This window comes from Ovis canadensis, chromosome 21, assembly GCF_042477335.2.
Source record: "Ovis canadensis isolate MfBH-ARS-UI-01 breed Bighorn chromosome 21, ARS-UI_OviCan_v2, whole genome shotgun sequence".
NCBI classification, from domain to species: domain Eukaryota; kingdom Metazoa; phylum Chordata; class Mammalia; order Artiodactyla; family Bovidae; genus Ovis; species Ovis canadensis.
In genome coordinates, this window is record NC_091265.1 from 30,403,841 (window position 1) to 30,475,929 (window position 72,089).

Here is a 72,089-nt window from a genome sequence, read left to right on the forward strand (position 1 = left end):
TGTGTCTTTGGTCAAGTGATGATTTCTTTCTCTGACCCTTGTTTTCTCATCCATGAATTATATACAGGACACCTGCCTTCACGATGGCCATGAGACAGAGAGACTGTGTTCAGTGTTGATCACAGAGGCGTCCATGCTGTAGGTGTTCAGAAAAGGCAGCTCTTTCTACTGGTTTCCATCCTCTTAGCAATGATCTCCAATAGCTTTGATTGCATCAAGCGCCTTTCCAGAAGCATTCAGGACACAGAGAGGAGTCTGAGTTTATTCTCAATGAATATCAGTTCAGTCATAAATAACTTTAGCAGATAGTTTTCTGTTCATAGTTAGAAGCGGATTTACATCAGAAAAGTATCTGCTCATTGTGAAGAGAAGGGGGGGATGATGAAGACTGTGGGTGTTTAGAAATCACTCTACAAGTTTGAATATGAACCTCCCTTTATAAGGGTTTTTACCCAGGATAATTAATAGATGCATATAGAAAGGAAGAAGGAAGATAGAAAACAATACAGTATATAGTGCCTAATTCATCACTGGATGGATCTCTAATGTTGACCCATCACCTCCTGAGAACATAGCATTATGTTCTCCCTTTCATTCTGTCTTCACAGCCAGCCAATAAAGGATGAGTCTAAATTTTGCAGATAATGCATACTAGAGAAGAACTTTATCCTAGATATGCTGACTCCAAAGCACCTACTTTTTCTATAACATCATATCACACTTCAGTTTTATCATTATAAGGGCTTGCCAGGTGGCTCAGTGGTAAAGAATCTGCCTTCAATACGGGAGACCCAGGTTTGACCCGTGCATTGGGAACATCCCCTGGAGAAGGGAAAGGCGACCCACTCCAGTATTCTTGTCTGGAGAATTCCATGGACAGAGAAGCTTGATGGGCTACAATCCATGGGGTTGCAGAGTTGGACATGACTAAGCGACCAACACTCACTCACTCACTCACGTGCATTTCTAAATTAATTTGATGGAACCGTTGAACTCAGGATTTAGACTCAGGTCCTTGCCATGATCCTGCCACTATAAAACAGAGATCATTCATGCTATTTTACTGCAAAGGTGAATGCAATATTCTTAATCAGCATAGATTTTTACCTTATAGCCTCGGTTTTGCTTCACATCTTAAAAGCATCAGAAAAAAAATATCGGTCTTCACCCTTCCTGACAGCTGGAGAACAAGCAAGTTAAGATGGATACCTTGAGAGTTTGCATTAATAAAGGTACAATTATACTAGGCATGAAGAAGAGACATGCAGAGCAGCTTTCTGTATTTAAATGAATTGTTTTGTGATGCAAATTAGTACACTCTGCACTAATGAAGTGAATTCTTTAACTGCTTGAGTCATTTCTGGTTATCATTAAACCATAGAAACCCCATGAAAAGAATTTACAACTGAAGATGGTGAATAAAACAAGGTGTTGAATAAAACAAACCCATTATAAGTTCGTTGAATTGATGCAATTCAGCTATTGAAAAGTAAAGTTGTTAGGTTTTCAGAGTCCATATTGTAAAAGAGAAATAAAAGAAATGGTCTCAGCCGAGGAAGAAACAGCTAACAACTAATGCTCTGAATTATACTGAAGCCAGTTACTAGCCAAACCTCTTTACATTTCTATCATTATTCACTTAGTAATAATTCATTGAGTGTCTATGTGCCACACATTAAGGCATGCACTTCAAATTCAACCCTGGATCCCTGGAGACTGCCTTCAAAACAGACAAAGTCTAGTATGGAAGTAGATATGGAGGTTAACAAATGTGGGGGTTTTCACAATTGTTTCAGTGAAGGTGGAGTGCTCTCAAAAAGCAGTGGTTCTATGAGAGAAGATATAGTAATATCTATTTATGCCTGGGAGTGAAGCAGACTTCACATGGGTGTTAGTTTTACTCTCAACCTTGAAGTATATGAGGTTGATAAGTGTGTGAGGTTTAAGCATTTCAAAGACATAGAGTGAGGGAACTTCCTTGACAGTCCAGTGGTTAAAACTCCATACATACAATGCAGGGGGCGTGGGTTCCATACCTGGTTGAGGAACTAATATCTTGTGTAGTGTGGCAAAAAAAAAAAAAAAGCAGAATAATGATAAAGCAGGGCATGGAACTAGAAATTCCACCAAGGCTTGATCAGAGGAAGAGAGGGAGAGAGAGAGGACTAGGTGGGACCTAGAGATTCAGTAAGAGAGAGGTCAGCCATAGTTACTCTGGGTTGTGGATGTCATATTTTAGTTTAGCCTTTTTGCTAAAGGAGCTGAGGAAGCACTGAAAGATACTAAGTAGGAGAGAAATAAACCAAATATTCTTTTCAGAAGTCTGTTTTTTGAGGACAGCCTCCACGGGACTGTGATGCAGGCAATGAATTATGGAAGTCTTCCTCCATTGGTCTAGTGAAAATTATGTATCCACACCAAGGAAGAAGGAATGGGAAAGATGGGGAGGGGATCTTGAACTGGGATGCTAATTTTTTTTTTTTTTAATTGCTCAAACCCGCTGAGGAGTTGCCTTTCAAAACCGTTCTCAGTATCTGAAAAGTGAATGCTTTAGAAGTTACCTAAGACAAATATGCTCATGGCGACCACAGAAAATAATGGACTTTTAAGTCCATTTTAAGTCCATTAAGTCCAGAAAATAATGGACTTTTAAATAATGGACTATTATCAGAAAATAATGGACTTTTAAGTTTATGGGCTTCCCTGGTGATGCAGATGGAAAAGATCTCCCTGTAGCACAGGAGACCCAGGTTGATCCCTGGGTTGGGATGATCCCCTGGAGAAGGGAATGGCTTCTCCAGTATTCCTGCCTGGAGAATTCCATGGACAGAGGAGCCTGGTAGGCTACAGTCCATGGGGTAGCAAATAGTTGGACATGACTGAACAACCAACATAGTTACATAGTTTAGGTCTATAGGTGACTGAGGCTTGCAGTGTAACCTAAGTGGTTCTATTCCTGGTTTATGTTATCAGCTTTTATTAGCTGGAGAAAGCCAAATAAACAGAGCAAATAGGATAGGTTGATAGAAAGAAGATAGATAGGTAGGTAGGTACACAGATAGACAGATTCTTAAAGAAATAGACCATATGATTGGGGGATGACAAGTCCAAAATCTGTGAGGCAAGCTAGCAAGTTGCAGATCCAGATAAGAGTTGATTTTGCATTTTTGATTCTAAAGGTTAGAAACATGGGCAGAATCTGTATGTTTCAGTTTGGAGTATAAATTCCTTCTCTGAAAACGTTTGCTCTTAAAACCTTCAACTGATTGGGTGAGGCCCACCAAAAATATGCACAGCAACTTCTTAAAGTCAATCGATTAAAAAAGTTAATTGTATGTGAAAAATATTTTTAGAGCAACATCTAGACTAATTTTTGACCAAATAACTGGTCACCATTGTCTAGCCATGTTAACACATAAAATTAACCATGGTAAGCATTCAGCCTTGATTTAAAGTTGACACAGTTTTTATGTCCTTAATTCCAAGTTTATTGTGCTAAAATATTTGGATTTTACTTCACCTTAACTTTTTAACATTGCAGTTGCTGTAACCCTGATAGTTTTAACTAGCTTCATTCTCTTATTTCAGATCATCCCAGTGGTTTATACATCTGACCAAGCTCTCTTTTTGAATGGTATCATCCTTCTAAGACTTTTTAGCTTCCTACTAATTCCCTTGACAAACATCTATGGACAAGAGTTTGTTTGTTCCCCTTTAGGTTTGTTAGCCTTGACTAAATTGGTCAGATGTTTTTAAATTGACCTTGATACATATTTCAAGATGATCAGTCAAATTTATTGAGTTGTGTCAAATTACCAAGCATTAGGCTAGGTGATGGAGAGAGTGAGAAAATGAGAAAATGAAGATACTTCCTTTGCTATCAAGGAATTGTTTTTCCATCTACTGCTATTAAACTATACGTAGAGTCCAACAGTTCAATGAAAAACAAAGCATTCAGGGTGTGGAAAGGATTTCTGATGGAACAGTCACTCATTTCTATACAGAATGCGGTGACCTGCCTATTCTCAGGGTTTCTCTGGTGGCTCAGTTGATAAAGAATCCACCTGCAATGTGGGAGACCTGGGTTCAATCCCTGGATTTGGAAGATCCCCTGGAGGAGGGCATGGCAACCCAGCCTATTCTATCTGCTGCTAAGTTGCTTCAGTCGTGTCTGACTCTGTGTGACCCCATAGACAGCAGCCCACCAGGCTCCTCTGTCCCTGGGAGTCTCCAGGCAAGAATACTGGAGTAGGTTGCCATTTCCTTCTCCAGTGCATGCATGCATGCTAAGTCACTTCAGTCATGCCCGACTCTGGGCAACCCCTTAGACGGCAGCCCACCAAGCTCCTCTGTCCACAGGATTCTCTAGGCAAGAATACCAGAGTGGGTTGCTATTTCCTTCTCTGAGTCTCTTCTGTGGGAGGGGGAAAATGTATACACACACAAACACACACACACGTTTCCCTGCCATACTAATCAATCAATAGGCCAGTGATTCTTTTCAAAAAAACCTATTGCAGAAAGTAAAAGATCTTTCTTCTTCCTTCTCAACAAAAAGTTACATTTATTTCAGAGGTTGTTATGCCTACAGACTGAAGGATAGAGAAGGATACAAACACCAAGTATTGAAGTTCAACAGTACCAGCAAGTTTAGATATCTTTCACATAGGATAAGAATGTTTTTCGGTTGTATGATTACTTTTAACCCATGGGAGTTTGAACTGAGGAGCTATAGTGTTTTGGTGCTTGTAGAAGTTGCTATTAAATAACAATTTCTATTCATGAATCATTTATAATTGAGGGTAGTGCTAGTGCTAAGTCGCTTCAGTCATGTCCGACTCTGTGCGACCCCATAGATGGCAGCCCACCAGGCTCCCCCGTCCCTGGGATTCTCCAGGCAAGAACACTGGAGTGGGTTGCCATTTCCTTCTCCAGTGCATGAAAGTGAAAAGTGAAAGTGAAGTAGCTCAGTTGTGTCCGACTCTTAGCGACCCCATGGACTGCAGCCTATAACGCTCCTCCGTCCATGGGATTTTCCAGAGATGATGACAACTGACATGTTGACTTCTCTTCAAACTTTCTTTAGGAATGATGGTGCCTGGAAGATACAAAAGTATCTTTTTTGCTCCCAGTCTACCTGTCTCATAATAAAGATACAAGTTGTTCCTGAATTGGAGACACTCATTTTCTAAGGTTTAATAATAAATTGGCAATGAGATGAGGGAATGTGTGTGATGATATGGAGAAGGCAATGGCACCCCACTCCAGTACTCTTGCCTGGAAAATCCCATGGTTAGAGGAGCCTGGTAGGCTGCAGTCCATGGGGTCGTTAAGAGTCGGACACGACTGAACGAATTCCCTTTCACTTTTCACTTTCATGCATTGGAGAAGGAAATGGCAACCCACTCCAGTGTTCTTGCCTGGAGAATCCCAGGGACGGGGGAGCCTGGTGGGCTGCCATCTATGGGGTCACACACAGTTGGACACGACTGAAGTGACTTAGCAGCAGCAGCAGTGTGATGATAACAACAACAAAAAAAGCTTAAAATGTAGTTATCTCACTCCATGTTTTCCAGTGGTAAAACTCGCACCTGTGTACCATTGTTCACACAGAAGACATATCAATTTTAACCTAGTTTCATTAGAACCTGAAAGCTCCCAAGTAGCTAAATGGTTTCCTCCCATTATAACAACTAATTTAACATTTATCCTTGCAAGAAGCAAGTAAAGACTAATGATATTCCTTAGGACAGAAAATCTCTTATGAAATATTGATATGTTTGCAAATATTTTTTTATGAGTAGAATGACTTGTTCTTTTCGATTTGTGGAATTTTAGAACAGGAAGAGAACTCAGTTTAATCTCACATTCTTCAGTGGTGCTCAGTGCTGCAAACCACGGGTGAATTAAAAGTAAAGTTTGAGTGTCTTGTCATTTTGTTTTCGGCTATCATGGCACTTAGCATATTATGTAACTTGTCTATTTATAGCTCTGACTCACTATTATGGTCATGATTTAATTCAGGAAACAGAAAAAAAAAAGAGTTGCTAGATATTTTTAGCAGGAAGAGACTTAATATAGAAGAAGAAAATGTACTCACAAACTCATGGGCAGAACTGGGGTCGCATAAGTCAGGGGACTGCCCTTGGACCATTGAATTGAAAGACACTCCGCTGTAGCTGGCTCCCAGAGCATAAGAAGCTGTGGCAGCCTTCTTTAGCTGTTTTCACAGTTACCTTTCACACATGCAAGGTAGAAGCTCAGTGTTGGCCATTAGGCATGCGCCTCCTCCATGAGACTTTAAGCTCTGCACAAACAGAGGATTGAAACTATTCTGTTCAGAAGTAACCCCTAGTATCTATTATATTGTGTAGTACATAATATGCATCCAAAGAAATATGTGTTGAAATAATGAATAAAGTAATTGATGAATACATGAATAAGTGAGAAAATATAACATTAGATGGTATAAATTATCCTAGACCCAATATGACTGTGACTCTAAATTATAGTGTTTGTACCAAAGCCTGAGACCCTTCCAGATTAACCTGTGCCTCTTCCATGTACGTGCATGCTAAGTCACTTTAGTCATGTCCGATTCTGTGCGACCCCATGGACTGTAGCCTGCCAGCCTCCTCTGGCCATGGGGTTCTCCAGGCAAGATACTGGGGTGGGTTGCCATGCCCTTCTCCAGGGGATCTTCCCAACCTAGGGATCAAACACAAGTCTCTTACATCTCCTGCACTGGCAGGCATGTTCTTTACCCCTAGTGCCACCTAGGAAGCCCGCCTCTTCCACACTCATTTCTTATGACTTTATTTAGACACACATCATACACTGTAAGACAGAGATTTAAACAATGGTTCCTTTCTACATGGTACCCTTCTTTATTCACTTAGAAAAATCTTGAGTATCCTTTAAAGGAAAGTTCGATTGTTATCTTCTAGAAAGTCTGCCTAAAGTCATAGTGCTGGAATATGTTGCCCAAACTGTTTATTATACTAGTCTTCTGAGAGTTTCAGTAGCATTGGGTTTTGAAAGAGGGTGGGATGCTAAAAGAATCAGATAAACCTGAAGTTGAATCCTAGTTGTTCCATCTTCAATTTTAAGACCTTGACCAAATTTTCTCTTCTATACTTTACTTTCTTCCTGTTAAAAATTGATGATGAAAATCACAAAATAGGTCACTATATGTCTCTAAAAACTTAACCATGGTGTTGGCTTACTAAATAATCCTCTAGTGGATAATCCTCTTTTCTACTCTTTCTTTAAATAGTCTTATTAGGAAAAATACTATCTTCCTCAACCTCGTCTTTTTCCAGCTCTTTTTATTATTATTCCCTGACCTTTCGTTTTGTGCCCTCTTCTATTTTGCCAGTACCATCCATCTCCAGGCTGCCTAAAATAGCTTCACTATGACAACTCGCCTATGTGCTGGCTTCCCCCTGATTTGTGTACTAGAATGTCCTGGTGGCTGAAAACTACTTGTTATATTTCCATTGCATTTGATAAGTCACAGAGAATATGCCCCCTCCCCACCTTTGATTTTAAGATCAAGGGGGTATTGTCATGAAGTGAAGAATCGATGTCACAATATGAAAACCACTGGGCCAGATTTTGGAACATAAGAATGTTCTTGTTGCTGTAATTATCTATCAATACATGACAGATAACCTATGTTCTCAATATGTCCATGAAATCCCCAAAGAATCAATGAAAATTTTAAGACTTCAGACACATTGTCCAAGTGTGGCACAGATGATGACATAGATATCTGTGTTTAAAAGACCTGATTAAGTCATGTTTGTGCTTCTGGTTGTTCAGTCGTGTTCAGTCATGTTCGACTCTTTGGGACCACGTGGACTGCAGCACTCCAGGCTTCCCTGTTCTTCACTGTCTCACAAAGTATGCTCAAAGTCTTATCCATGGAGTCAGTGATGCCATCCAACCATCTCATCCTCTGTCATCCCCTTCTGCCTTTAATCTTTCCCCAAATCATGGTCTTTTTCAACGAGTTACTTCTTCAGATCAGGCGGCCAAAGTATTAGAGTTTCAACTACACTATCAATCCTTCCAGTGAATATTCAGGACTGATTTCCTTTAGGATTGACTGGTTTGATCTCCTTGCTGTCCAAGGGATTCTCAAGAGTCTTCTCCAGCACCAAAGTTTGAAAGCATCCACTATTTCTTTGCATCAACAATGTAAATGAATAGAGGAAAATAATCGAATGGGAAAGACTAGAGATATCTTCAGGAAAATTAGAGATATCAAGGGGAGATATTTATGGATATATATATATATCCCTCTCCCTCTTATATGTATATAAGACAGGTGTATCTTTACTACATCAGTTCAGTTCAGTTCAGTTGCTCAGTCATGTCCGACTCTTTGCGACCCCATAAATTGCAGCACACCAGGCTTCCCTGTCCATCACCAACTCCTGGAGTTCACTCAAACCCATGTCCATTGTGTTGGTGATGCCATCCAACCATTTCATCCTCTGTCATCCCCTTCTCCTCCTGCCCTCAGTCTTTCCCAACATCAGGGTCTTTTCAAATGAGTCTGCTCTCTGCATCTGGTGGCCAAAGTATTGGAATTTCAGCTTCAACATCAGTCTTTCCAATGAACACCCAGGACTGATCTCCTTTAGGATGGACTGGTTGGATTTCCTTGCAGTCCAAGGGACTCTCAAGAGTCTTCTCCAACACCACAGTTCAAAATCATCAATTCTTCAGCACTCAGCTTTCTTCATAGTCCAAATCTCATATCCATACATGACTACTGGAAAAACCATAGCCTTGGCTAGATGGACCTTTGTTGGCAAAGTAATATTTCTTCTTTTTAATATGCTATCTAGGTTGGTCGTAACTTTCCTTTCAAGGAGCAAGTGTCTTTTAATTTCATGGTTGCAGTCACCATCCGCAGTGATTTTGGAGCCCCCCCAAAATAAAGTCTGACACTGTTTCCATTGTTTCCCCATCTATTTGCCATGAGGTGATGGGACCGGATGCCATGATCTTTGTGTTCTGAATGTTGAGCTTTAAGCCAACATTTTCACTCTCTTCTTTCACTTTTATCAAGAGGCTTTTTAGTTCTTCTTTGCTTTCTGCCATAAGGGTGGTGTCATCTGCAGATCTGAAGTTATTGATATTTCTCCTGCAATCTTGATTCCAGCTTGTGCTTCTTCCAGCCCAGCATTTCTCATGATATACTCTGCATATAAGTTAAATAAGCAGGGTGACAATATACAGCCTTGATGTATTTATTTCCCTGTTTGGAACCAGTCTGTTGTTCCATGTCCAGTTCTAACTGTTGCTTCCTGACCTACATATAGGTTTCTCAAGAGGCAGGTCAGGTGCTTTAGTATTCCCATCTCTTTCAGAATTTTCCACAGTTTATTGTAATCCACACAAAGGCTTTGGCATAGTCAATAAAGCAGAAATAGATGTTTTTCTGGAACTCTCTCGCTTTTTCAATATTCAGCAAATGTTGGCAATTTGATCTCTGGTTCCTCTGACTTTTCTAAAAGCAGCTTGAATATTTGGAAGTTCACTGTTCACATATTGCTGAAGCCTGGCTTTACTACATGCTGCATTGTTTAATTGTTTCAAAGTGGTGAATTTCATGATGGTTAGTCAGGGGGAAAAAGAAAAATGGGTTTAGCTGGTACTTGAAAGCAAAGGCAAAGATTATCAAGTACCTGTCTCAGGACATTCTTTCAAGTCTCACTTTGATCTAAATGAGCCAATTGGGCTGGCTTTAAAACATGGCCGTACTTTCTTTGCCGTTCTCTCCATGGAGAGATGGGGTCTATGTGCCCCTATCCCTTGGATCTGAGCAGGCTTACAAATGCTTTGACTAACAGAATATAGCAGAAATGATATCAAAGGACTTCTGAAGCTAGGTGATATAAGACTTGGAAGCTTCTAACTTATTCACAGAAAACTTGCTTAGAATCCTGGCCCACCTTGTAAAAGGTCCATTACCCTGAATCCACTATGCTAAGTCTTCTCCAGTGTGGCTCAGATGGTATAGAATCTGCCTGCAATGCAGGATAACTGGGAAGATCCCCTGGAGAGGGGAATGGCTACCCAATCCAGTATTATTGCCTGGAGAATTCCATGGACAGATCACACAGAGTTGGACACCACTGAGCGACTATAACTTTCACTTTCACTTTCATCATGCTAAAGATGCCACATTGTAGGCATTCCTGATGACAGCCACAGCTGAGTCTAGCCCTTCTGCCAGTCCTGCCAAGCACCAGAAGTATAAATAAATCTGTCTTAGACCTCTAATATCAACTCAACTACCAGCTTCATACTACCTAATGACACTATCAATGTCAGGAAGCCAAGACCAAATTCTTAACTCACACAATTATGAGCAATACAGAATAGTTATTATTATCATAAGTCACTAAGTTTCAGGCTAGTTTTTGCACAGAAATGAATAATGGGAATGCTAATCAATAAGTCATTGAAGAATTACTCCTAAGTCTACTACGTTTTGGATGTCTTGGTAACTATGAGTAAATGTAGAAGTTCCAAAAGCCTTTTATCAGGCTAAAAATAGTGATGGAAATGATGGATACATTTATAAGAAGGACCGTGAGGTGGGCATGCATGTATACCTGCTTGTGTGTGACTGCATGTATGTGTGATCACATTTCTATAATTTGAAAATGGCAGCCATAATATGTCATCTGTTATCATTATTATAGGAAGGATATCTCTGATTTCTTTTTCATATTTGCTTTGGAGAAATTAAGTAATTAACATCTGTCGATGTCCTCACATGATAAATCTGCTATGAGATACAGAAATATTAACACTAGTATTTTTATCAAGCATCACTCATCCTTTGATTCAGTATTAGTATTGCTGCTTTCATTACATAGTATTTTCTTGTTGCTGGCTGTTCGTTACTTATCTTTAAATATTATGGAGTACATGTGTTAGTATGTTCATTCAAGTCTCACTTTTAACAAACTGAGCCCATTGGGTTAGTTTTAAAACATGGTCACATTCAACTTAAATTTTTTTGCCCTAGAATGATCACATCCCAAGATAGAGTATGTCAGCAATCTTTCTTCCTGTTGCTATTCATCTGTGAAAAGCAAATTTATACATTTTTAAATATTATTTCAAATTCCTAAAGAGGGTTTGCACTTCAGCATTTCAGTATAGTTCCCTATCCGCTCTACCCTTAAAGGAGATTTTCTGAGCTGTGCATTCTATTCTTACAAAGTATTTTCTAAGTGAGTATCTACCGTTGCATACATGATTACATGTTATTCTTTTTTTTTTTAACCGTAAATGAACAGTATAGTGCAAGTTGTCTCTGTAAGACTGTAACTACTCAGAAGGCTAGCTTACATGAGTGTGTACAGCACCATTTGTGATTTGATTTACAATATTGAAAATTAGTGTGTTATCTGAGTACAAAGAATTTTTAGGACAGAGAAAATACTCTGTATGATGCTATAATGATGAATGATGTCATTATACATTCGTTCAAACACACAGACTGAACAACTCCAAGAATGAACTCACATGTTGACTATGGACTTTGGGTGATTATGATGTATCACCAGTTATAACAAACATACCACCCTACCAGGTGATGTTAATAATGGGGAGCAGCATGAATGTGTGAGTCTTGGGTATACGGGAAAAATCTCTCTACCTTCTACTTAATTAACATGGGAAATATATATGGAATTTATATGGAAAGTTCTTACTAGAGGTTCATTCCTGAGCTGACATGCTGAAATCTGCTACCTGTTTCATTTCATTTCACCTTTGCCTCATATACAACTATTAGCTGTATATAAACATTCAAAGGTGACAATGTGGCAGAATAAAGGCTGAACCAGGATAAAGAAGACATAATTCTAATCTAAACAGTATCATTTACTAGATGTGGGATCTTGATGCTATCACTGGAAAGTTTAAGAGCTTGCTTTCTTTAAGTACATGTGAAATGAAGATGATGCCATCCTTATGTATTTTAATGAGGTCGTCATTCTTATTTAGTCACTAAGTCATGTCTGACTCTTGCCACCCCATGGACTGTAACTGCCAGGCTCCTCTGTGCATGGGATTTCCCAGGCAAGAATATTAGATCTCCAGGGGATCTTCCTGACCCAGGGATCAAATTTGCATCTCCTGCATTGGCAGGTGGATTCTTTACCACTGAGCCTTTTATGTCCTTTTATGAGATCACAGGTATCTTAAAGGAAGTGAATTTTTAAGCATAAAATGCTACATAAATTATATGCACTCAGAGCAGTGATATTGTTAGGATTTTTATAAATAGATATCTTCATTTTGACCAAATTAGCTAAATACTGTCAGTGAACAAGAAACAAAGCCAAAAACAAACAAAGGCACCATGCAATCTCTATTTAATTTAGTTTCCCACTTAAAAAATAAAATCAAACAAATATTTGGAAAAGGGATTGCATTGTATATTATTCACTAAGTAGAACATATATTTGTTTGAGATTAAGTAATAGCACAACTTACACTTTTAATTAACATAATCACTATAATGATTTATCATTTTATAAAAGCTACACCAAACTTCCATTAGAGTTTGTGCTTAAAAAGAAGAGAAGCAAAGTGCCCTTAGAATACAGCATGCTTGGGGCTGGTGAATGGGGATGACCCAGAGAGATGTTATGGGGAGGGAGGTGGGAGGGGGGTTCATGTTTGGGAACACATGTAAGACTTAAAGATTTTAAAATTATAAATAAATAAATAAATAAAAAGAAAGTCCTGTGTTTTATGAAGTCCTCAACTCTGGAGATTGGGAATGTGGGGTTTGGAGATTGAATCCAGGACATAGCATGTCTGTAACTTTCAGCAGGAAATAGGATAATTATGTTTCAGATGGTTTGGTATATTTTCTTTACTTTTTTCTAACACCTGAATTTATTCTCTTTTATCTACTTCAATTATGACTTCTCTGGAATTTCAGACTGAGCACTGTGTTATTAGGATAGCACCATACAGAAGTAGTTTGTATGATGCATTTCTTACATGTGAACATAAGTTATTTTAGAAGGATAAAAAGTCATTACAGAAAAAGAAGACAATGTTGAGTTACCTATATTCTGCCCTCCATCAGTCATTCTTGCATTGCACCTTAGGAATGTTTGCCCACCTAACTTTTGCTTTTTTTTTTTATCATCTAAGAATCTCCTTCTTATTATCTTCTGCTTTTGTTAGGTCCAGACCATTTCTGTCCTTTATCGAGCCCATCTTTGTGTGAAATGTTCCCTTGGTATCTCTAATTTTCTTGAAGAGATCTCTAGTTTTTCCCATTCTGTTGTTTTCTTCTATTTCTTTGCATTGATTGCTGAAGAAGGCTTTCTTATCTCTTCTTGCTATTCTTTGGAACTCTGCATTCAGATGCTTATATCTTTCCTTTTCTCCATTGCTTTTTGCCTCTCTTCTTTTCACAGCTATTTGTAAGGCCTCCCCAGACAGCCATTTTGCTTTTTTGCATTTCTTTTCCATGGGGATGGTCTTGATCCCTGTCTCCTGTACAATGTCGCGAACCTCATTCCATAGTTCATCAGACACTCTATCTATCAGATCTAGACCCTTAAATCTATTTCTCACTTCCACTGCATAATCATAAGGGATTTGATTTAGGTCATACCTGAATGGTCTAGTGGTTTTCCCTATTTTCTTCAATTTAAGTCTGAATTTGGCAATAAGGAGTTCATGTCAGTTCAGTTCAGTTCAGTTCATTTGCTCAGTCATGTCCGACTCTTTGCGACCCCATGAATTGCAGCACGCCAGGCCTCCCTGTCCATCACCAACTCCCGGAGTTCACTCAGACTCACGTCCATTGAGTCAGTGATGCCATCCAGCGATCTCATCCTTGGTCGTCCCCTTCTCCTCCTGCCCCCAATCCCTCCCAGCATCAGAGTCTTTTCCAATGAGTCAGCTCTTCACATGAGGTGGCCAAAGTACTGGAGTTTCAGTTTTAGCATCATTCCTTCCAAAGAACACCCAGGGCTGATTCCTTCAGAATGGACTGGTTGGATCTCCTTGCAGCCCAAGGGACACACAGTTCAAAAGCATCAATTCTTCGGCACTCAGCTTTCTTCACAGTCCTACTCTCGCATCCATACATGACCCCTGGAAAAACCATAGCCTTGACTAGACGGACCTTGGGCCTCCCTTGTAGCTCAACTGGTGAAGAATCTTCCTGCAATGTGGGAGACCTGGGTTTGATCCTTGCATTGGGAAGATCCCATGGAGAAGGGAAAGGCTACCCACTCCAGTATTTTGGCCTGGAGAATTCCATGGACTGTATAGTCAGTGGGGTCTCAAAGAGTCAGAGACACAACCGAGCAACTTTCACTTTACTTTGAGTCTCCTTGGGCTTCCCTGGTGACTCAGATGGTAAAGAATCTGCCTGCAATGAGGGAGACCTGGGTTCAATCCGTGGTTTGGGAAGATCCCCTGGATAAGGGATAGTCTACCCACTCCAGTAGTCTTGGCTTCCCTGGTGGCTCAGCTGGTAAAGAAGCCTCCTGCAATGCAGGAGTCCTGGGTTCGATCCCTCGGTTGGGAAGATCCCCTGGAGGAGGGAAAGGCTACCCACTCCAGTATTCTGGCCTGAAGAATTCCAGGGGCTATATAGTCCATGGGTTCCCAAAGAGTCAGACATGACTGAGCCACTTTCACTTTCACTTTACTTTCTTACCTAAGTGAGAAAGGATTGCAGGTTTTCCAGTTTTCGTTGCCCCTATGATCACGGCCCATCAAGCGGCAATGGTGTGGAGCAGGCCGTTCTGGCCTCCGCTCTAATCAGTTCCTCAGGTCCACCTGAGCTCATTCATTCCAAATATATTCAAGGATGTGCTCCTAAGACTCTGGGGCATTTTATCTCCAGTTTATCCTCCCTTTAAATATATACCATCTTTCTCTGCCATCCAGCCTTTCTCCGCCATCCAGCCTTTCTCCTCTTCCCAACCGCTATGTAACCATTTTTAATTCATTATAATCAAACCTGTTCCCCACTGCTCACTGTGAATTACTTTGTGCTATTGGGCTCCAGGGTCATAGTCAGAAGTATATTTTACAAATAAATCTACCTTTAGATTAGATTATACATTTATGTAGGGTTTAGGAAATTTAGGAAGGTATTATAACTTACTAGTATGGTGATGATTGATTATATAATCATGTACAAGCAATTATTAATGTTTCAGATGAATGTGGTAACACAATATAAAATACATTTGTACCTTTAGAACATATAGATAATATATAACTTTGTCAAACAGAAGCAGTGAGATTGGAGACGTTTTTGAACAGAACTTACAAATGAAAAATGATATTTTAGCAATCCATCAAATTGATAAATATAATAAATGGTTCTTAGTCTTCATAAGGCTTCCCTGGTGGCTTAGAGTGTAAAGTGTCTGCCTGCAATGCAGGAGACCTGGGTTCGATCCATGGGTCAGGAAAATCCCCTGGAGAAGGAAATGGAAACACACTCCAGTACTCTTGCCCGGAAATCCCATGGACAGAGAAGCCTGGTAGACTTCTCTGGATCGTAAAGAGTCAGACATGACTGAACGATAAGAATTTGTTGAACTTCTAGTTCAGTTTCAGGCCAACAGGATCATAATAGCTCTTATTTGTATAATGAAGAGTTTATCTATACTTTCTACTCTGTTACTTATTTCAAGCCAGATAATCTTTTTTAAACTATTTATTTATTTTGTAAATAGAGACATTGTGACTAACAAAGATAAGAAAAACTGCCCAAGTCAAGCATGGATTCAAATTTTAGTTAAATTTTCTCTTGGCCCTTGAGTAGATGGATATATTTTTCTACTGTGACATAGTTGGCAACTGTAGATTTTTAAAATTTGATGTATAAGAACATTTTTGAACCCCATGACAATGTTTAAAAATTCACCTGATCTGTACCTCTTTCTTCTAAAATGCCATTTTCACTAGGGAATTATAACATCAGTTAAAAGCAACCTGCCTATATAAGGGCTGTCTGCAGTTACCTTTATCTTTTGAAGATGAAGGTGATCATTCCTATGGAGTAGGAAAAAGGGTGAGTTAATGGAAAGAAGGAGGTGAATTCTGTCCTTGGAATTATGTTCTGATATTGAATCATCTTTTATCATATGTATATGGAATTGGAGAAGTTATATAAGCTTCTTTTCCAGTCTAATTTTCTAATCTGTGAGAGTTTATTAAACATTTTTGCCTCAAAGACTATAAAAGACTATGATAATTAGATGATCTGAAGCATATGGAAGGGCCACACCCAGTACCTAGAATAGAGTAGATTTTTGATAATTGTTAGGTCTCAATTTCCTATCTCTTTGTTCATGATGATTCCACATGCTAAGCCTTTTTGTGTCAGAGAATAATTGGTGGCACCCTTTAAGTAATTGAAACTCTCAAAATAATAGTGTATTAGCAATAATTACAACACAACAATCACTACTGTGTCTAGTATGTGAGATTATAACGTCATTCATTGTGTAGAACTGTTAACTTCATAAGCATAGCTCTTACTCAAAATGTAAGTTCATGTATGCTCTTTTTTTGTTGCCAGAATGATGCTGTGTTCATGTGTTATACTTCTAAATAGAAGGTGCTTACTTGTAAAATGTCTGGAATGTACTAAGTACAATACTTTAATAACATCATCCCATTTATCATCATCACCATTATTATCAACATTCTTCGTCTCTTTATCATCACTTCTAACATGCAGAGTGTTTGCCACCTGTCAGTTCCTTTACTAAATACCTTAGATGAATTGCCTTATTAATTTCTCATCACCACCCTTATGGGGATTCTATTATTAACCTCATAGTATAAATAAGAAAAACACGTTTTAGTGTGGTTTGACAGTGTGTTCAAGGTTACAAGTAAAGTAGTGGAGTTAGGATTTGGATTTGAGTATAGGCAGTCCTATTTAGGAGACTATGATGCCTTTATATCTTCTTTAAGCATGATGCTAAGAGTTGTATTCAGTGGGAGCAAAATCGTAGTTTACATATTGATGAAAATTTAGGAAAAGGAGTTTGAATGTGCTGAGCTAAATTGTTTAATCCCACCAGATACAGTAGTATCTCTGAGAGGTACATCTGGGGGACAGGCAGGTGAAGAAAATTCAGGTTCATAATGCCAGATGAATTAGTCACACAGGGTTGAGGGTTCAAAAATTCTTCGAAATAAAACTTTAGCATGCCTTAAAGTAGTTTACTTGGTGAATATTTCAAATCTACGGTAATCCCTAGGTCATGAAATGGAGTTTCCTTTTTAAATCGTCATAATCTCTGTTTCATGTATCTTTGCATTTATGTATTCTATGCTACACAATGAGATCATAAGTCCTTCTAGGACAGGAACCAAGATTTCTGTTCTTATTGAGACTTTTGCCCCTACTCTGTGTGAGGCATCTGCCTTAATGCAAAGAAAAGAAATTTTGAATGTTAACATTTTTTCCTGTGCATGGTCCCTCCCAGGACAGACTGCATAACTGGCTATACCCAAATGAAAATGTAGAGCCCCTTGTTTAAAAAGTATGAGGAATTTCAAGATGGAGGCAACAGAGCTTAACCCAAGAGTGGAGACCTTAGGAGCTTGGTGCCCAATAATTGCATAGATCAGCTACTCCAGAAGCCAGCTCTGGCCTTCCTCTACAGGTCTTGAAACCAGGTTTTTAGATACCCAGGAATGCATCGTCTTCTTTTATTGATAAATGAGATGAAAGTTTTCTCATGTAGGAGCTGTATGCCATTTTCTCTACAGTGTAGTTGACTTGGCTCATATTTATGAATCAGAAACTCCTTAGTAAAAAGATACGATCAAGCTTCCATTCTATCATCATCATCATTAATTCTAGCTCCATCATTATAATTATTTCCATTATTAATAATCACCATTATCTGATTATATTCTATGTCCTATAACTATACTATAAATTAAGAAATCACCATGTAGTTTAATCCTAAGCAAAATATCTATGAAGTTCAATGGCTGAGACATTTGGAAATATCAAACATTTGCAAATAATAGAGCATGGGTTTCAATCCAGATATCTTAAATTCCAAGGCCTAGTATTATTCCAGCAAAATTCTATCTGATAGAAGAAAATGGTAGCGGAGAATATTAGGAGACTTCATGTTTATAATCAGGCTATTCAAATATTTATTTAAAACAATAAGAGCTTCATCCTCAGAAATGTATTATCTCTTTTGTTTTTCTTATAGTTTTTTTTTTCCCCTCCCTTAAGGAATAGAACAGTTTATCCAAAAGATTTAGGACCAGATATAAAGGTGTAGTGGGGCTTATAAATAAAATCCTATAAGATAATTTCTGCTTTCTTATTCCAATTGAGTAGAGAAAGGAATTAAATACACTTTGGGGGAGAAGGTTGAATTATTTGTTGTTTTTACTTTGTTTTAGAATACTATTCTAGAACTCACCTCATCATACATGCATGTAGCAATTCAGATGATTTTGTTTAAAATACACACATGTAGGTCATTAGAATTTCTACTTTAAAAGTTATTTTCATATGAATTGTCATTTAACAATTATCAAAAAGTTTCCTTACTTGTATTTCTATAAAATATATTTGATTAGAATATAAGGATTAAACTTAAAGTTTATTATCTTTTATTCTGTAAGAAGATGGTTTAATTTATTTGATTTTATGAACTATTCTTTCTTTCTACATGAGTCAAAAAAGCACTGTGGAAATTTAAAAGTGTGATTTTAAAATTATATTAGTAAAACATTATATAGAAATATAATTTAATATCTTTCCAATTAAATGTCTACAGAAGAAATATTCTTACTCCCTCATGCCTTCTCTAATTTGCAAAATATGTGTGACAAAATTAAATTTACTTCTGACTTAATGAGTTCAATTCAGTACTCTCTCTCTCTCTCTCTCACATACACACACACGCACACACATACAAAGACACAATAAGCAAATAGCTAGACTGTCCACATGGGAGAAGAAAAGGAATTAAAAATTGTTGAAAACTGAGGGGTGCTGGTTATAAGAATTTAATTTGTTTCAACAAACTCTCCTGGATGAGCTACTGTGTCAAAGATGTGCAACCAAGCCTCTCTTTTCTAGTCACTTCTGTGACATGGGTTCTTCTTTCTAAGAAATAGCAACCTTATAATTATCTTATCAGTAAACTTATCATTGTCTATCTTCTCTATAAAATGAAAGATTTATATGTATCAGGGGAGAATGATAGAATTTTTCATGCTTAAATATATATGTAATATTAAATATATTTGAATATATATTTAAGCAAACACCATATTTTTCACTGTAACTCTTCCGATGATATCTGTAAATATCTTTAAGTGTTAGTCACTCAGTCATGTCTGACTCCTTGCTACCCTATGGACTGTAAGTTAACTACTAGTGAGGTTGAGTATTTCTTAATATTCTTATTGTGAGTACAGGCTTTCCCTTTGATAAATTACCTATTTTTAGTTATTTGATTATTCTTATATTTCAACTTTTTCTAATTTGCAGATATTTCTTAGATGTTCTAGATATTAATATTTTGGTTACTGAAGATACAGATATCAATTCACAATAAGTAATCCAGCTCTTTACTCTGTATATCCCAGTGCTTTTAATTCTATAAGATTTACATTTCACACGTCATTAACCTTCTGGAGTTAATGTATATGAATGACGAGAGCTAGCACTCCGTGATGACCTGGAGTGATGGGATAGGAAGGGGGAGGGAGGCTCAAGAGGGAGAGAATATAATGTATAATTATGACTGATTAGCATTGTTGCACAGCAGAAACCTTCGTGAAACAACCATCCTGCAATCACAAAAGGGATAGGGATCTAATTAACTTTTCCACCTGTAAAGACAAAAAAGTACAATGGATAAGAGAAAAGAATCTGTAGCTAAACCATTGAGTTTATATCCTGACTCTGTTCCCAAGTAGAATAGATTTCTGACAAGAAAAGCATCAATTCTGTCTATGGGGATTAGGACCGTGCCACTGAGGAGGTAACCTTTGAGGAGGCCTTGAGAGTATGAATAAAATTTCACTTCAAAAGTTTTGAAAAGAATTAGTTTTGACAGCAGCACTCTTAACAACTTAAATTTATATGGCAGTTCCTCAATGACCGAGTAGCCTCACTAACTTTGTTGTACTTAACTAGAAAAATAACTTTGCAAAGTTAAGTAAGGGGATATTGTTATTATTGAAGTATACTTGTTTCACAGTGTAGTGTAAGTTTGGGGTATACATCAAGTGCTTCAGATTATTTTCCATAAAAAAATCATAACTTTCTATGCCTTAATTTCCTCATCTGTAAAATACAAGTTATAATAATGTCCATCTTAATGGACTCTTTTATCAAAAAGCTTGGTGCATTTAAAGTGTTTGGATCATTGTGTGATACATTTTGAACATCACATATCATCATTATCTTCATCATTATTATTAAACAATATGCCACTATTTTCAACACTTTTTACAAAATGACTCATTTTTTTCCACACTAATGCACTGCTTCTAGATGTCAATCCATTGTGAAATAAATTTCCAAATACACATAGGTCACTTGCTGGACGTACATTCTATCCCACTGGTTTATTTCTTGTTTGCTTCAGTGTATCCCATTAATTGAATTTGCTGTGATTCTATGTATCTTAATAACTGGTAAATGAGAGCCCTCAATTGATATTATTTTTCAAATTGTCTTAGCTTTTGGAATATTGGAACACTGTGATTCTCCATAAATTTTAATTATGTTATTAATAAAACTCTTCTTGGTATTTTATTAAATAAAATAATATTTGAATTATCACTTAATTTAAAGAGAATTGAAGTCTTTACAATATGGTTACTATACTTGTTGTGAAATAATTCTCAGTACATTTGTATTTTGCATAATGTCCCTTATCAGTTAAGTTCAGTCGCTCAGTCGTGTCTGACTCTTTGCAACCCCATGAACTGCAGCATGCCAGGCCTCCCTGTCCATCACCATCTCCTGGAGTTCACTCAAACTCATGTCCATCGAGTCGGTGATGCCATCCAGCCATCTCATCCTCTGGCATCCCCTTCTCCTCCTGCCCCCAATCCCTCCCAGCATCAGAGTCTTTTCCAGTGAGTCAACTCTTTGCATGAGGTGGCCAAAGTACTGGAGTTTCAGCTTTAGCATCATTCCTTCCAAAGAAATCCCAGGGCTGATCTCCTTCAGAATGGACTGGTTGGATCTCCTTGCAGTCCAAGGGACTCTCAAGAGTCTTCTCCAACACCGCAGTTCAAAAGCATCAGTTCTTTGCCACTCAGCTTTCTTCACAGTCCAACTCTCATATCGATACATGACTATTAGAAAAACCATAGCCTTGACTAGATGGATCTTTGTTAGCAAAGTAATGTCTCTGCTTTATTGATACATAAATTCTCCACAAAGGTCATCTTGGATTAATTTCTAGAAACATTATAGTTTTGTTGCTAGAGTAATTGGTCCTATTTTTGTTTTCAATTTTAACTTGGATTTACTGATTAAAAGGAACCGGTAAGTGATTTTTGAACATTAGTTTTATATCTGGCACATTTCTGAAATTATGTGATTTCTAATAATTATTCTGTTGTAGATGGTTATATATCCTCAAATAATTAATTTTTATCACTTTGAATCTACATTGTTTTTTCTTCTCTGTAAGCATTAGCCAGTATTCTTTCTACAATACTGAACAATAACAATAATAGTAAACATTTTTATCTTGTTCCTGAGCTATAAAGAGCAAATGCTTTGTCCTCTAGATATTCGACACATTGCTTGCATTCACTTTACAATAAAACATATTAAATGTTAATACGAAAATAAATGTTAAAAATTTAACAAACCCATGATAGAAGAGGAATAAATATTTTATACTGAAAACTTAAGTATGTGTATAGTTCTCAATGATTTAATTTAGGAAAAAATAATTAAAATGTTATGCATAAAACAAAAAGCAGTTTTACAAGACTGTCTCAAAACAAAGTCTTACTTTGCATAGCATCAAGAATAACCCTGAGCCCTTTGCCTTTTCATCTTGGAATAGTTTCATTTTATATTAAGCTCTATATTATCTTCATTAAAATGTTTCAAATGATGTATTTTTTGGATAAAATATTTGAATCTGGACTAGAAAATCATTTGGTAAACGTTACCTTGGGCAAGCCATTTAGCTTCTAATCTATGTACCTCAGGATTCTTAAAAATTAAATGAAATAATGAAGTAAAGAACATGGAACATATTTTTCCTCCCTCTCTTTGCTCTCATTAGCAAAAGCATCTCTTGATTTTCTTTACTTACACATATGACTATTAAGATTAATTCATGTAAAATCATTAGATCAACAAAAGACATGATGTAGGCAAAACTTTATTTTCTTGTGCTTGTTTGTTGATTTTAAGAAATTTTAATAGTTTCAGCCTTTAACTATGTACAATAAATTCTGAAAATCATAACATCTCTACATCTTTTTATCCTGTTTCCCTGATGAAATTAGAGGAAATCTCTAGTGACATTAGTTGTCTTAAATAGTTCATTGCATCTTCTTACTTAACATTTTGCTTTTTTTGACCATGAAATAAAATAAAACCTCATTTCAAAGTTTCCCAATGCCAGGGTAGAGAGACATATAGAATATCCTTTATATGTCTAATGAAATAGTGGCAGGTAGAAATCTGGATACCTACTCCTAATAATCTGTGAACGTGTTCTGTTTGTGTGTTTGTTTCTTATTACTAAATTTGTGTAAGTAGTAACCACTTGAAGTAGATGCACTTTCTAATGATCTCATTCATCAAATGTCTCAATTTTCCAGAAACTGCATTTCATATAATTTAGAGAAAAAGATGTCTGACTAGATTGTGCAGATTGATTAGAACCTTTTCATTCTGTCATCTATTGTGCTTTGACATGTAATGCAAACATTATTCTCTTGCCTACAATTTGCATCCATGTAAGTCATAATAAGAAGAAAGCTCTGATGTGTGCCCCGATGCTTTGTAAAACTGCTGAGGCATCGCTACAGATCAAGCAGATAACAACAGAATTGAATCTGCCATGTTGCTCTGATCGTTAAAAGTGTTAATGCTAAGCAAAATGCTGTCACATCCATAATCTCTGTTAATGCTCACAGCAGACCCAGCAAGACAGAAATTATGAACTTCATCTGACATTGAGAAAAGTGAGGTTCACAAAAGTCATGTGTTCTATTTGAGGTTAACAAACTACATCTACAACCAAGTCTCTATTCTACTTCAAAGTCTTTTCCGAAAACCAAGAGAGAAAGATGTATTCATTGTTTTACTCCTTTCTTTAGTGTGGCACCATGGAAGCTTGGGAAACTGTGTTTTAAAAAGAAACAAGTGGTAACACTTTTTCTTTTTTTCCCTGAAGGAGAACATATTTATTTACATCATTCTTTTCTTTTTTACAACACATACACTTTATTTTTTTTATTTTTTAATTTTTTTTTACTTTACAATACTGTATTGGTTTTGCCATACATTGACATAAATCCACCACAGGTGTACATGAGTTCCCAACCCTGAAGCCCCCTCCCACCACCCTCCCCGTATCTCTCTGGGTCATCCCAGTGCACCAGCCCCAAGCATCCTGTATCCTGTATCAAACCTAGACTAGGGATTCATTTCTTACATAATAGTACACATGTTTCAATGCCATTCTCCCAAATCATCCCACCCTCTCCCTCTCGCACAGAGTCCAAAAGGCTGTTCTTTACATCTGTGTCTCTTTTGCTATCTCTCATACAGGGTTATCATTACCATCTTTCTAAATGCCATATATATGTGTTAGTATACTGTATTGGTGCTTTTCTTTCTGGCTTACTTCACTCTGTATAATCGGCTCCAGTTTCATCCATCTCATTAGAACTGATTCAAATGTATTCTTTTTCATGGCTGAGTAATACTCCATCGTGTATATGTACCACTGCTTTCTTATCCATTCTTCTGCTGATGGACATCTAGGTTGCTTTCATGTCCTGGCTATTATAAATAGTGCTGTGATGAACATTGGGGTACATGTGTCTCTTTCAATTCTGGTTTCCTCGATGTGTATACCCAGCAGTGGGATTGCTGGGTCATAAGGCAGTTCTATTTGCAGTTTTTTAAGGAATCTCCATAGTGTTCTCCATAGTGGCTGTACTAGTTTGCATTCCCACCAACAGTGTAAGAGGGTTCCCTTTTCTCCACACCCTCTCCAGCATTTATTGCTTGCAGACGTTTTTGTGTACATAATAAAAGCTATATATGACAAACCCACAGCAAACATTATTCTCAATGGTGAAAAATTGAAAACATTTTCCCTAAATTAGGAACAAGACAAAAGTGCCCACTTTCACTGCTACTATTCAACATAGTTCTAGAAGTTTTGGCCACAGCAATCAGAGCAGAAAAAGAAATAAAAGGAATCCAAATTGGAAAAGAAGAAGTAAAACTCTCACTGTTTGCAGATGACATAATCCTCTACATAGAAAACCCTAAAGACTCCACCAGAAAATTACTAGAGCTAATCAATGAATATAGGAATGTTGCAGGATATAAAATCAAGACACAGGAATCCCTTGCATTCCTCTATACTAATAATGAGAAAGTAGAAAAAGAAATTAAGAAAACAATTCCATTCACCATTGCAACTAAAAGAATAAAATACTTAGAAATATATCTACCTAAAGAAACTAAAGATCTATATATAGAAAACTATAAAACACTGATGAAAGAAATCAAAGAGGACACTAATATTTGGAGAAATATACCATGTTCATGGATTGGAAGAATCAATATAGTGAACATGAGGATACTACACAAAGCAATCTACAGATTCAATGCAATCCCTGTTGAGTTACCAGCAGTATTTTTCACAGACCTAGAACAAATAATTTCACAATTTGTATGGAAATACAAAAAACCTCGAATAGCCAAAGCAATCTTGAGAAATAAGAATGGAACTGGAGGAATCAACCTGCCTGACTTCAGGCTCTACCACAAAGCCACAGTCCTCAAGACAGTATGGTACTGGCACAAAGACAGAAATACAGATCAATGGAACAAAATAGAAAGCCCAGAGATAAATCCACACACCTATGGACACCTTATCTTCAACAATGGAGGCAAGAATATACAATGGATTAAAGACAATCTCTTTAACAAGTGGTGCTGGGAAAACTGGTCAACCACTTGTAAAAGAATGAAGCTAGATCACTTTCTAATGCCATTCACAAAAATAAACTCAAAATGGATTAAAGATCTAAACGTAAGACCAGAAACTATAAAACTCCTAGAGAAGACCATGGGCAAAACACTCTCTGACATACATCACAGCAGGATCCTCTATGATCCACCTCCCAGAATACTGGAAATAAAAGCAAAATAAACAAATGGGATCTAATTAAAATTAAAAGGTTCTGCACAACAAAGGAAACTATAAGCAAGGTGAAAAGACAGCCTTCAGAATGGGAGAAAATAATAGCAAATGAAGCAACTGACAAACAACTAATCTCAAAAATATACAAGCAACTTATGCAGCTCAATTCCAGAAAAATAAACAACCCAAGCAAAAAATGGGCCAAATAACTAAATAGACATTTCTCCAAAGAAGACATACGGATGGCTAACAAACACATGAAAAGATGCTCAACATCACTCATTATCAGAGAAATGCAAATCAAGACCACAATGAGGTACCATTTCACACCAGTCAGAATGGCTGCGATCCAAAAGTCTGCAAGTGTTAAAAAGAATTCATTTGAATCAGTTCTGATGAGATGGATGAAACTGGAGCCGATTATACAGAGTGAAGTAAGCCAGAAAGAAAAACACCAATACAGTATACTAACACATATATATGGAATTTAGGAAGATGGCAATGACGACCCTGTATGCAAGACAGGGAAAGAGACACAGATGTGTATAACGGACTTTTGGACTCAGAGGGAGAGGGAGAGGGTGGGATGATTTGGGAGAATGACATTCTAACATGTATACTATCATGTGAATTGAATCGCCAGTCTATGTCTGACGCAGGATGCAGCATGCTTGGGGCTGGTGCATGGGGATGACCCAGAAAGATGTTCTGGGGAGGGAGGTGGGAGGGGGGTTCATGTTTGGGAATGCATGTAAGAATTAAAGATTTTAAAATGTAAAAAATAAAAAACTAAAAATAAAAAAAAAAAAAAACAAAAGTCTGCAAGCAATAAATGCTGGAGAGGGTGTGGAGAAAAGGGAACCCTCTTACACTGTTGGTGGGAATGCAAACTAGTACAGCCACTATGGAGAACAGTATGGAGATTCCTTAAAATACTGCAAATAGAACTGCCTTATGACCCAGCAATCCCACTGCTGGGTATACACACCGAGGAAACCAGAATTGAAAGAGACATGTGTACCCCAATGTTTATCACAGCACTGTTTATAATAGCCAGGACATGGAAGCAACCTAGATGTCCATCAGCAGAAGAATGGATAAGAAAGCAGTGGTACATATACACGATGGAGTATTACTCAGCCATGAAAAAGAATACATTTGAATCAGTTCTAATGAGGTGGATGAAACTGGAGCCGATTATACAGAGTGAGGTAAGCCAGAAAGAAAAACACCAAAACAGTATGCTAAGTCTGCTAAGTCACTTCAGTCGTGTCCCACTCTGTGCGATCCCATGGAAGTCAGCCCACCAGGGTCCCCAGTCCCTGGGATTCTCCAGGCAAGAACACTGGAGTGGGTTGCCATTTCCGTCTCCAATGCAAGAAAGTGAAAAATGAAAGTGAAGTTGCTCAGTCATGTCCTACCCTCAGCGACCCCATGGACTGCAGCATTCCAGGCTTCTCCATCCATGGGATTTTCCCGGCAAGAGCACTGGAGTGGGGTGCCACTGGGAATTTAGAAAGATGGTAATGATAACCCTGTATGTGAGACAGCAAAAGAGACACAGATGTATAGAACAGACTTTTGGACTCTGTGGGAGAGGGAGAGGGTGGGATGATTTGGGAGAATGGCATTGAAACATGTATACTATTATGTAAGAAATGAATTGCTAGTTTAGGTTTGATATAGGATACAGGATGCTTGGGGCTGGTGCACTGGGATGACCCAAAGAGATGATATGGGAGGGTGGTCGGAGGGGGGTTCTGGACTGAGAACTCATGTACACCCGTGGCGGATTTATGTCAGTGTATTGCAAAACCAATACAGTATTGTAAAGTAAATAAATAAATAAAGAGAGAAAAAAAAAGAGAGAGATAACTAATCTGAACAACCTTGGAGAAGAACAGTCCCCCTCAAGACACTAGATTTTCACATATATGCCTATATATATACTTACTCTTTTCTTGGGTTAGTGTAGCAGCTCACTAATCTGACTACTGCCCCTTCTTGCCTCATTAAATGTGATCTGTTCTTGTAAAGTTCCGGTCTTGTTCTTTCTTGAACCTCACTTTCTCTAATTCCCTTCCCTACACCCACCAAGATCATCTAGGATAGTATCTCTTATCTAAAGTCAACTAATTATGGAATTTTATTATACCTACAAAATATCTTTATAACTAACACCTAGCTTAGTGTTTACTAAATGCCTGTAAACTGAAGCCTGGCCAGGTTTACTCCTCAAAAAGATTATCACAGTCTTGAAGTACAGACTTGCATAGACATGCCTAGACTTTGGAAGCAGGCTTGCCTTGGGGATCAAGGAAAAATTTAGATGATCAGTTCTGACAGTTATTGACTAATAACATTTTTTCAAACCTTTCTGGGCCGTCTTTCCTCATCTGTCAAATAGATATGGTATTAAGCTATTTGACAATGTTACAAGATTAAATTAGACAATTATTCACCTGCAAGGCTTCTCCAAATTCTAATCTAAATTAGATGTATATGTTATTCTTCCCTGGCACCAGGTTATTTTCTCCAGATCAATTCATTCAGTGTGTACCTGCATATGTAATTGTGCATGTGCATTTATATTTGACTCTCTTCTTCAATTATAAGCTTCTGGGTCATGAGTAGCACATTTCTTTTTGCTCACCACTGCATCTCTGTGAATTTCCTTAGTCTAGTAGCAGATATCAAAATATTGGCTGTAAAGATTTATAAACAGCCTGTGAGCTTTGTCAAGTGCTAAGGAATTTAAAAAATCAAGCTATCCATTCAAAAAACAAATTCCTCTGAACTAAAGTTAATTTGCTTGGGTGGAATCTGTTAAACATTGCAAAATAAAGTAAAATTTCTGTTTTGAGCTTCAGTAGTGTATAATATGACAGTTTATCTAATTGGTACAAATGATAAATAAACTTAGAATAATTGAGCTTTGTATCCGTCTTCTCTGAACCATGAAATGCAATTTAGGATTTGCTCTTTCAAATTAAAATCAGGAAAAAAGACAAAAAAGTGGAAGAAAATAAGGAAAAGAGAAGCTGTTCTCCAACCCTGCAGCTTAAAATCTGGACCTAGCAGAATCCACTGACAGCTGTCGTTGCAAATCAAATGCCCCAGTGAGCAGAATCCTCTTCATTTCAACCATGCTAACATGGTTCAGAGAAGATCCTGTTTGATAATAGAAATTCAAATAATGGAAACTTTGTTACCTACTCTTTATCACATCAACTGAGTGCCAAAATGACTGATCCCATCCTCAGGGTGGGATTCAGTGTATGAACATCAATCAAAAAGAATGCCTCCTGACCCATGAGTATTTACATCAAACACCGTAACCTTCATCAGCTCTGGAAGAATAAGAAAGCCACCTACAGAAGGTACAAAGCATGACTGAGTTTACTCAAGGTCACGTCACTAGTTGACATGAACCATGGGCATAGCAACTCTTTCCCCAGACCCCTGCACTAGTAATGACTATCTTCATTCTGAGTTGGAGGAGAAGATCAAAACCAGGAGTGGCCACTATGACATTCTCTCTATTGTTCAAATCAGCAAAGTTATTTTCTGGAAGAAGGCAGAATTTTAAAGTATGCTCATTACAGAAGAATAAGCACTGTATGATTTCTGAGATGGGGAAATCCAAGGAAAGAAACAAAAACAGGAAAACATCAAGGTACAAATGAAAATGCATCAGAAGGAAGTAAGAAAATGTTTTCCTGAATGGTAGAATACAAAAATAGTGTGAAAATAACAAGACAAAGTTGTTCCCACTTTTTAAAATGTCCAAGTGGGATACTGCTCTTTAGCACAGGTAGCTCAGCTGGAAGATGGGATGGAGAGGGTAAGAGGAAGGGTCAAGAGGGAGAGGTACTATATATTACCCCAGTGGCTCAGCAGTAAAGAATCTCCCTGCAATGCCAGAGACCCAGGTTTGATTCCTGGGTTGGGAAGATTCCTAGGGAGGAGGGCATGGCAACCCACTCCAATATTCTTGCCTGTTGAATCCCATGGATGGAGGAGCCTGGAGGGCTACAGTCCATAGGGTCTCACAGAGTCAGACAGAACTGAAGTGACTTAGCATCCATGCATGCACACACACACATAAAACATAATTATATATATATGTATACATATACATTTAGCTAATTCACTTTGTTGTACAGCAGAAATTAACATAGCATTCAGTTCAATTCAGTTCAGTTCAGTACAGTCGTGTCCGACTCTTTGCGACCCCATGAATCACAGCACGCCAGGCCTCCCTGTCCATCACCAACTCCCAGAGTTCACTCAGACTCACGTCCATTGAGTCAGTGATGCCATCCAGCCATCTCATCCTCTGTTGTCTCCTTCTCCTCCTGCCCTCAATCCCTCCCAGCATCAGAGTCTTTTCCAATAAGTCAACTCTTCTCATGAGGTGGCCAAAGTGTTGGAGTTTCATTAGCGTCACCCCTTCCAAAGAAATCCCAGGGCTGATCTCCTTCAGAATGGATTGGTTGGATCTCCTTGCAGACCAAGGGACTCTCAAGAGTTTTCTCCAACACCACAGTTCAAAAGCATCAATTCTTCGACGCTCTGCCTTCTTCACAGTCCAACTCTCACATCCATAAAAGCATTATAAAGCAATTACACTACTATTACTACTACTACTAAGTCGCTTCAGTCGTGTCCGACTCTGTGTGACCCCATAGACGGCAGCCCAACAGGCTCCCCCATCCCTGGGATTCCCCAGGCAAGAACACTGGAGTGGATTGCCATTTCCTTCTCCAATGCATGAAAGTGAAAAGTGAAAGTGAAGTCACTCAGTCGTTTCCGACTCCTAGCAATCCCATGGACTGCAGCCCCCCAGGCCCCTCCATGCATGGGATTTTCCAAGAAAGAGTACTGGAGTGGGTTGCCATTGTACTCCAATAAAAAATAATAAATTAAAAAAATTATGCCCACTATACTCAATTATAGATTTCTTCTGGAGGACAATCTGATTTGGTGATTTTTTTCTTAAAATGCTGACTATTTTAAATGCCAATAGAAGTGTTTTGATTCATTTTCAGAAAATAAAAATAAACTGTGCAAGTTACAAGGTGCCTGCATTATAAACTTGAATAAAAAATTAATTATATGATTATGTTATAGAAGGTTTTATTTTAGGATTTTTAAATTATAAGACTTCTTAATGCATTGATAATGCAATGCAATTTACAAAAAAAAATAATAAAACACTCTGATTTATGTACAACTGCTGATTAACATATCTCTTGTCTAAAGTAAGATGCACCAGAATATGCCTGGACATGTTTCAGAAAAATGATCAAAATCCAGAGACAGCACCTGTCACTCCTGGCTATTTTTCTGATGTTTAGTTCACTTTAGCACTTAGAGAGAAGGCAATGCCACCCCACTCCAGTACTCTTGCCTGGAAAATCCCATGGATGGAGGAGTCTGGTAAGCTGCAGTCCATCGGGTTGTGAAGAGTCAGACACGACTGAGCGACTTCACTTTCACGCATTGGAGAAGGAAATGGCAACCCACTCCAGTGTCTTGCCTGGAGAATCCCAAGGACAGGGGAGCCTGGTGGGCTGCCGTCTATGGGGTCGCACAGAGTCAGACACGACTGAAGTGACTTAGCAGCAGGAGCAGCAGCAGCACTTCGAGATGGTTGATTCTGTCATGGTATAAGAGGACGCACAGTCTCCTAGGAACTGGATGGTCACATACAATTCTATCTCCAGAGGTATGATTTTAGCAAGGCTGACCCCATTTCACAAGCTGTTAAATGGATATCACAATACAGGTTAAACATATCTTATTTTGCAGTTTTCATGCAGTGAATATAGATATACTTTAAGAACTACATCTACTAGAGGTTACCTGTGTATTACAATAAACCTTGCTATAAGCTTTGATTTTCCCCTTTGATTCAGTTCAGTTCAGTTCAGTTGCTCAGTCATGTCCAATTCTTTGCAACCCCAAGAATCACAGCATGCCAGGCCTCCCTGTCTATCACCAACTCTCAGAGTTCACTCAGACTCATGTCCATCAATTCAGTGATGCCATCAGCCATCTCATCCTCTGTCGTCCCCTTCTCCTTCTGCCCTCAATCCCTCCCAGCATCAGAGTCTTTTCCAATGAGTCAACTCTTCACACGAGGTGGCCAAAGTACTGGAGTTTCAGCTTGAGCATCATTCCTTCCAAAGAAATCCCAGGGCTGATCTCCTTCAGAATGGATTGGTTGGATCCAAGGGACTCTCAAGAGTCTTCTCCAACACCACAGTTCAAAAGCATCAATTCTTCAGCGCTCAGCCTTCTTCACAGTCCAACTCTCACATCCATGCATGACCACAGGAAAAACCATAGCCTTGACTAGACAGACCTTAGTTGGCAAAGTAATGTCTCTGCTTCTGAACATACTATCTAGGTTGGTCATAACTTTCTTTCCAAGGAGTAAGTGTCTTTTAATTTCATGGCTGCAATCACCATCTGCAGTGATTTTGGAGCCCCCCAAAATAAAGTCTGACACTGTTTCTACTGTTTCCCCATCTATTTGCCATGAAGTGATGGGACCAGATGCCATGATCTTCGTGTTCTGAATGTTGAGCTTTAAGCCAACTTTTTCACTCTCCTCTTTCACTTTCATCAAGAGGCTTTTTAGTTCCTCTTCCCTTTCTGCCATAAGGGTGGTGTCATCTGCATATCTAAGGTTATTGATATTTCTCCCGGCAATCTTGATTCCAGCTTGTGTTTCTTCCAGTCCAGCATTTCTCATGATATCCTCTAAGCATCCAGTATTTTATGCTCTTGTTTACACGCTGAACTGTTCTTGTTTATGTCAAGTGGCCAATTCATGTGTGAATCTTGATGATTCCTTGCTAAGCCAACTTGTTCATTTGCTTAACACATTCTCTCTTTTCTGTGGCCTCATGTTTATGCAGTTTGGCAGTGCTCTAAATTGAAGGTCATTTTCCCAACACATTTTCATAGATTTGCGTGGAGAGAACCAATATTATTTCCCTCAACTCTGTATAAATTGCCTTTGTCTTTCTGATTCCATATCATGCTGTAAAGTTACACCCAATTTGTGTGTTTTGAATGCCAAGTATATCTGAGCTGGGAGATTAGAGTTCTGGATTCTGTAACTAATTCTCTTGCGATTTTGTGACTTGAGGACTATAGCTTATTATTCATTTAGACAAATGTATAATAAGTACCTCTGAAGAGACCACAATAGTGAATAAAATGTAGCTCCTATTCTCCTTAAGTTCACAGTCTAATGGTAAAAACAAATGCAAAGAAATCAGCAAAGTACACAATGGTAAATGAATTATCTTCAAAACATGCAAGAGCACTGGGTATACCATGAGGAGTTCTGCCTACAGCTTTGTTGAACTGTACTTATTTTTTGAACTGCATCTTAGAGGCTGTATTACATTGTCAGCAACAGGAAAGGAAAGTATACTTCAAGGAAGGGTGAATGAAGATTTTTGGGAACAAGGAGGAGAAAGAATGGAAGACTGGGAGGTGAACCCCTCTCTGTTCTGTAGCATCAAATTTGGGACAGCTATTTTTCATATTATCACCACAACAAATTTATAATTATTTATTTGTATGGAGGTATTTTTTTTTTGCCAGAGTATGTCTCTCTTTAAATATATCATGAAGTTAGAGACCATGTATTTTCGTTATTGTATAAGCAGCCTCTTTCACCTATATGATAGATATATTTTGAAAGAATGAATAGACTGATACTTATAGAACAGGAACACATTCATATTCCATGCAAGAGATGTGCATGACTCTATTTCTATTATTTCTCCTTTGGAAAGATCACAGTAAGAGCAGAGTGAGAGGCAAAGTGAAGGCAGGCAATACAAGGCATGACAAGCAAAAACCAAAATATATTTTTAATTCATGTGTAAAATTAATAAACAATTTTCTTTCCATAAAATGACTAATAGATATGCATACTGAAAACAAGGCCAATGATCAGGTGACTAGGAGTTTGGTTCTGTTTCCCCACTTGGGTACTAGGTCATCCGAAGCAGTTTAATTTTTCTGGATGTCAAATTCTTCACCTATTAAGTTAAACAATTAAAATGCAATTATCTCTAAATCCTTGTGTAGTTTTAACATTCCATGTGATAAAATAGATAACCAAGCAACGAGGGATATAGGAATGGAAATATTAATAGAAAGATTTCAGAAGAAATACATAGTTATATGATGGCATGCATTTTTCAAATGCATAGTTCATGTTGATCAATCAGTGTTGGAGTATCTTCTTTTCTTTCTTAAAGCATGCTCTGTTGCTGTCTGGGCACAGTTTTTCCACTGGAATATTAGATGTCAGTGTGCAAAGGTCTTATGCTTTCTCATAGGAATGTCTGACATGTCTGGTTGTTCAGGTTGTGTACTATACAAAGAAGGCACACCTTAGGGGAATGCTATTTACATCCTAAATGTAGAGATTTGGGGCTTTCAGGCCAACTTATGGGGCAGCAAGGGCATCATGCTCAGCTGTGATCTTGTCTCAACTGCATTTCAGATGTACCTTGCAGTTGCTTTCTAGTACCGACCTTTACTCTGAGGCCTGATTCTTTCTCTTCTTTCCATTCTGAACTTGACACAATCATCTTACCTGAGTAGGAGAATGGAAGGGGACAGCATGTGCTATGTAGTGAAGGCAAGTGTGTGTCCTTGTGGTATCTGGGTGTGTGTGGCAAAGGCTACATTGGGGCATATGTGCACATTCTGCCAGTATGCTACTACTGGATTATGAAAAGCTGTTCTGAGCATAGCTGTGGAGGAGCTGAAATGTACACTTAAAAAAAATATGCCTGATGAAAAGACAGTTTGTTCTAATTTGCACAGAAATGTTTCATTGGGTAAGAAGAAATCTTTGTCTTTGTCTTTAATGTTTCTTTTAGTGTAGCCGCAGGTATTCAGCCCTTTCTCTCATCTGAGCAACTCTGTTTACCCATCACTGGTTTGGACCAACTTTGTGTGGCCATCGCCATCCATTCTCCCTTTACTACAAGGAAATCCAGGTGGTTCAACTCTTCCCTGACTCATTCTATTGTTATGGGAGAGTTATGCACTATTTAGTGCTGTGTCAAGAACAATATTGGGCATAAGGAAGCAGAACTTTTAAAGCCATAGTGTATTAAATTAGTACTATAGGTTTTTTTAGGGATGTTGATTCCTCCAAAATATTTAGAAACACCTTTCAGACGGACTTTGGTATTTAGCTAAAGTGCTCTGTCAACGATCACACAATCAACAGATGGTTTGTATAGAGAGGTGGGTGACGTCACTCATTCAGCATTAAGTAAGGTACCTATTGAGAGCTTCTATGTGTCATTCCACACTTCCAAATAGAGTTTTTTTAGTATTTGCACTATGAATGATTGTATAAAATGTGTGGTGTATATTATCCAGCATAAGAAAATGCAATCCTATCATTTGGGACAACATGTATGGAACTTGAGGGCTTTAAGTGAAATAAGTCAGAAAGAGAAAGACAAATACCATATAATATCACTCATATGTGGAACCCTCCCTTTACCTGCTAAAAGAAAGAAAAAAACAAGTTCATATTTACAGATACAAAAAACCGATTGGTGGTTATCAGTGGTGGATGATGGGATGGGTGCAATGAGTTAAGGGGGTCACAAGGCACAAACTTCAAGTTATAAGTTAACTAATTGATGCGGCTATAATGTAGAGCATGATGAATATTGTTGTTAATACTGTACCGTCAGCTCTCCATATCTGCAAATGTGGAACCCGTGGATACGGAGGTCTGATACACTGCACCAAGTGAGGGACTTGAGGATCCATGGATTTTGTTATTTCTTGAGGTGGGGGTCTGGAACTAATTACTGGCAGATACTCGGGATGACTGTTTTGCATGTTTGATAGTTACTAAGAGAGCAGATCCTGAAAATCCTCATCACAAGAAAAAAAATATGTTACTATATATGGGGGCAAATGTGAGCTAGACTTATTGTGGTGATCATTTTGTAATATATAAACATAAAATAATTATATTGTATACATGAAAGTAATGTAATTTTATATGACAATGTACCTCAATTAAAAATAATTAGAATATCTTCACTGACTCTAATTGTCTCTAAAATCCTCTTGCTGCTATTTAGAACCTATATTTCATTTAAAGAACACAAATGCAATTATTCAGTTCCCCATACAATCCCAGAAGGATATTTAGAGTGTGGATTATGAGTGAATTTTGAACACACTTCCCTTAACTGAAGTTTCTCTTTTCATAGTTTCAGGTACCCATGGTCAACCTTGTTACAAAATTTTAAATGGAAAATTTCAGAAATAAGCAACTTATAAGTTCCAAATCGTATACCCTTCTGAGTAGCTGATGAAATCTCACGATATCCTGCTCAGGACATGAAGCATCTTTTTATCCAGCTTATCACACCCATCAGTCACTTAGCAGCCATTTAGGTTATCAGATTGATTTTTACAGTATCACACTGCTTGTATTCAATCAACCCTTACTTTATTTAATAATGACCCCAAAGTACAAGAGTAGTAATGTTGAAAATTCAGGTATGCCAAGAAGAAACTGTAAGGTGCTTCCTTTAAGTGAAATGTTGAAAGTTCTCGACTTGATAGGAAACAAAACCTGTACACTGCAGTTGTAAAAATCTGTGGTAAGAACAAATCTCCTATCCATGAAATTGTGAAAAAAAATTTATTTTAGTTTTTCTATTGTACCTTAAACTACACAAGTTATATTTCTTAGTTAAGATGGAAAGGTATTAAAGTTGTACTATGAGATATTTTGAGAGAGAGACCATGTTCACGTAACTTTATTATATTGCTATAATTATTCTATTTTATAATTAGTCATAGTGATTAATATTTTACTGTGCCTAATTCATGAATTCAACTTTGTCATAGGTATGTAAGTATAGGAAAAACATATAGTATATATAGGATTCAGCACTATCCACAGTTTCAGGCCTCCACTGGATATCCTGGAAAGTGTGTCCTACAGATAAGAGGAAATTGCTTTATTCAAATATGATTACAATGTGGTTTCCTTGCATATAAAGCTCATCATCAAAAGGACAAACATTAATGTAAATATCTCTTTTAAAATTTCTTAGGTCCGTTTGCTGACACTAAATGTTATTAACTGTTTCCTCCAAGTTCCCAAGGTTTGGGTCTCATTTGTTTGCTACACCAATAGAAACAGACAGATATAGTGATATCATGGAAATCACTTAGCGGACTTAGGAAAAGTATGCTGAATCATTCATTTTTTGTATTTAGTTATTTTTACTTGATTTATGATTGCTTTACAATATTGGTTTGAGTTCTGGCATATATCAGCATGAATTAACCATAGGTATATGTGAATCACTCATTTTTGACACAGAAAGAGATAACATTCATAATCTGTTCAGCATCAACACTATCCCAGGCATGAACTAAGTGAATCTATTCTTTCAAGACTACTGTGAAGTCAGAACTAATGATATCCTTGTTTCAAAAATTAGGAAATTGAGCATCACAAGAGTTAAGTCACTTCCCTAAGGCAAATTAAATCACTGGGGATGGCCATCTCCAACGTTCTTGAGCATGTGCTGCAGCTGACGATGAACTAAATTTGGAGGAAACAACTATTGTATGTGGGAAAATATAGTCTCTCAAGAGATTCTCAATCATGAGCAAGATTATACTCTGTGGAAGCTTGGGAGAGGGCCATCGGAACTAAAATACATCTGGACATCCCGTTAGTTAGGCTGTGATCTGGGCAAACAGACATTTCCTGCTCATCGGGTTAGACAAACTCCAGTACCATAGCGGTGTGGCATTATTGGATGGGGAGGGGTAGGTATTAGTTGTCCTACCATAAGGAGTTAGAGGTTATCCTTTTAAAAGAATCCTAAAACCAGAGGGATACTTCTGGTATCAGGGACCCCCAAATCTTATAAAAGAGCCTACAATCCACCCAGCATCTATTTTCATGCTGCCCTGGAAACCTTTAGACCACTTTCCCCAGACCTCAGTGTAGAGCGCATTTAAAGAATTTTGCCTGCCCTGACTAACCAGTGCAGATACAGTAATGACCTAAAGTGATCAAACAGATCCTTTGGGATGAACAACAATCACCATGAATTGATTAGAACACATATATTAAAAGGGATAAACTGCGTGGGACCCACAGGGAGCTCCAGAATTTCTACTTTAGGCACAACCAGCAATCTAGGCCCATTATCAGGTGCTTATCTGTCTATTACACCCACTAACAGGGTCAAACACACTGATAACCCCATTATGCCAGGAACCCAGCCCTGGGCACCTAGGAAAGGAGGTGAGCTTGACTGACATCACATGACCATCTTCCATCTTTTCTAATTAATTCATTTTAAGGGTTACTTTTCTCAAGATAATGGTTAGCGGAGATTTCATGTAAACACATTAACCAATATCAAGAAAGTATGTGGCATGTGACAGAAAAAAAAAAAAAAAAACCAACACTCTGGTTAGCTGGTGAATGTTTGAGCTCATGTTTAGAAAGTATTTACTTGCATAGCCATATGATTAGAAGTGGGAAAGGGGTTTGGAATAGCATTGTATGTGAAGTCGTTCAGTTGTGTCCAACTCTTTGTGACCCCATGGACTGTAGCCTACCAGGCTCCTTAGTCTGTGGAATTTTCCAGGCAAGAGTACCGGAGTGGGTTGCCATTTCCTTCTCCAGGGGGGATCTTCCCAACCCAGGGATCAAACCCGGGTCTCCCGCACTGCAGGCAGACGCTGTACCGTCTGAGCCACCAGGAGGCCCAGTGCAGCACTTTACAGAGAACAGAGACAATGTTCATAAATCATGTATTTTAACAAAGCATAGAGGTAGTGTTGTGCCTGGCAATGTAAAAAGAGGGTGACCAAGTACCTCTCAACATTTCTTACCGATGCCCTTCATGCATTTAATTCATACACGTTAGCATTTTAACTTTAAATACATTTAAGCTAGTTATAGGGCTTTCCTGAGTGTTCAGATGGTAAAGAATCTGCCTGCAATGCAGGAGACCCCAGTTAGATCCCTGGGTTGGGAAGATCCACTGGAGAAGGGATAGGCTACCCACTCCAGTATTCTTGGGCTTCCCTGGTGGCTCAGCTGGTAAAGTATCTGCCTGCAATGAGGGAGACCTGGTTTTGATCCCTGGGTTGGGAAGGTCCCCTTGGAGAAGAGAAAGGTTACCCACTCCAGTATTTTGGCCTGGAGAATTCCATGGACTCTAGAGTCCATGGTGTCACAAAGAGACACGACTGAGTGATTTCCACTTTCAAGCTAGTTATATGCAACTTTTATGATTCTGCATCCATCGCAGGATCAGGTTTTATTAATAGCAAAAAAAAAAAAAAGTTTAGTTTTCATGAGCTTATACTTTCATAAATCTCACATTTGTTATTATATACACAGTGAGACCAATAACTTTTTATAAAGAGATATAGAACTAGATTCATTAGAGTTATAGAACTAGAGCTGACTTATTGGAAAAGACTCTGATGCTGGGAAAGGTTGAAGGCAGGAAGAGAAAGGGGATGACAGAGGATGAGATGGTTGGATGGCAACATCAGCTCAATGGACATGAGTTTGAGTAAGCTCCGCGAGTTGGTGATGGACAGGGAGGCCTGGCGTGCTGCAGTTAATGGGGTTGCCAAGAGTCAGACATGACTGAGTGAACTGACTGGCTGATAGAACTATATTGAAATCCCATATCTAATCTAGCAATAAATCCTAGTATCTCCACCTACAAAGCACTCCCCAAATTAGAGAGCTTCTCACCACTCTGTTTGTAGTCCCCAGTCCAAGGCACAGTTCCAAGTTACTCAAGAAGATCAATAACTTCATGACTGAGTTCTTTCCTCCTCTCCTCATTGAAAGAGCAACCAGAAGGATCTATTAAAAATCAGAAGTTAAATCATAGGCCTTACTTGTTAGAATGTTCTGGTGGATTCTCATAATATGTAGGTAACAGTTCAGGCAATTAAGTTGGCACCCTATGATTAATATCTTTGAGGTTCCTTTTCTATTCTTCTATCTCTAGCTCTCGCATTAAGTCACACAGACTTTTATGCTTCTTTGCCCACTGCCTGGTATAGTCTTTTCCTGGATTTAGGCTTGACTTTTTCATTTTTTTCATGTTTTTTTCTATCAGAAGAACAACCTTTAAGTGGCCTTTCTTAAATACCTCCTCTTCATCTCTTTACCCTGTTGTCTTTTTCTTTGTAACATTTATCATTACCTGAAATTGCTTGGTGTTTTGATTTGTTAATTATCTACTCTCTGTGTGCTTTATGAGGAGGGAAAAGCTTCTAGTTTTAATCAAAGCTATTAATTTATTACTGGATGCATTGGTTAATTATGAAATGAAATATTTTAATAATTAGTTAAGATCTGCTAGATTGTTCCATGTGGTAACGAGTACACATATTAAAGGTCAGTGTTATGTGACAAGTTCATCAAGTAAAGAGAGTCAAACCACTTGGAGAAAGTTTGGGGAACTTAACAGAAACCATGGTAAAGAAGACAGAGCTGACATTGATAACGATAGTTGTAGTTAACAGTCTCTGTGCCAGGCACTGACTAGGTGTCTTATTTGCCTAAGCTTATTGACCTTGACAGTTGTATGTAATAGGTAATAATTACACTTGTTTTACAAAGAAGGAAACTAAAGTCCAAGAGGTTAAATAACTTTCCAGTTAGGACTTGGTATTATCTAGCTTGAACATTCAATCTGGGTCTGTCTGAGTCCACAGCCTGTGTTTTTAACCTTCCAGCTGTATTTTATAAGTTATAGCTTGTCCTGGGATAATCCTGCCATAAATATAAACAGAACAGTGTCCTGAGAATAGCATGTTTTAGATTGCTAAGTTGAGCTCTACTACTTTCTGCTAACTAGGCAGCAGATACATAATTTATTTTCTCTGAGTCCCAATTTTTTCATGTATAAAGTCGAGTAACTTGTCAATGTCATGTGAATATTAAATTAAATAATCTATGTAAATCACTTAGTACAATGCCTATAACATAGTGATCACTCCCTGCAGGCTCTTTCACTCCCCTCAGCTCAGCCCTAGAACTGTGAATCCAATTATGATACCCGTTTCTCATTGAACATGTACTGAACTTTTGTCAATGAAGGTCATTTTCTTTACAAATTCCACAATCCTGTAGACAAGTACAGTCCCCCAGGAGTTGAAATATAGATTAATAACACATTTAAAAAAATCTTTTTCTAAATTCAAGAGCAAATCAAATAAGAATATATTTTTAATTTGGCTTAGTTCTTCAGATTTTAAAATAAAATTTGGTTCTGAAGACTACCTTAACAGTTACAGGTCCTTCATTATTTTAAAAGGTTAGCAATCCTTGACTGTCTGACTAATAATGCACATGGAAGAAAGGAGGTCTATTAATGACAAAGAAATATTTATTAGTTTTATATCATACTTGATTTATTTTTGTGTGTGTGACCAGTTGTTTCCCAGTACATTAGTCCCCTTGATATGTTAATGTGAACTCATCTGACTCTCAGGAGAGGAAACCTTCAAACCTTTTGCCAAAATCAGTTTTCTCTTTCTTTTATGCTGCTTTGAGATTTTCCCCAGAAGAGCATGTAGCTCTTATTTCTCTTAGTATGACGGTTGTTGATCTATATTTAATGTAGTCAAATTTTTTCATCCCTCTGTATTTCATGAAGACATAAGATTCAAAACATCAAGATCTTGCATGGTATATTTTCTGTAACTTTTAAACTAATACTAGTCTTGTTATTTTTGGAGAAGGAAATGGCAGCCCACTCCAGTGTTCTTGCCTGGAGAATCCCAGGGATGGCAGAGCCTGGTGGGCGGCCATCTATAGGATCGCACAGAGTGGGACACGACTGAAGTGACTTAGCAGCAGCAGTCTTGTTATTTATACTGGTGCTGTAAAATACTGACACTTATTAGACAACTGCTTTAGAAACATACACAAATATTTCTACTCTTCACTTATTTTATTATTTTCATTATATGGCTTCTTCTGTTTTTATTCTTGATCTTGGAACTACCAGAATTTCTATTATGGTAAATTATATCACTCCTACCCCCTCTCTCATTCCAGTTTCTAAAGCACAATGCCACACTAGCTTATTTATACTCAAATGATTTAATTAAAATGCACCCCATTGTTTTTAGCCATAGGAATTCTAGATTTGTTAAAGAGTATATCATTACCTTTAATTGTCTAACTGAGAAGTTAGAATGCTTTCCTTGTAAAGCACAAAATAGCAAATATTTTAGGCCTGTGGTTCAAATCACATTTCTTGTAACTAGTCAACTTTGCTCTTATAATATGAGAATAGTCCAAGGGCAATACATAAATGAATGCATGTAAGTTCAGTAAAAATGTATAAATATGCAAAAATTGAACTTTATATCATATTCATAGGTTGAAAATATTGGTTTTGACTTTTTTCAATTTTTTTAAACTATAAAAAATCACCCCTACCTCACAGGCTCAAAATGACTCGATGGGCTGTATTTGGCTCATAAAACTTTGTCTGCTGACCTTGATATTGGCTTTCCTCTTTTTCAGAGGTTTAGCAATAGTGTAGTGCTACATTATGTAGAGACTCTTGATGTACATGTGAATTGTTACTATATTTGGAGAAACCACAAATAAAGAAATAGAAAAATATGGGGAACAATGTAGAGAATACAGCCAATGAACTAGCAAAGAAATCACAAAATTATCCCAGGCCTTTAAGGAAGAGAAAAATAAACACGAATGTATAAGAAAACAAATAGAATGAAACCTACAGTTGTATAATGTTCTTTTAAAATATGTTAATGTTATTTATCTAAAATTGTGCTCACAAATGCAATAGACTGTGCTGTGTTGTGCTTAATTAGTCAGCCGTGTCTGCCTCTTTGTGGCTCCAGGGACCTTAGTCCATCAGGCTGCTCTGTCCCTGCAGATTCTCTGGGCAAGTATACAGGAGTGGGTTGCCATGCCCTCCTCCAGGTGATCTTCCCATCCCAGGAATCAAACCCAGGTTTCTTGTGGGCAGATTCTTTACCATCTGAGTTACCAGGGAAGCCCATACAGGAGACTAAGTTGATATTAAAAACAAACAAACAAACAAACAAACAAACAAAAAAACCAACCTGCTTTTACTCCAAGTAAATATATAACAGTGCTGAATAACAAATAGCTTTACAAATTAAAACATAACTATGAGTTCTGACCAAATCAGGACAATACCCAAGAGCAGTGAACATGAGGTGAATCTGAAGTAGATTCATTAATTTGCAGATCAGAACTTGACATAAACCTTTTAAGAACAGGAAGCTGGAGTTAGAAAGCCCATGTGGAGTGACCAATCCAGGCCATAGAAATTAAACTACTTAAATAAGTTTCAAATATTACTTGTTTATGAGCTAGAACTTGTCCAGTCCCTAAAATGAGAATATAAAACCTCTTCTCAGTAGCTACAGGTACAGCAATAGGAACTTTCCATTGCCCCAAGGTTTCCAATGGGAAAAAAAAATACACTATGCATATTCTATTCATGGCTTTAATATTCACACTCTCAGTATTCTCATGATCATGAATAAAATGACAATACATCCTATTTGGTCCTGGACAATCCTGGTTTACTCTTTGTATAAAATTCCCATTCACTTTTATAAGTATCCTGTTAGGATAATAAATTATAGTATCTTCCTATTCATAGCCACAAACTGAGAAATTAATACAGAAATTGATCAAGAACTGATGGAAACTTAGGGCCTGCACTGAAGCAAATCAGACACTCTCCTTCAGTGACTCAGGATAGAGAAGATTCATATAACACATACAGCACACATACAAATAAAATAAAAATTCCTATACATGAGTCCACACTCAAATTATAAACATAACATGATATAATCCACAATGTGGAGAAGAAGTTAATACTAAACAGTGGAGAATTTATGATATTAGGATGACATATTGTTACAATTGAAATAAATATTTTAAAGTGTTTGAGTAGATAAAAATAAAACCTTAAGCAATGACAAAATATAAAGGTAAAATTACAAAATATGGAAAATAATCAAATAGCACTTCTAGGCCAAATGTATAGCTATTGAAAAAATAGTAATAACCTAAATAGATGACTTAATAGGTAGATCAAATATAAAAATCCTATAGGTTTTTTTTTAATCAAATGATAAAACTCAAGAAATAGCTCAAGATATAGTTCAGAGAAATAAAAAATAGAAAATACAAGTGAACTTATGAGACCCTAAAGATCCAGTGTAAAATCCCTATGTATTTGAATATATAATGACTAACAATTTCCTTATATTGAAGAAAGATTTGACTCTTGGAAGCCTTGAGCAGGAAAAATAGAGATTGACACCAGGCACCTCATAATGAAAATGTATAAGATCAAACAAAAACAGAAAATTATGATTAAGTATTATGAGACAACCCTGGAAGATCATGCTGGAAAGTGCTGCACTCAATATGCCAGCAAATTTGGAAAACTCAGCAGTGGCCACAGGACAGGAAAAGGTCAGTTTTCATTCCAATTCCAAAGAAAGGCAATGCCAAAGAATGTTCAAACTACCACACAATTGCGCTCATGTCACACGCTAGTAAAGTAGTGCTCAAAATTCTCCAAGCCAGGCTTCAGCACTAAGTGAACCGTGAACTTCCAGATGCTCAAGCTGGTTTTAGAAAAGGCAGAGGAACCAGAGATCAAATTGCTAACATCTACTGGATCATCAAAAAAGCAACAGAGTTCCAGAAAAAACATCTATTTCTGCTTTGTTGACTATGCCAAAGCCTTTGACTGTGTGGATCACAATAAACTGTGGAAAATTCTGAACGAGATGGGAAAAGCAGACCGCCTGACCTGCCTCTTGAGAAACCTGTATGCAGTTCAGGAAGCAATAGTTAGAACTGGACATGGAACAACAGACTGGTTCCAAATAGGAAAAGGAGTATGTCAAGGCTGTATATTGTCACCCTGCATATTTAACATAAATGCAGAGTACATCATGAGAAACGTTGGACTGGAAGAAGCACAAGCTGGAATCAAGATTGCTGGGAGAAATATCAATAACCTCAGATATGCAGATGATACCACCCTTATGGCAGAAAGTGAAGAACTAAAGGGCCTCCTGATGAAAGTGAAAGAGGAGAGTGAAAAAGTTGGCTTAAAGGCTCAACATTCAGAACACAAAGATCATGGCATCTGGTCCCATCACTTCATGGGAAATAGATGGGGAAACAGTAGAAACAGTGTCAGACTTCATTTTGGGGGGCTCCAAAATCACTGCAGATGGTGATTGCAGCCATGAAATTAAAAGACACTTACTCCTTGGAAGGAAAATTATGACCAACCTAGATAGCATATTGAAAAGCAGAGACATTACTTTGCCAACAAAGGTCTGTCTAGTCAAGACTATGGTTTTTTCAGTGGTCATGTATGGATTGACAGTTGGACTGTGAAGAAAGCTGAGTGCCGAAGAACTGACGCTTTTGAACTATGGTGTTCTAAAAGACTCTTGAAAGTCCCTTGGACTGCAAGGAGATCCAACCAGTCCATTCTGAAGATCAGCCCTGGGTATTCTTTGGAAGGACTGATGCTATAGCTGAAACTCCAGTACTTTGGCCACCTCATGTGAAGAGTTGACTCATTGGAAAATATTCTGATGCTGGGAGGGATTGGGGGCAGGAGGAGAAGGGATGACAGAGGATGAGATGGCTGGATGGCATCACTGACTCGATGGACATGAGTTTGGGTGAACTCTGGGAGCTGGTGATGGACAGGGAGGCCTGGCGTGCTGCAATTCATGGGGTCGCACTGACACGACTGAGTGACTGAATTGAACTGTTGAACTGAATTGAACTGAATAACCAAGATATTAATATAGTCAATTGAAATTAGACTTTTCTTTAGCAGTTATGCTTAGCATAAGACCATTGATTGATATCTTAAAAGTATTAGAAAAGATAATTATTAACCTAGAATTTTACACTAAGCTAAATTATTAGTTAATAATCTAATATCTAAAGCCATTTTGGACTAGCCAGGATTAAGAAAATAATTAATTCTAAGTTGACCTTAAAACAACCAAGGAATAATATCTAAGAAAAAAGATTGTTGGACCAGAAGGAAGGAGTTAAATTAAGAAATTAAAATAATTATTAGCAAAGATATTAGTAGGCACATTGGTAAATGATATTTTTTTCTTAACTTCAATTTCCTCTCTTTTGGATTTGAAACACACTGAATTCATGTTTCAGATGTCCATCATTAAGCCATTGAGAGTCATTAGTTATATAAATTAAAGAAAGGTCAGAAAAGGGAACCCTCCTACACTGTTGGTGGGAATGCAAACTAGTACAGCCACTATGGAGAACAGTGTGGAGATTCCTTAAAAAATTGCAAATAGAACTACCTTATGACCCAGCAATCCCACTTCTGGGCATACACACCGAGGAAACCAGAATTGAAAGAGACACATGTACCCCAATGTTCATCGCAGCACTGTTTATAATAGCTAGGACCTGGAAACAACCTAGATGTCCATCAGCAGATGAATGGATAAGAAAGCTGTGGTACATATACACAATGGAGTATTACTCAGCCGTTAAAAAGAATTCATTTGAATCAGTTCTGATGAGATGGATGAAACTGGAGCCGATTATACAGAGTGAAGTAAGCCAGAAAGAAAAACACCAATACAGTATACTAACACATATATATGGAATTTAGGAAGATGGCAATGACGACCCTGTATGCAAGACAGGGAAAGAGACACAGATGTGTATAACGGACTTTTGGACTCAGAGGGAGAGGGAGAGGGTGGGATGATTTGGGAGAATGACATTCTAACATGTATACTATCATGTGAATTGAATCGCCAGTCTATGTCTGACGCAGGATACAGCATGCTTGGGGCTGGTGCATGGGGATGACCCAGAAAGATGTTATGGGGAGGGAGGTGGGAGGGGGGTTCATGTTTGGGAATGCATGTAAGAATTAAAGATTTTAAAATGTAAAAAATAAAAAACTAAAAAAAAAAAAATACGCAAATACAGGAATGAAAATACCAATGTTAAACTATAGTGATCTCTGAGATGCATTGAATCTCTTCCTTTAATTTAATTTATATTTTCAAAAAAAAAAAAAAGAAAGGTCATTATTGTTATTCAAGTATGACTGGCTTTTATGTTCTGTTTTCTAAGCTCAATAGCCCCTCCCACTTCCTCAAACAGATTTACACACACACACACAACACATACAGTGTATGACATTGCACTATCAAAGGTTGTGTGGTATTAAGGAAAGTAGCCAATTTAAATTTGGATCTTATGAATAAATCACTTTTTAAAAGCTCTTAATTTATGCTGTCTTAACTGAGTGTACCCTGATGCTGGGAAAGATTGAAGACAGGAAGAGAAAGGGGATGACAGGGGACGCTATGGTTGAATGACATCACCGATTCAATGGGCATGAGCTTGAGCAAACTCAGGGAGATCGTGAAGGACAGTGAAGTCTGGCAAGCTGCAGTCCATGGGGTCACAAAGAGTTGAAAACAACTGAGCGACTGAACAACAACCAAAAACTGACTATAGAGCAGCAAATGCTTATCAAAGACCTAGTCCATTTCCTCCTCTGTAAAACTGTGTCCTGTGACTAATGTAGCCTGGTCAACTGTGATCCCCATGGGAGGAAGTGTAACATGTAGATAGACAGAGCTTGTGTAATCTACCCCATGAAAATACAGACACAGTGACCAATAATCTTCTTTTGTATGTTTGTCTAGAGACGAAGAACACTCAGTGATAATGGAAATTTCTCGGTATTGCTCTTTACAGCAGCCACTAACCATTGGGGACCGCTGAACACGTCAGCTCTTACAATGTAGTTGATACCAATGTGATACTAAAGTTTCGCTTTTATTTAAGGTCAACTCTTATGCTTGTGTTTCAATGACCACATGTGGCTTGTGGCTATTGTATTACATGTTACTAGACAGGAAATATGCCTTGTAAGTATTAGGAACTTGGAGGTTTCTAGTCAGGTGCATGCATACGCGCTCCTATGTGCTAAGTTACTTCAGTTGCATCTGACTCTTTGCGACCCTGTGTACATAGCCTGCCAGCCTCCTCTGTCCATGGGATTCTCCAGGTGAGAATACTGAAGTGTGTTGTCATTTCCTTCTCCATTCTGGTCAGGTAATTAGGGGTAAACATTATAATTAGATTGTTAAAATTCCTTATTTAATGCCAAACTCCTTCAATAGCTGAGTAAGGTTTTTCCATTTCCCTATGGCATTAGTCTATTTGTTTCTTACACAACTATTTCTGTACAAAAATATTTGCAATAACTTTCTCCTACATAAAGAAAAAATATTTTATAAGTTGATAGATCTTATTTTGAGTCCAAAATCACATTAACTGCTAACTCTAGATGATTCATTTAATTTCCCTAAGCTTCAGTTTTCTCATTTTTATAATAATAATAATACAAATCACTTGTCCTCCTCAAAGACTAAGAACAAGAAATTGTTGACAGGATTGGAGAAATAATACTCAGAAATGACACATCATGGTAACTCAATGTAAAGGTCAAATACATTGTCAAAGGGTTATACTTAAATTGTAAGTGGCTATCTGTTTGGAAGTATTGCTCAATATCATAAAACAGCAAAGGAAAAAAAAAAACCCTGAAATATAATAAACAAACACAACAATTAGCATACAGGTTCAATTTGCTATCATACAAAGAAATTCTGGTGTCCATACTGATATATTTCTAAGGCGTGGATATGGTAAATATATTTGTAAGAGTAAAGAGCATAAAAGAATGCAAAGCCTTAAAAATATTAAAATATGAAACTTGGTATAATTATGGTATACAATTATTAATTAGGTTAAGTTATTTCTAGTTATAGCTATTTTACCCATGTCAACGTAACTAAAATTATCTGTTTACAAGCAATAATTGAATAATTTAATCAAGTTTATACTCTGATAGGTTAATTAAAGTATTTCTATATCCCTTATTGGAGTACTCTTGCAAACTAGATTGAAACAATTAGTATTATTTGTTGGCAATTAAAACTAGACCTGATATTGTTATATACCATTTTCACCCGTGTGTTTAATATCTGTTCCCAATGTTTTCTACACTTATTTTTCCTATAATTGATTTAGTTGTAATCAACAGAACAAGTCATGAATCTCTAAGACCTGGATGAAAGTAAGCAGATTTTTAAAAATCTTAAACTAAGAAATGTTTTAGAAAAAAAATACACTGGAAAATTACACAGTTTCTGCCTTCTAAAAAGGAGTTTCCCACTGGTGTAAAGTGGAAGAAATGTGCAGTGGGACTTATTCTATTTACATATTTTCATCTCAAATACACATTTTATAACAGAGTTGCATAAGTAAAAAGTAGTTTATTTACTAGAAAAGGGCAGCTTAAACCTGTATTATTCTATTTAATCAAAAGACCGTACATTTCTTGACAAGTATTTTCAGTAATTATGCTTGGCTGAAAGCAAAATCAATGACAATATTTTAATAATTATTTATATAAGATGATAAAGGCTCATCTACTAGGCCTTACATAATGTTATATAACTCCCTACATCTTTAAGAGAGGGACTTGGAAAGTATGGATATGTTTTGAAAATAGATTTTATACTTTACTTTTTCCAGGGGGGGAAAATCATTATAACAATAACAGTTCATTTATAGGACTGAAGGAACTGAATCCACCTTTTAAAAGGCATTCTTATTGTTTCTTGGCCTTTTGGCTAAAATCAAGTGTAAAAGGCATTCTCTATGTTGATCTGTGTTTTCTATGTTATACTCTTCATATACAGTATAATTTTTCTCTGTTTCTTTTTTCCACTAGATTTTTATGTATGTTCCTAGAGCCATGGACAGATTTATCATATAGGAAAGAAAATCCTTGAGGCTGGATGGGGCTGGTTAAAACTGGGTACTGAGTCCTTTGTAAATTTGGCTTCTGCATTCATTAGGAAGCATGTATATGAAATAAAGGAGAGGAGAACTTTTGGCTCCTAGGTGACTTGACTTATCACTGATGTTAAAATTTCCTGTATCAAATTAGAGGTATATATCTATCTACATATACACACATACATATATATTTATATATACATCACTGTAAAAAAGTGAAAAATAAAACATATCATCACTATAAAAGTTGTACCATTTCAGCAGTTGTTAGGCCTATGATAAAATTATATTGCTGATCACACCAGTATATTTTTATCACAGGCCTAACAACTGCTGAAATGACAGCACTTCTATAACAAGAGCTCATGGAAATGACCATTCCTTCTACATCCCCGCTCACCCTCCCCTTTACTTCTGTTGTTCCCAGTCCTAGGTCTGTGAAAGTCATTGACAGTCTTCCACACTATTTCGTCTCAGACTGCATTTTATACAATCAAATGTTCCAGCCCCTTCTAAGTAATTAGGATTGACATGCATAGTACAAAATCATTTGCTGTCTCTTCTGACTTTCTTTGATGTGGAATGATTACCTACACATAAGGACCTGAGAATAACCAGTAGTTTTCTGCATCAAAAATTCCGACATAGAATGTTAGAGCTGAAAAAATATTGTTAAACTTCTTTGTATTATCATAAAACTTGTGGTCTAGAGAAGCAAAGTAATTTATCTAAACAGATGTAACTTATTGTGATTAGCCCCCTGAATCTTGGTCTTCCTTTATGCTTCTTTCTCTTAGAGGCTGTTTCTCTATTGCACTTTAGTATAATTTATGAGTAAAATACTTTCTGGATATATCTGGTACATTTATCTATACAGTTCAAGTCACATGCCAGTTTTTCTAAGAAATATTTTCTGTCTTCTCCAAGTATGTTGAGTGCTTGCCTTCTCCTGCTGAAAATTTCTTTGTCCTTTACTAAAGTTTGTCGAGTTTATCATATTATATTGTAATTACTATAATTATGTGTTGATTTTCTCTCTTCTCCAAAATGCTATGAATAGCTCCAGGACTGAGATTTCAAAAATTGTTAGGACAGTTCATAATACTCTGGCCTTGCCTTCCTAGCACATGGTAGGATTATAGTTTTTTACCCCTTTATAGAATAGCCTTGTGATCTGGGCCACTTTTCTACCAAACCTTCAATACTCAGAGAGCAATGTGCCATATTCTCTTCCCCTGACACATGGATTATGGTAAAATGAGTAAAAAGTGGCAGTGGGATTTTCTAGATTACTATAGGAACACAAAACACTTCTGCTTATCCAAAATGGGTCATGCAGTTTGAGAGAAACACAATTTTAAGCTACAAAGACTGGGATTATTTTTTTATCAACCACAGTAAAACCTAGTATATTCTGACCAATACATTGGTTCTGTCTTGTTAGTTCTTATATCCAAGTGCCTACGGGACTGGTCCATAACAGTACTTTCTGAACTGATGTTAAGTTGGTAGTAATTCAGTTATTTTACATGTTGTTCAGTGAACCAGATATGCAAGTTATTTAATAAATAACAAGTTACATGTCATATAAAGCAAATGTTTATATGTGATTTTCTTCTTGCAATGACCAAGAAATTCAACTAAAATGGTCTTACACAGATTGAAGTAAAGCAGAAACATAAAAACAGATATCATATATTAACGCATGTATATGGCATCTAGAAAGATGGTATTGATGAGCCTATAATGGAGATACAGGGCTTCCCTGGTGTATATAGTGACATCTATCAGCAGAGAAATATGTTTCACATTTTTAATTAGAAAGTTCAACCCCCAAAATCTTCACACTTTATTATTAATTTAAAACAATGCAGTGAAATAATGCTCAACACCATTTAGGCATTCCAAGTACAGCTAAAATAATAATTTTGTAAAACTAAAAGTTACTAAGAAACACTATTATCATATTGCCAGATATAAAACAATACATGCCATATGATTAGTAAAAAAAAAGAAGTCCAGATTTAAAAATATAATAAAATATCATTTCAAATTACTGTAAAATTACTGAATATTAAATTCATCAGCTTACCATTTGTGGAAAAAAAGACATAAAACTATGCTGCACAATAAAGTTTGATTAAAATGATAAATAGAAACTGAATCCATACAAATTGTAGATGGAAATGTACAGTTGAGTATTTGCATAGTCTTTGGACAGGGAAGGAGTTTATAAACATGACTCCAAAAGAAGGAAGATTTATGAATGTAGTTATATAAAACTGTGTGCCTCCTGCAAGGAGGATATATATATAGTCAAATTTCAAGAAAAATGCAAGATATATATAAAAATAAGAGATTGTTACCTTGAATGTATAAACATATTTCGTAACATGATACAAGCAGTGATAAAAAGCTCTTTATAAAACTGGATAAAGGACAGTAACTGAGAATTCATGAATGAAGAATTAGAAATGATGAATAAATCAATGTAAGAATGTTCTTCCACAGAGGAATGTGAATTAAAATAGCAGAGAGATAATTGTTTTACACTCATCATGCCAGAGAAGAGTAAATAATTTCAAGAATCTGGTCAGTGATGATTTAGAGAAATAGATACTTCTACACTTACTGATGGGTAGGTACTTGCATATATTTTGGGGAAAAGTGAGTTTTCTATTATGTATCAAAATGCAAAACTATATCATTAACTTAGAAATTCCAAAGATTTCAGAATGCATAACAATTTGTAAAAATAAGTTACTGCATATTGTTTATGCCAAGTTGAGAACGATGGTTAATAATCATTGACCTCTTGTGATTTTTCATAAGTTTACCAATTTAATTCTTATAGAGCCCTCTGAACAGGTACTATTATTATCTCTATTTTTTAAATGAGAAAACTGAGGGCCAGAGAAGTCACAAAACCTGTTTCAGTTTACACATTGTTTAAAATCACAAAATAACATATTAGATAACTTATTAACAGTGGTTTGGTTTATTATGCGCCTGCAATACATAAAAAGGTATTCATGTAGTCATTAAAATGACATTATAGAATAGTTAATGACATGGAAAAATGTTCATGGTACACTATTAAATGAAACAAATTAGGTTCCCAATAGTACAATTTTCAGTTCAGTTCAGTTCAGTCGCTCAGTCATGTCCGACTCTCTGCAACCCCATGAATCACAGCACGCCAGGCCTCCCTGTCCATCACCAACACCCAGAGTTCACTCAAACTCACATCCATTGACTCGGTGATGCCATCCAGCCATCTCATCCTCTGTGGTCCTCTTTTCCTCCTGCTCCCAAACCCTCCTAGCATCAGAGTCTTTTCCAATGAGTCAACTCTTCACATGAGGTGGCCAAAGTACTGGAGTTTCAGCCTTAGCATCATTCCCTCCAAAGAACACCTAGGGCTGATCTCCTTCAGAATGGACTGGTTGGATCTCCTTGCAGTACAAGGGACTCTCAAGAGTCTTCTCCAACACCACAGTTCAAAAGCATCAATTCTTTGGCGCTCAGCTTTCTTCACAGTCCAACTTTCACATCCCTACATGACCAGTGGAAAAACCATAGCCTTGACTAGATGGACCTTTGTTGGAAAAGTAATGTCTCTGCTTTTCAATATGCTATCTAGGTTGATCATGACTTTCTTTCCAAGGAGTAAGTGTCTTTTAATTTCATGGCTGCGCTCACCATCTGCAGTGATTTTGGAGCCCCCCAAAATGAAGTCTGACACTGTTTCTACTGTTTCCCCATCTATTTCCCATGAAGTGATGGAACCAGATGCCATGATCTTCATTTTCTGAATGTTGAGCTTTAAGCAAGCCAACTTTTTCACTCTCCTCTTTCACATTCTTCAAGAGGCTTTTTAGTTCCTCTTCACTTTCTGCCATAAGGGTGGTATCATCTGCATATCTGAGGTTATTGATATTTCTCCCAGCAATCTTGATTCCAGCTTGTGCTTCTTCCAGCCCAGCGTTTCTCATGATGTACTCTGCATAGAAGTTAAATAAGCAGAGTGAAAATATACAGCCTTGATGTACTCTTTTTCCTATTTGGAACCAGTCTGTTGTTCCATGTCCAGTTCTAACTGTTGCTTCCTGACCTGCATACAGGTTTCTCAAGAGGCAGGTCAGGTGGTCTGGTATTCCCATCCCTTTCAGAATTTTCCACAGTTTATTGTGATCCACACAGTCAAAGGCTTTGGCATAGTTAATAAAGCAGAAATAGATGTTTTTCTGGAACTCTCTTGCTTTTTTGATGATCCAGTGGATGTTGGCAATTTGATCTCTGGTTCCTCTGTCTTTTTACAACCAGCTTAACATCTGGAAGTTCATGGTCATGTATTCCTGAAGCCTAGTATGGAGAATTTTGAGCATTACTTTACTAAAAGAAACAAGAAATATGTCCATTTGGTTTGTACAAATACTAGGATTAAATGTCAACAGTGATTTTTTTTCTAGGTGTTGTGCCTATGAAATGGTTTTCATTTTGGTCTTATGGTGTGTCTTTGTTTTAAAATTGTATACAGTGAATGTTAATATTTTAAAATGAAAACTGTTTTTTAAAGTTAAGATATACTTTGATAATTTCCATACAAGAATCAGAATGGGAGGATCTTCTAACTGTTGCTATATGTGTAACTTGATGCAAGAGATTAAGAGCAAAGGGTGGGATTTTTCAGTCAAAAGTAGGCCATATTTATCACTTCAGGATTCTGCTATAATTTTTTTTTTCCTTAACCTCTGGCCTACAGATTTAATTTTGCTGTAAATAGACTTATTGATGTAGAAGGTTAAATTTTGATACCGATATCCTTTGGGCCTTTCTACCTTACCCCATCTCTTGCCCTAATCTCATTGCTTATGGAGGTCACACCACCATAAGTCTTCAGGGTTCCAAACAATTGTAAATGGAGGGTTGGTACTTAAGGCAATAATCTCAGATTGGCACCTACTAAATTCCAAACAATGTACTAAACACTGCACAGACACTCTTTGTTTCTCAACGTGTTTAAGAATTGATAAACAGTATAAGCCTATGGAAATTTTCATAACAGTAAATTTATGTAAAAATAAATGCAAACCTAGGGGAGGACTTTAGCAAGAGTGATTTCCAGTGACCTAGATGATCATTATTTATTTTAGAATGTAGAGTGATCTCTGTGGATTAGAGTGCTTTTATAAGACTCCCTGATTTAACAGGGATCTTATCTAATTCCAAAATGTCCCACAGGTTTTGAACAGATGAAAGCAAGAGTCAAGGGTGGCCAAGTATAGTGGAAAGTGTGCCAGACTGAAGGGCAGAACATGAGAAAGCAAGTCCTTGTTTTGCTGCTGTCCAGAGGGAGAAACACAGCCAAACAGATGATTTTATGGAGGTTCAGGTTCTTTATAAAATGCAAAAAAATATCCTACCTACCTCACAAGGTTGTAGGAGAACAATGAAGGAAACAGAGATAGGATATCAAATGGCAAAAGTAGTTTGGGATCGAATCATGTAGGCCATGATGTACTGAAAATATGGATTACATTTAACCAGTAAAATGATGCTTTCAGGTAGAATTGTAAGGTAAGTTTTGCATGGGAAGGGTGGATGGCAAAACGCCTGATGACACAGTAGTTACTGAGTGATGACACAATAGTTACTGAGCTATGGGCGAAGTACTGGGTTAGGTAATGGTGAGAAGGATCAAAGGTGGATTAGACATTATTTCTGTTTTCAAGTACCTCCTAGTTTGTGGAATAAAGATAGTTCAGGGTTTTATTGATTTTTTTTTTCTTTTAATTTTGTATTAGAGTATAGCTGCTTGCTCTTTGGAAGGAAAGTTATGTCAAACCTAGATGCATATGAAAAAGCAGAGACATCACTTTGCTGACAAAGGTCCATATAGTCAAAGCTATGGTTTTTCCAGTAGTCATGTGTGGATATGAGAGTTGGACCATAAAGAAGGCTGCACAGTTGAAGAATTAATTGTGGTGTGGAGAAGGCTCTTGCGAGACACTTGGACAAGCAAGGAGATCAAATCAGTCAATCCTAAAGGAAATCAATCTTGAATATTCATTGGAAGAACTGATGCTGAAGCTGAGGCTCCGACGCTCTGGCCACCTGATATGAAGAGCAGACTAACTGGAAAAGACCTTGATGCTGGGAAAGATTGAGGGCAACAGAGGATGACATGGTTGGATGGCATCACCAACTCAGTGGTTATGAGTTTAAGCAAATTATGGGAGATAGTGAAGGACAGGGAAGCCTTGCATGCTGAAGTTCACAGGGTTGTAAAGAGTTAGACATGACTTAGTGACTGAACAAATGAACACCTGATTAACTATATTGTGATAGTTTCAGGTGAACAGCCAAGGGACTCAGCCATGCATATACATGTATCCATTCTCTTCCAAACCTCCCTCCTATCCAGACTGCCACATAATATTAAGTAGAGTTCTATGTGCTATACAATAGGACCTTGTTGGCTATTCATTCTAAATATAGCAGTGTGTACATGTCCATCCCAAAGGATAATTAAGCTTAATGATTAAGGTTAGGGACTGTTCATGTTGTTGTAGACATATACCAAGATAACTATTTCTCTGCCCTCTGACATGCCTCAACTAAAGACCCTGTATGACGCAACTCAAGATCAAAGGTCCTGTGTGCCACAACTAAGACCTGGCACAGCCAAATAAATAAATAAAAGTTTTTTTTTTAAAAATGAGTAATCGAAATGAAAAGTCAAAGCAAATTTTCAGCAAGTTCTAAGGGTATGTGAGTGTTGAGGTCCTTTAATGGTCCTTTAATGGTCCAGAGTCGACCGATAAGAAAGTAAAGGAGAGAGAAAGAGGCTGATATTCCTTGGTTTATGCAGAAAGCCAATAAAGCCCCTGCGCGGGGCTTGCTCTATTCACAAAGGCCTCAGGCGCCCTCTTGATGGGGTGAAGGCACAGGGTGCCTTCTCAAGAGGGTCTTAGAAGCTTGGGCAGGAAAGTGAACTCAGACAGCCTCTGCACTCCAGGGGATCAGCCTGAAAGAGAGAGAGAGGGAGAGAGAAAGACACGGGGACCAAAACTCTGATGGAGCAAAGCTGTTTTAATCAACATGGTGTGGGCATATATACTGTCTTACAAGGTAGTTATTCTCAGCAAAGATAAAGATTAAAATTCCAGACTTACAAAACATAGGCGATCCATATTAAAGAGAGAGAGAGTTGTAAACAATCACTTTTACCGTATGGTTCACAAGAAGGAAGAAGGTACTTATCACCATATAGAAACACTAATGAAGGGAATGCCTGGATTTCTCAGTCCCGGGAGAGGCTTGCCTCTCCTCTTAATTCCTGAGTATTCAGGAATTGATAAGGAACAGAGAATTCCTGACAGATCCAAAATAGCACACAAGAAGCCTCCTGTTAAATGCTTCCTGATATGTGAGTAAAAGGGCTGTTGACAAAACAGATGCAAATAAGCCTCCAAACTTTGGGGAGAAAGTACTAGAAACATGCCATGTGACTCGCCTGTGACTACTGTCAACATTGAATGTGAACATTGCGGAGTCAGTTTGTAATTCAGTTCCTTCCGTATGAGTAATATATCCCCTCTCTTGCTCTCATTTGTATCTTCACTGAAAGACTGAAGTCAGAACAAGGCATTATCCTTCCTACTACTTCGAAGAGAAAACTAAGGCACCAAGAGGTCTCTTTGTCTAGGGTGTTGAGGATCCCAGCTCTTGGCCTCTGTTTCTTTTACTAACTGAGTCATCTTGTGATCTACAGGCCTTGTGTCCCTATCCTAAGATGTGACTCCAGGCTCATTTTCATCTCCACTTTGTTCTCCTCTAGCTGCTCTGCTTCGCTCAGAAAGCTACAGCTTTTGTTAACAAGAGGAAACTACGTTAAGGATGGCCTCTCAGTGGGCTTGACTCTTAAAAGTGCCATTTCTGTATTTGTCCTGGGGTTTGGGAAAGCTCAAAGGGAGCCCCTCCTCATTCCATTCTAAGGAAGTCTCAGAGTCAGCACTTCAGGACTCAATACAATATTTTAATGGAGAATGAGCCCAGAGACCATTATCCAGAACTTACTAAATGTCAGGACCATGGAGGCAGGCTTTATGGATTTCTTTAAAGAGCATCATTAACTTGACTAATTGGAAAGTGGAGATTTGCAGACTTGTCAGCTTGTAGGGGTGAGACGACAAGGTCAATAGGGCGTGTGTGCAGGACACACAGGGCTATGATAAGCCACTAATGATTCCTGGTGGATGGACAGTATGTTTGCCTTTGGTCCACTGTCAACAGGGGTGGTAACTGAGGCAGCAGCAAGTGACAGGAAGAGCCAGAGACTTGGCTAACCTTAACTGGATAAGAATCCTGCCTCAACCAATTATTAACCTTGAGCGTATAAAACAACCATTTGAATTTTCTGAGCTTGATTTTTGCCTCTGTGAAATAGGAGGTATTCTACCTTAATTCTATCACAGCCCTGGTGATAATTCATACTAATGGACTCTGGGTGGATATAATGACCTAAAAAACACATTTACCTTTATTCCCTAAACGAAAATAAACCATGTCTTAAATCTTAAATTATACAAACCCACAGAGAAAAAGGTAAAGGAGAAGAAATAATAGCAATAAAAGTTGGGAGCTGTGAAGTTGAGGGACAGCGGTTAAGTGAGCGTATGTAAGGAAGCTGAATTCTGAACTTGTAGTGAAAAAGACTTAAAAAAAGTATTGATCATGTAATGCATATTAAACCCTCTTAAAGTAATACATTTTTTAAAAAAGGACAGAAATTGAGTATTATGTGGCTCTGGGAATGGGGATAAAGATGAGCAAAAATAAGGAGTGCTGGAAACTTTATATAAAAAGCTTTCAAATTGCCATAGAACTCCCTCTATTCTGTTTTCCAACTATTAAAAGACTAAAAAGGATAAAACAGAGATTTGTGATAAGTTATCAGTCATGGTTGTTGGGAAAGTACTTTACTGAAAATATGAGGGCTAAGTGTATGTTTACACACTGAATGCTGAGACCCACAATACTCTTCCCTCACGTGAGCATTACAGACAGGAATTTGGAAATTTCTTCTAAGAGGAAATTGATTCACCCAAAAAGAAAGGCATAAAATAAACAAACCAGGCAGATAATCCTACGATTACATGCACAGTTACAAGTCACAAACATTGGCTCTTACTTCTAAATAGATTTTTATTTCCCAACTCTTAAATATAAGTAGACAACTAAAAGTCACAGACAACTAAAAATGCTTCCAATATAAAAGATATTTAACAAACCAACAGAAAGGAAAAGTAGCTCTGAGTAAGTTAAAATTATAAAAATTAAAAAATATTAGTTGACAATCTCAGAAGACTAAGAGTAGATATTCTATTCAGAATAGAATATTATAGTAAAATATACTTAGAAAATAAAGCACTCTTGTAATGATAATTATTTTATGTTCATATATTCATATATAATTTTTCTTTATATAATAGCTTATAGATATAGATTTTTCATATGTGTATAGTAGCAGAAATCAAAATTTAATAAAATGCTTCATATATAATTTGAAGAATTAGTGCTGAAATTGGAATAAAAAATGTAAAGAGAAGGAAAATGAGGCTGCACACATATGAAAATTAGAAGATACCTATGGGAAGTTTAGTATCAAAATAACAGAAGTTTTAAAACTAGCATAACCAAAAATGAAGATTGAAAAATGGTGAAGGGAATTTTAATATTACAGAAAATACTCCTAGACTGAAGGGTTTTACTAAATGATGTGGCTCATGAGTAATTTAGGCAGTTCAGACTGGCCGTGTGCTATCTAGCTGACCTTCTTTCGTTTAGATTCCTAGCCTGGTCCCTATAAGTATGTTTATTTGCCTCCTGAACGGAAGGCTTTATTAGATTCTCCCTCTGCCGGGGTTTGAATTCTACCCACCTATGTTGTCATGCTCACTCCAGCACCTACAGTGGATTTTCAGTCAAGTTGCTCCAACTTCCTTTGCCTCCGTTTCATGTGTGCATGTGAAGTCACTCCAGTCACGTCTGACTGTGCAACCCTATGGATGGTAGCCCACCAGGCTCCTCTTTCCATGGAGTCCTCTAGGTAAAAATGCTAGAGTGGGTTCCATGCCCTCCTCCTAGGGATCTTCCTGACCCAGGGATCAAATCCACGGCTCATGTCTCCTGCATTGATAGGCGGGTTCTTTACCACTAGCACCACCTGGGGAGTCTTTGCCTCAGTTACTTTCTCTCTAAAAAAAAAATTATAGATAGTACTTACTTCAAGGGGATCTAAGAAGATGAAATTATTTATTTCTGGCGAAATATTTGGAACTCTCCCCAGTCCTGGGTTTTCATTGGAAGGACTGATGCTGAGGCTGAACCTCCAATACTTTGGCTACCTCATGAGAAGAATGACTCATTGGAAAAGACCCTGATGCTGGGAGGGATTAGGGGCAGGAGGAGAAGGGGCCTGCAGAGGATGAGATGGCTGGATGGCATCACCGACTCGATGCACATGAGTCTGAGTGAACTCCAGGAGTTGGTGATGGACAGGGAGGCCTGGCATGCTACGATTCATGGGGTCGCAAAGAGTCGGACACTACTGAGCGACTGAAGTGAAGTGAAGCGAAGTCACTCAGTTGTGTCTGACTCTCTGCGACCCCATGGACTGTAGCCTACCAGGCTCCTCCCTCCATGGGATTCTCCAGGCAAGAGTACTGGAGTGGGTTGCCATTTCCTTCTCCAGGGGATCTTCCCGATCCAGGGATCGAACCCTGGTCTCCCGCATTGCAGGCAGACACTTTAACCTCTGAGCCACCAGGGAAGTCCAGGAAACTGAACTGAACTGGCAAATAGTAAGTTCTCCATGTGACTATCATTTGATCATCAACATCCTTCAAGATCTAGTTAGAATGTGGGTCATCTAAGCAAAACCTTTCCTCACTATCCACATCCCTACAGAGTTCATTCTCATTTGCCCAATATTTGTAACTAGTAAAAATCTTGACAAGCCCTAAAAATCTAGTATTAAAAATGTTAGCATATGTCACTCTCCTCCATTAAATCACGATCTCATGGGTGACAAGGGCTATGTTTTATTCATCTTTGCATTCCCAGAGTCTGACAATATGAGCATTATACAAAAGGAAATTCACACTTAATGGATCTTTTATTCACTTGTTTTTATTTGGCATTTGTTACTGAACACAATACACATTAGGACATGAGTATGCCTTGAGACCAAATGGCAGAGGACAACAATCCATCAATGCAGACCATTATTTATGTTAATGACATAAATATTTTATCCCCATGTTCATCTACTATTTTTATCTCCTGAAGACATTTTTTCAGGGCAAGAATTAATACCAAGCTATATTTTTCACACTCTTGGAAGGATTTGCAGTGTATTCTACAAATGTATCTTCATGTCTCTAGCCTCTTTCACAGGGTCTGGCATATTAAAGGTACCTTCTGGAAGTTGTTGAAGGAGTGAATAACTAAATGGATAAATGCATGAATGGATACCATTGTCCATCTGGAAATGGACTCCTGTTAAGACAGCAAGGACTCAAATCTCTAGTGAAGAACTCTGGAGCCATTCTTAATCCCTCTCTCTCCCATAACCACATCACAATATCTAAGGTCATTGCACTTCCAGAGCTACGAAAGTGAATGCTAGTGTCTCCTTCACCCTGTTAGGTACTCACATAAAACTAGGGGAAGGAGTAAAGGGATTAGAAGACTTTTAAAATAACTTTTAGGAAGGGATGGAAACAAAATGACTTTTACCCACAAAGACACAGCTGCTCATTAAAGGAGAACCTGCCAATAGGTCTTCAGTTCAGTTCAGTCACTCAGTCATGTCTGACTCTTTGGGACCCCATGGACTGAAGCATGTCAGGCTTTCCTGTCCATCACAACTCTCGGTTTAAGCTGCTCAAACCCATGTCCATTGAGTCAGTGATGCCATCCAACCATCTCATCCTCTGTCATCCCCTTCTCCTCCTGCCTTCAATCTTCCCCAGCATCAGTGTCTTTACCAATGAGTCAGTTTTTCACATCAGGTTGACAAAATATTGGAGTTTCATCTTCAGCATCAGTCCTTCCAATGAATATTTAGTACTGATTTCCTTTAGGATGGACTGGTTGGATCTCCTTACAGTCCAAGGGACTCTCAGGAGTCTTCTCCAACATCACAGTTCAAAAGCATCAATTCTTCAGCGCTCAGCTTTCTTTATAGTCCAACTCTCACATCCATACATGACTACTGGAAAAATCATAGCTTTAACTAGATGAACCTATATCAGCAAAGTAATGTCTCTGCTTTTTAATAGTTTTAATAGCTTTTAATAGTTCTTACTGAATGTGAAAAATAGTAACCTTTTACTTCCCTAATGAAGATATGAAAAGGACACATAGAAGCTACACACGTGGTGGTAAAGAGGCAGAAATTCAAAATGGTTTTTTGGATAGCTAATCAGAAAGAATGCTAGAACCAATGCATTTGAATGCAGTTAGCAATTACTCGTATGTATTAATCAATTTAGGGCTTCCTTGGTGGCTTACAGGCTTAAGTGTCTGCCCGCAATGCCGGAGACCCGGGTTCAATCCCTGAGTCGGGAAGATCCCCTGCAGAAGGAAATGGCAACCCATTCCAGTACTCTTGCCTGGAAAATCCCACGGATGGAGGAGCCTGGAAGGCTGCAGTCCATGGGATCACAAAGAGTTGGACACGACTGAGCAACTTCACTTCACTATTAATCAATTTGATACTCAAATAAACCATGAGAGTTGGAAAAGTATTAACCTAAATTGTCTGATGAGGTAAATGAAGGTTTAGGATTTTTAAGTCTCAAAGTTTAATACATATTAGACAGATTTCTTTGAAAAATGTATATGCATCTCAAATGAAATAAGGTTGACCGACTACCTTTCATTTACTGCCCTCATATTAATGCCAAATGTTTCATGTACTGTGTATATAAGGTAAAACATTCTGAATATAAATTTCAAGGGTTTGGGCCTTCACAATTATATCTAATTCCTATAATCATAACTTTAAAATTCTGTGATATGTCATACAAGGTGTAATTTCCGATTCTCAGGTTATCACTGTGGCTTTTCAGCTGTAGGCCGTGGGATAACCTTCCTGAGCAACTCTGCTGTGAACATTGACATTAACCTTCATCAATTCCTCTTTCAAAGACAGATGGCTTTTCATTTCACATACTTCTCTCTTATTGTGAATAACCTTTATTGGTGCTTAGCTTACACCCTTTGGGAATTCATTTTTTTAAGATGTTAGTTTATTGCAACTTGGAAGAAACAAAGAAATATCCCCAACAGGGATGTCTGACACATGAGTGGGAGCAGAGAAAAAAATCACCATTTCCTTCTTTAGAGACTGGTGGCTACTTATATTACTACCATCAGAGCACAGTTCCCACATCTGAGGATATCCCATGGTGTAATATGGTCAATAAATTTGTAAAGTGTCATATTAAAGTGTCAAACAGCACCCTATATTTTTCTGTAATCATTCCCATCTCTCTTGTAAATGTGTTCTCAACATATGCTGTGCTCCTCGATAACAAAGACCATGACTGCTTTTCTCACCACTGTCCGTCCCTGTGAATATCAGATACTGTTATGTAGCCAAACCCAATACATACAAAGGAACCAGGTGACCATGTCTCTATCCTCCATGGGATAGTCAAAATTCACCTTTAATTGTAAAGGGTATTGGCAGTCCTCCAACCTAGAAACCTTCACCTTCAGTGGATTTTCATCGTATTCTGCATGCCTCCTCCCCACCTTGGCCCGCCAAGATTTTCAACTCAAAAGTTCAAGCACACAAAAAACTTGAAATAACTTTACAGAGAACCCTTATATAACTACTATCTCTATATATTCTACAAATAACATTTTACTATACTTGCTTTATTAAATATCTAGCCATCTTTCCACTGACCCATCATTCCATGGTCTTTTTTTTTTTTTTACTTTTGTATTTCAAAATAAGTTGTAGACTTACATGTCTTCTGAATTTTCTGAGCATGCATATCAATAAGAGTAGAGTGTTTGTTCATGACTTTCTTTTTTGCTAAATTTGCTAAATTTTGCATATTGGGAATAAACAAATATTAAGCATGCATAGTGGACTGAAAGGAGATCAAACCAGTCAATCCTAGGGGAAATCAACCCTGAATATTTATTGGAAAGACTGAGGCTGAAGCTGAAGTTCCAGTACTTTGGCCACCTCATGCAAAGAGCCGACTCATTGGAAAAGATCTTGATGCTGGGAAAGATTGAGGTCAGGAAGAGAAGAGGATGACAGAGGACAGGATGGCTGGATGGCATCACTGACTCAATGGACATGGGTTTGAGCAAACTCCAGGAGACGGTTAATGGCAGGGAAGCCTGGCGTGCTGCAGTCCTTGGGGTCGCAAAAGGTTGGACATGACTGAGTGACTGAACAACAACAACAACAACAAAACAAGCATTCAATGAGTTAGACACTTATATTCCTGCGTAACCCAGTCCTCAATCAAAGCGCATCACTTTAAGGATTCTCCTTATTCCTCTTCACGAAATTTCACACCCTTCACTCAAATAGACCTAACTACGTATCTGACTTGTGTTCCTGTTTGTTGTTTTTATCTTTCCATTTATTTGTTTTGTTTTGGTTTTGCCTGTCTTAACACCTAATGTGTATTCTTTTCTTTATGGCAGTTTGGTTTTATTAGCGTAATGTTTTTTAAGGATCATTCATATCTTGTTTCCTTTCTAGAACTGAATAAAATTCAAATGCTTTACAGGACTTTCTCATCGAGAATATATACTGACCCTGTCTAACCCTGAGGATTCAGATCCCTTCCACTTCCCAATGGCTCACTGTGTTTCAGCCACATTTTCTAACAATCCCAGAAGCACAGCTCCTTCTTTCACAGATTGCTTCTGTTTTAACTTGCTGTCCTCTCTACCCAGAGCAAATGTCACGTGTCTCCACGTCTGAGTCCTTCCTTCGCAGCTTTTGGGCCTCAGTCCATATATCATCTCAGAGGTCTCTCTCCAACCACCTTATCTGAAGTAGCCCTCTTGTCCCTGATAATTTACTGTCACAGCATTTTATTTATTAGCTCTTATCACAGGCTACCACACTCTTGTTTCTTGGCTTTTTATCTTTTACTACTCCTATGAGAATGTAAGATATGTAAGCCTAGGTTCTAATCATGTCTTTTCTGTTAACCTTGGTATCTTCAGAATAAGCACAATTGGGGGCATGCAGTAAATATTTTAACAGAATTTGCTATCGAGATACATCTAACTTTGGAGTTTTGTTGTCATATAGTATACCTTAACAACACTAATACTCCTTGAAATGACTGTTTTATACAACAAAAATTGGTTTTGTTTACTGTTAAATGCAAGTTGGTTTTTTAGTTGCTGAGTTGTATCCAGCTCTTTTGTGACCCCATGGACTGTAGCCTGCCAGACCCCTCTGTCCATGGGATTTTCTAGGTGAGATTACTGCAATGGGTTGTCATCATCTTTTGCAAGGGGTCTTCCTGACCCAGAAATTGAACTCTGATCTCCTGCATTGGCAGGCAAATTATTTACTGCTGAGCCACCTGGGAAGCACCAAAATGCAAATACCTATAGAAAAAAAAATTGCTTAAACTTTCTCAGTCACTTATATTTAGTGTGAATGTTTTCTTTCTTTTTTAAGTATATATTGGTAAATAGTAACATTTATTGTGTTATGGCCTGATGGTCTTTCTGAAGCACTTTGACATATAATGTCTCATTTGATCCTAAAGCCTGGAGAATTATATATTATTATTACTAATATTTTGCAGGGATAAATAGAGGGTTAAATAGAGGGATAAACAAAGGTTCAAAAGAGGAAGGACTCATCCAAAATCACACATCTGGTAATAAGTGCAGCCATGTTTCCTATTTACAATTCTAGTTTTCTTTCCACTATTTCATGCAGAAAAACATTAGGGCCCTCAGCAAAAACTACCACCATCTGCAGAGATGAAGAAATGAGCTTTACAAATATCAAGTTAATCCATTCAGTAACTCTGTTTGAGAAAAATCACTGTCCCCATTATTTCAGTCTTATTGAGGTACAATTGACAAATAAAAGATATATATATACGTAAGATACGCAACATGATGTTTTGATGTAAGTATACATTGTGCAGTGATTATCATAGTCAAGATAATTAACATATCCATCACCTCACATAGTTACATTCTTTCTGGTGGTAGTGATGGTGGTAGTGATGGTGAGCCAATTTCAAGGATATCAGTTCAGTTCAGTTCAGTCACTCAGTCATGTCCAATTCTTTGTGACCCCATGAATCGCAGCATGCCAGGCCTCCCTGTCCATCACCAACACCCGGAGTTCACTTAAACTCACGTCCATCGAGTCAGTGATGCCATCCAGCCATCTCATCCTCGGTCGTCCCCTTCTCCTCCTGCCCCCAATCCCTCCCAGCATCAGAGTCTTTTCTAATGAGTCAACTCTTCGCATGAGATGGCCAAAGTACTGGAGTTTCAGCTTTAGCATCATTCCTTCCAATGAACACCCAGGGCTGATCTCCTTTAGAATGGATTGGTTGGATCTCCTTGAAGTCCAAGGGACTCTCAAGGATATAATACAGTATTATTAACTTTAGTCACTAGGCTATCCATTAGATCTCCACAGCTTTTACATTCTGAATAACTAGAACTTTGTAAACTTTTGACTAACATCTCCCCAATTTTTCTGGCTTCTCATCCCATTCTACTCTTACTCTTTGCTTTTAGAAGTTCAACTGTTGATTTACAAATAAGTGAGATCATGCAATATTTATTTTCCATGCCTAGCTTATTTCAGTCAATAGCGTCCTCTAGATTCATCCATGTTGTAACAAATGGCACAATTTCCTTCTTCTGCGGCTGAATAATATTCCATTGTATGTGTATTTCACATTTTCTTTATCCACTGATGGAGGTTTGGTGCTGGAGAATTATGATCCTGAGAGACCTTTTTGCATTATAATTGTTTGATTGATATTTGATAACACATGCAGTGATAATCAGAACTCTATCTGGCTTCCCTGATAGCTCAGTTGGTAAAGAATCCGCCTGCAATGCAGGAGACCCTGATTCGATTCATGGGTTGGAAAGATCCCCTGGAGAAGGGATAAGCTACCCACTCCAATATTATTTGGCTTCCCTTGTGGCTCAGCTGGTAAAGAATCTGCCTGCAATGTGGGAAACCTGGGTTTGATCCCTGGGTTGGGAAGATCCACTGGAGAAGGGAAAGGCTACCCACTCGAGTATTCTGGCCTGGAGAATCCCAGGGACGGGGGAGCCTGGTGGGCTGCAGTCTATGGGGTCGCACAGAGTCGGACACGACTGAAGCGTCTTAGCAGCAGCAGCAATGTAGCCTCTCCAGATTTTGGTAACTTGAAACTGAATGAAGTTAAATGGCAAGAATTCATTGACTGTCTGGGTCATTTCAAATAGGGTGAAATATTGGAACATTGAATCCTGGGAAAATCTAAGTTTACCTGCATTTGCCTTTATAGGAGAGGAAAACTAAAGCATAAGTTTCCAATGAGAAATGTGGGTATGACAGATCACAATTACTTGCCCCTTGGTTATCACTAAAAATTAAGATTTTTAAGAATTGAGGATATTAATATAATAAAGAAATGCAGAGTGCAATAGGAAATTATGATATATGTTTTGTGTAAAACAATGAGTTTGTTTGCATGGTCAGGCTGAAATTAAACTTGGATAAGTGCATTTTATTGTTAAAAGTAGGCTGGTGCTAGACTAGGTTTGGTTCCCTTCAGCTAAGGAAGCAAATTTACTTAGAATGCTGCTTTTGACAACAGGTTATATGATCTTCCTTGCCTTTAAGTGATCTGTATTTGCTTTTGAGATCTCTTCTCTCTTTGGATAAGAGATACATGTCTTTCAGTGACCCATAATCTTATTTGACCAACAATTTTGAAACTTTTTGAAAAACTTCCCAAATATCAAATTTTATTTAAAGTTCTTTTGCCCTCCAGCTATCTTTGGGGCACTTTAGAGGGCCCCTGAGTAATCTCAGAGAGGAATATTTAACCAGTATTATTTGGTATATTGAATCACATGACAGGGATTGTTCAATGAGTAATAAACCTTCTCAGGTTATACTATTTGGAAAAATGTTAGTACTATAGATATTCTAGAAATTAAAATGTAGGTATGTTCTGGTATAATATATCAGTCATAATTCTGGTTATATCACAGCAAATTGAATAAGCTTCTTTGTCAACACATTGTGATCAAATCTTTAACCATGGTTTTTAAGTCTTTGATAGACATTTAAGCTCATACTTTTGTTAAAGTGCTTTACCTTCAACCCGTGGTGGATTCATGTTGATGTATGCCAAAACCAATACAATATTGTAAAGTAATTAGCCTCCAATTAAAATAAATAAATTCTCAGCACTGTTTATAATAGCCAGGACATGGAAGCACCCTAGATGTCCATCAGCAGATTAATGGATAAGAAAGCTGTGGTACATATACACAATGGAGTATTACTCAGCCATTAAAAATAATACATTTGAATCAGTTCTAATGAGGTGGATGAAACTGGAGCCGATTATACAGAGTGAAGTAAGCCAGAAAGAAAAACACCAATACAGTATACTACCACATATATGGAATTATAGAAAGATGGTAATGATAACCCTGTATGCGAGATAGCAAAAGAGACACAGATATATAGAACAGTCTTTTGGACTAGTGAGAGAGGGAGAGCGTGGGATGATTTGGGAGAATGGCATTGAAACATGTATAATATCATATAAGAAACAAATCGCCAATCTAGGTTCGATGCAGGATACAGGATGCTTGGGGCTGATACACTGGGATGACCCAGAGGGATGGCATGGGGAGGGAGGTGGGAGGTGGGTTCAGGACTGGGAACACATGTACACCCGTGGCGGATCCATGCTGATGTATGGCAAAACCAGTACAATATTGTAAAGTTAAATAAATAAATAATAATAATAAAATTAAAAAATAAAATAAAAAGAAAGACCTTTTGACAAGCAGAGGGCTGTAATACATCTCAGATTACTGCATTAAACTGGGTAAGAAATTTAAAATCTTATGGAGAAACCGATGGCTTCATAGAGTTATTAAAATAATTGGTTATTGAGTAAACTGATGTATATGGTTTTAATGTTTATGGGTTTTATATGGAATTTTACTGTGTTTTCCAGATATAGGGAAGCCTTTCCTTTCAAGTTAGTCATGGCTTACAGAAATTTGGTAAATTTTACCTCTATGAATCAAATTAAACTATTTTTCTTTTCTCCCTGACTGGTCCCTCTAGAAACTTGAGGCTCTCAAGTAGAGTTATCAGGTGAATGGGAAAGACCGTCTCCTGGCATATACAGGAATCTTGATATTTTGGGGACCAAGAATTCCACTGAGGCAGAGTCCGATGACAGGTCTTTGTTGTGAAATTCCTGGCCCTGAGAAACCTTTTGGGAATTCATTCTGTTACTCCTGAGGAGTTCCACCAAAACCAGTTTGGAGGAGCCTGTGTAGTCGATTGATCAGATTTATTTTACAAATAAATTAGTTTGATATGGTGTGTGTGTGTGAGAACACTGCTTGCTTTAAGTCCATTGCTAAAATCACATGTATAATGCTTGTGTAAGGATTGGGTATAAGTGACAAAATGCATGACCTATATAGTGTTTCCCACTAGCACACTTCTGAGCATGTTCCCAATATCTGATCATTTTTCCCCCAACATAAATATCTAGGCACATATAAAGGAGGCTTAGCACCTAGCAACATGATCTAGACTCAGAAAAAGCAGCTAAATCACCTTGGCATCAAGGGACATGTTTTGGTTTATTGAAGTATTTACAACTAAAAAGGGAAATGATGGAAAAGTCTGGACTTATTTTAAAGTGTGAGGAATTCATTATGGTTGATACATAATTTCAGTTAAACTTTATAGACCAGAGTGACCTGTATTGTGGCCTTTCAGACATGCATTATACATCTGCCTTGGCCATGGAGGAGAGAAATATATTTGAGTCAGAAATGGAATCTCCTTGGTTCAGATGTCCAAGGTAAAATGAGGCAGCCATTGTGGACGTGATTTCAGACACATTTCTGTATTTCTGAGCACTTGGGTTTTCGGATCCATGTAATACCTGGGCAGGATGCCACTAGCTATTCTCAAAGCAGTGTCTGCTGGGAGATGGTTGTTGCAGCCTTATGACCTCATGGTCTCCTCTGTTAACTGTGAAACTTTAGGTGATAAAATTGCTTTACATCAGATGTTAACAGATAATAGGAGACACATAAGTGCCCAATGGGCTTCCCTGATGGCTCAGTGGGTAAAGCATCCACCTACCATGCAGGAGACATGTAGGTTTTATTCCTGGGTTGGGAAGATCCCTGGAGGAGCAAACAGCAACCCACTCCAGTATTCTTACCTGAAAAAATCCCACAGATAAAGTAGCCTGGTGGGCTACAATCTAAACAGTCGCAAAGAATTGGGCGCAACTAAGCACAAGCATAGTACGGTAGCCAGTAGCTTCTGTTCTGTGTGTTTTAATACCACATCAGACTTTAAAAACTGTTTACATAAAATTAGACAGCTGGATAACTGGCAATAAGTCCCCACCAAAGGTGCTAGGTCCAGACTGGATTTCAGCCTTATTCTCATGAATTCCTTCTTTTACAAGATTTGGATCCAGGACATGAAATGCAGAAATATTTCCAACTTGATATCCAGTCCCCAAATCAAGGTTAGGAATATACCCCGTTTCAGCAAGAAAGAGCCTGAGCAGTTGTCATTCTATTTCCTGAAAGACTTGGGGAAGGTGAAACAGGATTGGAGGTTGAAGCCAAGTCTACCTACAACCAAGTTCTTCTGCCAAATTTATGATTAACTTATCTCTCCTAAGGGCTTCCCTGGTAACTCAGATGGTAAAGAATCTGCCTGCAATGTGGGAGACCTGTGTTCAATCCGATCCCTGGGTTGGGAAGATCCACTGGAGGAGGGCATGGCCCCACTCCTGGAGACTGAGGAGTTTCAAGGAAAGGGAGCAGGGATTGGAACAAGGTCCAGGCCAGCACAGAAATTGACTCAGGATGGTTAGCGCAGGACCGTTAGCACGAGACTCGGAGCTCGGAGGTTAGAGGTCCCGCCTCACCAATGGTCAGCCGGGTGGGAGTGGTCCTGGGGTAAAGAGTGCAATGAGAGAGTTTGTGGCCTTCTCCCATGGGCCCTCTAGGCCCTGTGGCCTCAGGCTGGCAGGGGAGTCGGTGGGGAGGCAGAAGAGAGGGGCAGAGGGCTGTGTCCTGCAGAACTCCACCCAGAGCTCTCCTCATTGCCACAGGGCCCCGACATTAAAGCACAGCGACCTTTCCCCCTTCTCCACTTCCATGACCTGATGGCAGCAGCGTCTCCATGGGTCGCAGTCCACAGAGCCCTTGGCAACTAGAGTATATGGACACTGCCATTAAGGTGACAGTTTCAACCAACTTCAGTCTCTCTGTTCAAGTTTCAAAGATTGGTACAGCTTAGATGAGTTGTGTACCTCTGAAAAAGTGAATGTTGCTCAGCCGTGTCTGACTCTCTGTGACCCCATGGACTATACAGTCCCTGGAATTCTCCAGGCTAGAATACTGGGTAGCCTTTCCCATCTCCAGGAGATCTTCCCAGGAACCAAAACCCAGGTCTCCCACATTTCAGGCAGATTCTTTAAAATCTGACCCACAAGGGAAGCCCATCTAAGAGGTGGCTAGAATTCAGGGTTAGGTTGCAAGGACATTGCACAGCATTATTTCCGGTCCATCTCTCTGGTGGGGGCTATTCTCAAGGAAGAGCAGTTGTTGCGAGCTTGGTATTAACCTGATTTACATTTGCTACACATACTCCTATTGATCCAGTTAATTCTCTCCAGTTTAAATAAACCATCTGAGGGCTGGCTGTATCCTGGGCTCCTGACTCCCTCAGTGATGATGGCTGGGCAGGGTCTGGAGCCCTGGGCACCGCCAGCTGAGATCTGTCTCTTCAGCCAGGCCTCGGCACTGGAGAGAGGACCCAGCCTGTGTGCTGGACGGACACTCCCAGGCAGGGTAACCAGCCCGCACAGGGTCCCCTTCCTCTTAGCCAGGGCCTGGACCTCAGACAAGTAAGACTGTTTCCATATCTTGGTTATTATAAATAGTGCTGCAGTGAACATGGAGCTGTGGATATCTCATCAAGATACTGATTTTATTTCCTTTGGACTTACACCAAAGTGGGATTGTTGGATCACATGTAGTTCTATTCTTAATTTTTTGAGGAACTTCATTCATACTGTTTCTCATAATGGCTTCACCAACAGAGCACAAGGGTTTCCTTCTTTTTTTAGCCACAACCTCACCAAGTCTTGCTATCTTTTGTTTTTTAGATAATAGCTATCCTAACATGTGTAAAGTACTAACTCACTGTGGTTTTGATTTTCATTTCATTAATGATGAGTAATATTGAGCAGCTTTTCCTGTGACTTTTGGCCATTTGT